Below are 71,827 nucleotides of genomic sequence, written 5' to 3' on the forward strand. Positions count from 1 at the left end.
GGTCTTGTGTTTACGGACGTGGTGTAGGGCTTAGGAGGGACTTTAAATCTTGTAACCTCCACTGGATAGGACTGTGCCAAACCTGTATACTGCGCATGCAGTGAAGGAAGCTGACCCCAATCAGGTTTATAAACACATGTGTTGTGTTTTGGCAGTGATGTTCTTTTAAAATCATTGTACAATGTTGGTTTAGACTATTCAGGCACCTTCCATCCCACATTTCAGTAGATTTCAATGGCAAAGAGTTTTGAGACCTTCCAGAAGCAAAGATTTTCAAGATGTGCTAAAGACACTAGGTCCAACTGCCCATCAGTATACACAAGAGCACATTATGGGCTCCCACGGGGCGCCACAAAGGGGCAGAAGCTGAGACCTCTGCTTACTCTCTTCTGCCACCTGCTGGCCCTTTCCTTCCTCTCTCTTTCTCCAGGGCATTTGTGGTATCCACTCAGGATAATGTATTTCCAGGAAGTCTCTGTGATTTAATTCCTCCAAGTGACTCCTACTGTAAAACCCAGAAAACATCATAAACTCACAGTGAGGAGGCCTAGAAAATACATTAGAACATTCAACCCAAGATCTTTCAAATACTGACAGCCATGGACAACACACTATCCACAGAAAGGCCTGATTGGACCCACATAGTTAGTTTTGAGTCAACGTAGAAAAATTTGGTTTTAACTAAAAAAAAAAAAAAAAAAAAAAAAAAAAAACCAAAAAACAAACAAACAAAAAAACCCAGGAAAAATGAAAAACTAGCTTTTTAATGAAATACGATGTTGGTTATTCATGGAATGTCAACGTAGGGAGCAACAAAGTGCCAAGCATATTCACATTCCAATTGCAGGGTACTCCAATACAGGTCTTGCTAAACAACAGCAAAACCAATCCCCCAACAGTTATACAAGGAAGAATTCAAAAAGTGCTACACTGAAGGTAATCTACAGGCTTAGAAAGTGCCACAACTCACCCACTCCCACTCCAAGCCAAGGGGAAAGGTTTCAATAACTCGGGCTGAGCCTGGGGTGGTAGTTGGGTAGAGGTCAGATGAGATGGGTATCTTAGCCTCTTATTAGGGTTTGCTGGGCTGAAAGACCCAGTTTTGGCTACCCTTACCATTGAGACTGATTCTGCTTCTTGCCTGGAGAATTCTAAAGGCAGGGGGTTAGAGCTGTCCATTGTCCATAATCGCAGGATGAGGTTGCAACGGTAGCAGTTGTCCAGACTGGATTTGCTCATTTGGAAGGCAGAGCTTGCTTCTGATAAAGCAAAAAACCAAGAGAGAAAGCTGAGTTCCGGGCTAGAGTTGAAGTGTTGAGAATTCACTGAAGAGGACTCCTGCCAAGGCACGTGGACTCGAGTCTGCCAAAGAGGCCTTGGTTGCGGAAGGCTGAAAGGACTCATCTACAAAGAGCATTCAGAGGTCACAGAAACACAGCACCAGCAAGCCTTTTGAAAATGGGGAAGAATCCACAAATGAGTCCCATGAATAACTAGCACGGGAGGCACCAGCTGCATTGGTGCCACTACCAGCCAGGTCACATTAGTGCCATCAAAGACTTCCCCCTTTCTAACCTCTGTTCTTGTCAAGGAGCTGTCTAGTAGCTGACACTTCTTAAGCCTACTTTGTCTACCCTCAGCCCCTGTTTTGGAGGAGCTGGCTGCTGGGAGGAGGCAAAGTGGACTATAACCAGGAAAAGGGAAAGTTTTGAAATATGAGCCTGAAACTTTTACTTAAAGAGCATGAGGTTTTCACAGCTCCAAGGGAGTCATAGTTTTAAAGTAGAATTGCTCTTGGATGGGAAAGTAACTGAGAAGTCAAGGAATCTGGTCCAAGATTCATCAAAGGATGAAGAGAAACCAGAGCATTGTCAAAGAAAGCTTTTGAAACAAAAATCATTTCCTTTTTCTGTCCTATCAAGTTCAACTTCCTTAATGTACTTTATATTTATTGGCTTTGCTTATATACTTGATTTCCCTATGGCAACATACAGCTGGGCTGGGCAACTACCCCATTTACAGAGTAATGTGTTCTACAATGCCTCATAGTCATTAATCATGCGAGCCACCTTATTTTGCCTTTCTCAAGCCTGTTACTATCCTGGCCCTGGAGTGCTAGAATTCACAACCCCTGCTCATCCTATTCCTCAGTTTCCAATGGATCAATGGAAGCCTAGAGAAGACAACTGAGTTGTTAAGTCACACAGAAAAGTAGATGTCTGTTCAAAGTCCACAATCAAGGAAGGGAAAGTCATGGACAGAAACAGTGGATGGCTCCTCTTCCTTCAGTCTACCACTCGTACATACTAGCAAAATGCTTTAGTTTTCGCTTGTCCCTTTGTTGGGGTCCAAAGAGGCAGCAGGGTTCCATCTGGCCCTGGGTAGAATCAAAGGGCAATTTGGGCAAAGACATATGGAGTTGCGTGGGGCCAGTCCTGTTCTTCCTCCCTCCTCAAGCCCACACTGAGACAAAACTATTTTCTCATGTTCTTTGGTCACTGAGTTCATACTTTAACCAAAACACAGTTTACTAGGAAGCCATGCTGTAACTGTGTCCGCTCTGATCCCTGGGCCAGACATCAAAGGATGCCTAATCTCTATGTTCATCTCTGTTTCTGCACCCACATTCTCCTGAAGTCCCAGCTGCCAGGTGTGATGTCTGGTGTTTCCTTGAATGACATTCCCCAGAGGCAAACCTCTTCATCCTTCCAGCTGAGCCCCCAATTCTTCCAGGCCAGGAAGCCTACAGAATTCCCCAGTTCAAAAACTGGTAGCATTGGCTGACCCTCAAGCAGGGGAACTGGGGTAGTTTCACCTCCTACATTTTTCTAAGATTTATTTACTTATTCTGCATTGGAGAAGCAGATCAGATTTATGGAAACAGAAAAATCTCCAGCCACTGGAAACCCAAATGCACTTACAAAATGTGTTCACACTTCTTTCTGACCCTGAAGCCCAGGAGATACTGGGGGTGGGGGGTGCTGAGCTGTTCCTCTAGTTAACCAATGGAAAACCTGCAGGGAGGAAGCAGCACTGAAGAGAGGTTTGTGTAGTTCCGTTACCCTCTAGAGAAGCTCCATCTGCAGTTCTTGTTTTGATTGATGTGCAAGAATATAAAAGCTCAGGTGACTGATGTAATGTTTTGTTAGCTAAAGTTCTAGTGTGTTATAGAACCTTGATCCATAGCTGGTGTTAAACTGGGCAGCATAAATCTCCTCCCTGGCAGAGAAACGACAACCTCCTTCTCTCTTCTCATTGAAATATTAATTCTGGGCACCAAGAAAGCTTTTTTTTTTTTGTAACATGATGTAAGCTTTATGATTTTCCACCCCTTAACAAAGACTCTCTGAAATGCAATTCTAGTTTTGAAATGAGTTATGTAAGCCTTGGTGATGCTGAGAACAAAAACCCTAAAATAAAAACTCCAATTGTGAGGGGGATGTCAGAATATGAATGTAAGGGCCTTGTTGCTGAAGATCAGTCCTGGCAAGCCTGGCATGGTTGAAGGATACTGCTGTACAGTGCCTCTAATGATATTTTCTTTGTATCTATAACCTGTTGATGTTTGAGTGTGTCTTTGCCAAGGGTCTAGAAGTTCCAAGACCAACAATTCAGCCTGTAATACCTGACTGACTGGCTCTCTTCTGAAGTCAGAAGCAAATGTGAACTTTCTCAACACAAAGCAAACTGCTGAGGCCGAAACCAAAACACCAGCAGGTTCCTGGGCAGCTAAGACCTCCTCTAGGCAGGATGTGAAATATCGACTGTAATTTTCCTATTTTTATAGCTGTGGTGGTTACACGAGTGGACTGATGTGGGAACAAAGCACAACACTGACTTTGGAGCATTCCTTCTGCTTTTTCAAACTTAAAATTGACACCCACTCACCAGGTTAGAGCACTGGCAGACATGACAGGGATTTCTGGAGCAGTAATTTCCCATGGCTGCCACTCCTTGGCTGTGTTCAAATGCAGAAAATGCTGAGTCAGTACCAATTAGCACATGCAATGCAGAGACCAGTTTTTTGTATTATCTGCTACAGTGCAGACCTTCAGTCATAAGCACTAAGATGGGAAGCTTGGTCCCTTCAATAACAGTTATCACCATAAAATCAGAAAGCCAAACTTAAGCAAACAATGTGAGACAAAAACAGATGATGTATAAACTAGTGACCAAACATTGTTAACAGATGGCAAGAGATAGGTACTTGTTCTCAGTGTACTGCTTGGTCTAACTAGTATTTACATGAATCTGCACATTGTTGTTAAGAATTGGTGAAGGGCTGTGGCATAGCACGTAAAGCTGCCACCAGAAGCTCCGGCATCACATATGGGTGCCAGTTTGAGTCCCAGCTGTTTCACTCCTGATCCAGCTCCCTGCGATGCACCTGGAAAAGCAGTGGCAGCCTGTCCAAGTCCTTGGGTCCCTGAACCCATATGGGAGATCTGAAAGAAAACGCCTGACTCCTGGCTTTGGACTTACTCAGACCTGGCCACCACTGAGGCCATTTGGGGAGAGAAGACCTCTCTGTCTCTCCTCTATTTGTGTTCCAAGTAAACAGATGAATCTTGAGAGAAAAAAAAAAAGTTCTGGTTTCAAACTGTATACATTTCCCATATAGATTGATTTGGTCAAACAGTAAACCCCAGAATTCCAGTAGCTAAGGCAGTCAAAATCTACAGATGCAGGTGTTAATCTAACCAAAGAGAAATATAACTCAAATGTCTGCTAGGAAATATTTAAGAATTCAAGTATGTTTTACTTCGAAGAAAAACTTACATGTTGGTCATTTTCTCAACCCTAGTACTTCCCTGCAAACATTCCAAGTAACATTAAGGGAAGCTCAATGACAGAGGGGCAAAGTTCTACAACTAGCCCAGGACCCTGCACTTATCTGTAAAATTGTTTCAGGAAGTCCTCAAATCCGTGGCCTCACACCTGCTGCCAGGGTTGCTGTTGTCTGTCGCTCCGAAGCTTCATGTTCTGGGAGCTTGGTTCCAGCGTGGCAGCAAAGTGGTGGAACCTGTAACGGGTAGAGCCCAGCGGAAAGTGACTAGACCACAGGACTCCAGCCTAATGAGTAGATTCATGGGACCCAAGGAATTCCCCAGAGACCAGACTGTTACAAAGCCTGGTCACACCATTAGCATGGCCATTTCTTGTCACAGCCAAGGAGGTCCTTACCAGGCTTCTGGTTCCAGCTGTTCGGACCTTCCAATTAGCAGGATTGTCAGATAAATAAATCTCCTTACTTGTAAAATATCTTGCCTTACTATTTTCCTTTAGCCACACAAAAGGTTAGCAGTATGGTGGGTTAGATCTCACCTGGGACATTTGCATCCCAAACTAGAAGGTCTAGTTCCAAGTCCCAGTTACTCTGCTTCAGACCCAACTTTCTATCAATATACCTCAGATACCAGGGCTGCTTCTACCCACATGGCAGGCTCCGAGGGAGTTCCTGGCTCCCAGCTGTCAGCTGGCCCAGCCTTCAACACAGCTACCTGGGGGATAAATTAGCAGATGAAAGATCCCGTTTCAAATACTAACTTTGACGGGGGGGGGGGGGGGGGGGGGGAGAATATGGGGAGAAGTGAAGAGAGGGACACTGGATTGATCTACAGGCTAACATTTTAGGCAGATTCCTAAGAATTGGGAAGGGTAAGGGGGCAAGTTGGGAACTCCAAACACTAAATGCTCACGCATCATGGACTTTTAGTTCTAGGTACTTCAGTTCCCTTCCTGGAATTCTTGGCCCATCCGCCTTTTATTCTGATCTGTTCCTCTCCTCCTAGGAACAAAAATGACTGAAGGGTATAATCACACATAGTTAAGAAATTTCTTTCATTTGCCTAAAATAAGTATGACTCTTGGAGAAGAAAAGTAAAAAATGAAATTGCGCGAACACATGGCTCAATCCAAACTACAAGCATTTGTTACATTTTACAGTTCATCTAGGACACACTGTGTTTGCAGCTGGTGGTGTGATACTCTGAAATGAGACACACAGTTCTCCTGCCCACACTACCCACATGTGCCTGGTGGAAGAGCTCTCACTAAGCTGTGCATAAATTGGAACTTGCTCAGGCAGCAGCAGTGTCATCCAAGTTACTGAGCTTACCTGCTCAACTGGAACTAGATGGAAGATTCACACTTAGCTTGAAATGTAAGTTTCTAACTGTACACTTTTGATTATAATTGGATCTCAGTCTAAGACAATTGGTCCATTTATTCATTTTTGCCACCTTATTTTCTCTATAAACAGCTCTGGCTCAGAAATGAACTTCCTCTCCCAGGAACATGTAACTCCATGAAGAATGGCTCTGGCCTTTAGCTGAAGCGAACCCTCCCTCTCTAACCTTGCTGTGGATATGACTCATGCTCTGTCTTACATGGAACAGTGAAACTGGTTCACTGAAATCTATGTTTCAAGAACAAGCTAAGGACAATGAAGAAAAGCACGAAAACATAACAAAGAAGTTCAGCTAAAGCCCACCACTTATTTTGAGATCACTGTTAAAACCTTCCATATTTTTCTAGTATCTGTTACAGCAACAGAACTGACGAAACTCCCTTGCCAAATGATTTCATCAATAAAAGGGGATAAGGCAAAACCTAAAGCTATCAAGATGTAAGAGACTGTGACAAACTTAAAAAGGCAACCCTTGGGCCCGGCGTGGCCTAGCGGCTAAAGTCCTCGCCTTGAAAGCCCTGGGATCCCATATGGGCGCCGGTTCTAATCCCGGCAGCTCCACTTCCCATCCAGCTCCCTGCTTGTGGCCTGGGAAAGCAGTTGAGGACAGCCCAATGCATTGGGACCCTGCACCCGCATGGGAGACCCAGAGGAGGTTCCGGGTTCCCGGCATCGAATCGGCGCGCATCGGTCCGTTGCGGCTCACATGGGGAGTGAATCATCGGACGGAAGATCTTCCTCTCTGTCTCTCCTCCTCTGTGTATATCTGGCTGTAATAAAATGAATAAATCTTAAAAAAAAAAAAAAAAGGCAACCCTTGAGCCTAACACAACAGATAGCATAGTGGCTAAATTCTCACCTTGCATGCGCCGGGATCCCATATGGGCACCAGTTCATATTCTGACTACTCCATTTCCTATCCAGCAGTTGAGGATGGCCCAAAGTCTTGGGCCCCTGCACCTGGCTTCTGATCAGCTAATAAGCTTCAGCCATTGCAGCCACTTGGGAAGTGAACCAGTGGATGGACGATCTTTCTCTGTGTTTCTCCTTCTCTCTGTTTATCTGCCATTCCAATAAAAATAAACACATTTTTAAAAAATATAACCCTTGCTTACATACTCAGAGTACTGAAATTAGAGATAGAACTGAGCAATTCAGATTCATAAAGTCTCAGGAGTCACAGATTTGAACAAGGGCACAATCTGACTACAAAAATAGCAACATTCACAAATTTTCCCTGCAACTACAGGAGCTGGGAAAAATCCACCCAGGCTGAAGCAGGGGGAGATTGGACAGAACAGCTGAAGTGAATGGAAAGCTAGAGACTCAATTCAAAGAATTCAGGACAGATCTTGACATTTTTAGCCAATAAAAGCTGGGAATTAGAAAATTTTCAACATTTGGGCCACAGGAGGTCTCATACATACTCTGTAACAGATCTGTTCTTCATTAGCTCATCTGCAGGTGCTGCAGCATGGAGTAGAGCAGCCTGCAGAAGCAGATGCGGAGGAGCCACAGGTGATGCTGCAGGCACATCTGCTGCGCCGAAGTGTTTGCTGGGGAGCATGAAAGGAGTGCGTGGAACAGCAGGCAGAAAGGTGATGGGGCTGCAGCAGAGCCACCGATGCACATTCGATCGAGAGTGTGTCTGAGAAAGGCTATTCATGTGGGCCCAGGAGAGAAGCATTTTTTCACGGAGAAGGAATATGATTATCCCTTGTAAAACTGCATATGACAAAGAAGTTTTTCCAACAATTTTACCCCTCAAACAAGCTCGGGAATGAGGCTGCTCCATTTATAACAAAATTGAGACAACTTCTAGATCCATGACTTCGATAAAAATATGATACTTTATTATAACTTTTAAATTTCAGAACTCCAGGCTGTGAATATCATCACAGACAGACAGACAGACAGACACACACAAACACACAAAATCAACAATCTCTGGAGTCATTTTCCTTCTCCTCTCAAATTTTGGCCAACAGGTTATGCCTTAGAGAGTTTTCCAGTTCTAACATGCCAGCTTAAACTTAATGGAAACACTAGTCTTTTGGTTTTATCCACAGTTCCAAAGCCATCACAGGTAGGACATAATTTTTGCTTGATTAAACTACACTAACAATAAAACATTGCATACAGAGTTCTGGGAATAGTTTTTACGTCTCCTACTTTGTAGGTCTTGCTCTTTTTTTCATTGTTTGGTTTTGTCTCTTTCTATAGTTAGTGTTACACATGCCAAAGAATAATAATCATCTTGTATCACACTGAACACAGGGTAGATCAGATAAACAGCAGTTGTATTGTATTAAGTTATTGAATGTACAACCAAAAATCAACTATGAGGTCACAACTCAAGATAAATATTATTTCAAGGCAAAGAAACAAATCTGGCTGGCTAGCAAAATGCTTAATCCTAACTAAAAATTACAATTACAATATAGATTTCTACTGCATCCTGCTTCCCAAGTCAAAAATCAAGTGAATGATAATCTCCCAAATGATTCCAGAGAATGCCTTCCTCTTTCTCCCTCAGGACTGAGGCAGGAGTGCTCTACTCTTCTCTCCTAAGTTGTTACACATGTGGCAAGGGTTAACTTTGTGCTGCCAAGCTCAGCCCTCACACCCACCATTTCTTTAAGCATGATGAAGTAAGACGGACGTGTCCACTCACAGGAAGCAAGGACAGATGCAGGAGCTGGGAAACACTGAGAGGTAAGGATTATTATGCCAACAGACTCAGGTCACAATAGAACATGAATATTGAAGCCAAAAATCTGAAAATGTCACTATCATCTTCAAAATCCATGTGCCTTTTTTTTAATCCAGAAATCTGGGATGAGGACATGCTCACGCATATTTCCAATCAACACATTCTTCTTAACGGAAGTGAAGATATTTTAAGAGTATGAAAAGCATTTCAAGACATCTGTTTTCAGGGATAGACCACAGCAACAGAAATATTTTTCTGGTTTGTTCGAAAGTCTATCTCAAGAGCAAAAGCTGCCAGCTTTCATAAAGGATCAAGACATAATTCTTGCAAAAACATTTTCATTTTGCTAAATGATATGCTGTCTGCATGTCTGATCCTTTTCTGTCAGAAAAAGAAAAGAAAAAGAAGTAATTTTTTTTTAACCCCAACATCAGTATCTGAGGAATAAAGGTAGAAATTTGGTTGCTTTTTTAATAATCCAGAGCATAGCTGAAGTCAAAAAGATCCGCAACTGTCTCTATATTCACATCATTCATGATCCTTTTCTCTTCTCACATGAATTCATCTGAATCATTGCCGTCCTGCAGTAAATAAAAAAGTGAAACAGAAAAGGCTTGAAAAGGAATAACTAAATATTCTAATTCAAATTATAATCTTAAGAAGGCTCCTTATTACTAACCTCAGAGTTAAGTAAAATTAAATCCACTCATCTCTTTCTCCATCTCATCAAATTGTTAGTTTCCTAGACTTGCAGATATATCTAGGGTGTCATTGCACAGTTTGATTACACAGCAACAAGTGCACAAAGACTTTCAAATTATAAAATCAAGACCAACTAGCCTAATAGTTGTGGTTAACAAATACAGCTGTAAGAAAACATGATTGGTTCTCCAACAAATATTTCAGATACTACCTCAATAGATTTGTGCCGACAATGTTGCCAGTGGGAAAAACGCCAGGTTTTCAGTATTTTCACCCTCAAGATTGTCACAGGTCTGTGATTTCTCAAGATGGTTTATGTATTTTTTTAATAGTAAAAAATCATTAGTAAGCCAAATATAGGTTAATTATTAAGTTGTGTGTTTTACTAAATTTTTGATTAGAAAGAAATCTTTATGTGGTGGTATAATGAGACCAGTCTTATTGTGTGGCTTATAAACAAGTCCTAAAGACCTCACATGGTGACCTTACTGGCTGGCATTCACTACCAAGGGCAGTCTGCCAATGTTTGTTTGACAGTGTCGACCTGAACAGAGTGCTGGTTTTGCTTTCTATCCCTGTCCTGCGGGCTAACACCAGCACATCAGTGTTGTCAGAGAAAAGGATACAGCTTAAGCTTATACTACATGTTATTCTTCCTAGCTGTCCTTATTAGATGGCAAGAAAGTGTGAGATATGGATAGAAAAGGATGGTTTCTGTGACGTTTGGTTTTATTTCCAGTTTCGTTCACGGATTTTCTGTGATTGTTTTCCTTTGGCCACCAGGAAACAAGGCCACAGCAAAAAGTCTTTGGTATCTTTACGAAGAGCAGAAAAATGCTTATAATAGGGCTGTGACTGCCCTAGAGTTCTAAATCAATATACCACCAGCATTATTTAAAAGAGTCATAATGTAACTTCAAGCATTAGTTTTTGATCCCAAACACGGAGAATGAATGCCCCAATAAGGAAGTCTGGGTTGGTGAAAACAAAATGCATTACTTGCTGTTAAGTCTATGGGTTAGATTTGCAGAGTTCCCATATGTATCTGAGTGCCTGTATTTGGAGATTACAGGAACTTTAAAGTAGTATATCTGAAGTCCTAGGCTGCATCTGGACAATTTTTCTATTATATGTTCTCTTTACTTTGAAAGTCAGTTATTTTGTCCCTTAGGCTAATGTGTTAAGTCTTAGAGCTAGTACTTTTAATTGAAGGAGATAATTTTGTTCTGGTTCAATTACAATATGAACTCTATTGTCACACTGATAATATAAAATATTAATAACCAGGTACTTTAGCATTTATGTAACTGGAAAATAGGGGGAAGAAAGGAAAAAATCTGTAAATACCATTAGATCTCCACTTTACAGCAGACAATCCTTTTCCATCAGGTAATCTACTGAAGAACAAATACGGTAAAAAATCCCCAAGGAAGGAGAGAGAAATGTCAGACAGAATCCAGTGTTCTAGCTGCCAAATCAGAATGAGTTATTTGCATTAAGACAATCAATAATGGTTAGTACCTCAATTAGTAAAAGCTTTTAGTGAACTATTTCAAGGCACATCATCAGACCAAGTTACTTGAACATACCTGATTTGAAGACATATTCTCAACTTTCATTAGTGATGAATAGCTCCTAGAAGATAAAAAAGTTCATTTACTTATTAGCACCATGGAGGGGTTTCAGAAGAAATTCAGCAGCTCTGCCCTCAAGGACATCACAACACTGGAAGGATAAACACCAACAAGCAATAAATAAGACATGAATAGCATTTTATGACAAAGTTTTCTCATACATTTTTCACAACAGCTTTGCGAGTTAGGTGGTATCTTTCCCATTTCTTAGAGAAGAAACTTAACCACAGGTAAGATCAGATATGATTCACAGTTGAACTATATAGCCCACATTGCAGATGCTACAGGAATTCAAAGCAGGAAACTTATCAGTATAGTCAAGAAACAGTCAGGGTACCCTTTACAAATGAGGTAGGACCCAAATTAGGCCTAACAAGTGGGCAGGATGAATGAGAGGGTATTTAGATCCAGAGAGTGGAATGAGCAAAGGGCAAAGGGATAGCATTTATAATAATATGTTGACATTCAACCTAACCCAGGTGACATCTGGAAGAAAAATAAGGGCCAATCAAGTTGCACGGACGTGGGGACACAACTATGTTGTCCTACTTCCATGAGCAAACACAATGAGGGCAGCAAGAAGCCCAAATACTTGACTGAGTACAGCAGAGCCAGAATACTAATCTATGAAATATCCACACTATATGACTCTGTGCTAACGACTGGGTGTAGGATGGGCTGGGAAGACAGTAGAAAATGAAAAATGTGACAAAATATAGCACCCAAAGAACTTACAAGGAGGGAAAACCAAACAGCTAAAAGTTCTAATAAAAAATACACAGCGACAAAACAAAGTGAGAACATGAAAAATTCTATTAGGGAATACACAGAGACAAAGTGAGACCATGTAGCACCTGTGACTTTATAGCAAACAGAGCAGTGAGTGAAGAGAGAAGTGAGTGGAGGTTAAGAGTGGAGGTTACCAACATAAGTTTTTACTATTTGCTGAATACTCTCGATTTCCCAGGAACTGAATAAAATGCTTCATGAATTATTTCTACTCTCCATGTCACATTACAGGGCAAGGAATATTTTTCTTATATTAACATTTACATGTTTACATATACATATAAGCAGAATTGGGAAGATTAAATGAGTTAGCCAAGTTCTTAGAACTATTAAAGGAGAATCTAGGTTTTGATTCTCAAGTATGATGCCTAAACCCACATGCTTACAATGAAGTTCAGCCTGCTACAACTGTCCAATCTGCATCCGCGGTGTTAACAGCTAAAACGTAAAGAAGGAACAAAGATCCGTAAGAGACAAATTGAGGCCTATATCAAGAGGTCTAGGTTGAGTGATTTGAAGAGAATGACGCTCAAATGAGAACAAATGAGAAAATATTGCAAAGAAGATGTGGTTGATTGAGACATTTTGCATTCAAGGTAATGACAAGGCATTCAAGTCAGTATGACCTGTAGAAACTGAAAAGTAGATTTGTCACAGTTAAAAACATCTGGGAGACATCTAAAGAGAGATACTAGTAAGTATTATCTGTAATAAATAAGACCCAAGATCAACAAGTACATGAGAAGTAAAACAAAGACAGGCTAATTTTAAAAAAGATAATTCTAAAGTGTAGTTTTTAAAATTACCAGTAAAAATGATCTGTACGCTTAGTTGTGGAAATCCATAAGCAAGGGTGAAGAACCACTGGGCCAGAATTCCCATGTATCTGAAAATAACAGAAAATTCTACCTTTCTACATATTTCCTCTGAGTCCAACTCCTTGCATAGCAACATTGTGGATATTGTAAAGGTACACTCAGATTCTTATTTTGATATCTTAATTCATGGTCTATCTATCCCTTACCAAACACAGTTTAGTTCTTTTCCTGAATTGCCAAGCTAAAGAAATGACATTTCTGTCCACTCCATTTCAAACCAGAAACCTAGGAGTCTTAGTCCCTTTCCTCAACCCAACCTACAGTCAAATACTTCATGTAAAAAATGCTGTATGTGCAAAATTCCTTCCATTGGTACAGTTCTAACTCCATATCAGTACCATACCATCATCTGTGATATGGAAAACTTCCAACATCTTCTTAACTGGCTTATCCATTCTCATTCTCAGTTCCCTTTACATTCATATTGGCAAAGTTACCTTCCCCAAATATAATCCTCACTCTACTACCTCTTAGTTTAAGCCATCTTATGACTTTAAGATGAAGATAAACGTGGTCAACAAGGCTCTGCATGGCCCTGCTTATCTGCCTTGTCTTGTATAAGGTCTTTGTCAGTACAGCATCCTCCCAGCACTTTGAAAGCAGCTAACCATTTTGATCTCAGCTTCAAGAATCACTATCAGGAAAACCAATCTCAGTTACTCATTCATTATATATTATGTATAACTCACTGCATACGCAAAGCACTGGATCACATTCAAGGAGAACCACTGACACTCAAATCCTTGGCAGGAAATCAGAATTCACACAAAGAGGGGGGACACACAGGGCGTTAGCAATAGAAGACGACAGTGGCGGTAGGTGTGTCAGCAACAAAAAGAGCCAATCAAAGCAGTTGATTCTTCACAAAATTACATCATCTGTTTCAACATCAATGGCCTCACCATTACTTCTTCATACCTATTCTATTAAAACCATCTCTAAATATTCCAGGAAATCCAGAAAAATCCCTTTTGACTAACAACATGAACTTCGAGACAAAAAAAAAAAAAAAAAAAAAAAAAAACTTACGTTACTCTGTAATGTACCTAATGTTTCTTTTTTTCCTTCTATGTATAACCTTGACTTTGGCCATGGCAATTTGTTCATTCCTTGTCTTCAAGGTAACATGATACAGAGTACGAACTCAGAATCACAGAGCAGTTTGAATTCCTGCTTTGCCACTTACCAGATGTAATCATTTACACATTAATCTTGCTGCAGTAATCATTCCGTGAATTTGGGCTTAATTTGGATGTTACTACATGTTTTGGGTTGATACCACAAAAAGTCAAATACAGAATAAGTCACAGGCACAGAATTGGACCTTTTGGGTGGAGAACTCATACAGAAAGTAATGCTAGCACTACAAAAGTATAAAAATGGATTTCACAACGGGCTTTAGAAACTCAGGAGTCTGCTGAAACTTCCCAAAGACTGTGACTAAAGAGTGCACCTGCCGCTCTGGATATGCCAAGCAAACGCTTCAGAACACAGCTCAGCTCATACCTTGCGCTACAGCCCTGCATCAACTCTCCCCTTGTCTGCAGCCTGTGGTCAACACATTAACCGGAAAGAAACCAATGTTTCTTTTTTCCTGAGGCCTGTAAGATGATCAGAAAGCACAAGTGACTGCTGAGTTTAGAAAGTGGGACTGATTAAGTAAACTCCAAAGAAAGTATTTGTTCAGTAAGATTAAGAGGTTCCCCCCTCAGTTTGTGACACCACAGAATAAAGCACAAGGGATATGAAGACTTTCAACTGCCAGGTTCTTTGGTTTAAATATTACAAGTTTTGAAACTAATAAAATCACATTAAATGTCTTCAAGCTTTATAGCATACCGCTTAATTTTCTAACATATAAATTATGACATAATTATTTGGTAGACTTTTGTTGAACAGAAGGAAAAGCGTGCTAATACACGGGCTTGAGAATCAGGGCCCAATTAACTATATGACTATTGAGCAAGTTACTTCTTCTCAGCTTCCCTTTCTATAAAACAGAGACAATCTATCTGCATAACTAATGTTGTGATTAAGTGAACTAATCTAGCAGTATTTGATAGGTGGTAAGTGGTAAAAGTTAAAAAATAGGGCCTGGCAAAATGGTTCAATTGGCTAATTCTCTTTCTTCAAGCACTGGGATCACATATGGATGTTGGTTCCTTCTCCGGCTGCTCCACTGCCCACCTAGTTCCCTGCCTCTGGCCTGAAAAAGCAGCAGAAGATGGCCCAAAGCATTGGAACCCTGCACTCACATGGGAAATCTGGAAGAAACTCCAGACTTCAGATCAGATTAGATCTGCTCTGGTTGCTGCAGTCACTTGGGGACTGACCCAGCGGATAGAACATCTTTCTCTCTGTCTCTCCTCTATAAATCTGCCATTCCAATATAAATAAATAAATCCTTTAAAATATTTTAAATAACTTAATAAAGCAAAATTATATCTCTAACCCATTATATCATGTTTCTAAACAAACTCAGGTTATATAGAGGCATATTATCAATTTTTCCTTAATCCAAACTTAAAAAAAAATTAGAACACAGTGTGATGGCTCAGTGGCTAAAGCCTCACCTTGTAAGTGCCGGGAACCCATATAGGTGCCAGTTCCTGTTCTGGCTGCTCCACTTCCCATCTAGCTCTCTGCTTGTGGCCTGGGAAGTCCATAGAGGATGGCCCAAATCCTTGGGACCCTGCACCTTTGAAGGAGATCTGGCTTTGCATAGGCTCAGCTCCAGCCATTGTGGCCACTTAAGGAGTCAATCAGTGGATGGAGTATCTTTCTCACTATTGCTTTTTCTCTCTGTGAATCTCTTTTTCCAAGAAAAATAAGTAAATCTTAAAAAAAATTAGCTTTCTAAATCCTGCATCACTCATAATTCCACAAATTTCACTGTACTTATTTTTGTTTCACCCATAACATAAAGCTAACTTCAAACACTTATCAAATAGTTAAATCTATGCCTTAATCTCTTTCACGATCTCAGAAGACTATAACTCACTACAACAATTAAGTAAGCTCTTAATATGAATATATTTTAAGTGAAGCTATCCATCTTGTTTTAGCATAAGCCCAAAAGGAACACATACATGTGGTCAGTCAGTGATCAGAATACCTATATTCTGGCCCAATATTCTTTCTAAGAATTCAAGGTATTTTAAGACAACTGAGGAAGAACATAGCAAGACAGTTGTTTTCTAATTATATACCATTCCCAATAGTTGATGTTATGAATACCTTTTCCTTCTGATATACGTTTTTCTTCTTGGTATTATTATCACAAAGGGTATCTACAGGATGTCATGGAAAGCTGTGGAAATTCTGTACTAGAAATCACAGGAATAATTTTCTTCACTTAAGAAAAAGTAAAACCCTCTTTCGGTATTATACTATATATTTATATAGCTTCAACATGGTAGATAAAAGAACGCTTCTGTGTTTCTCCACCCCAGATTGTCCACATCCTTATCTCTACAACCTGTATATGTGCTAGCTTGTATTGCAAGTGGCACTGGAGATGTGATCAAGATAAGGGCCTGTGAGATGGGGCGATTACAGTGTGTTACCTAAACACGCCCTAAGCACAGTTCCTGCAGAAGCAGAGAAGGCAGTGGTGAGAGGTAGGGTGAATGATTCTGCAGGCCTTGAAGACAGAAGGGCAGCAAGCCAAGGTCCAGGTGCAAAAGGAAGCAGATGCTTTAGGAGAGCCTCCAGAAAAGAACATAGGCCTGACAAATCTTGAAGTTAGCCTAGTGAGAATGTTATTGGCATCTTATCCTAGAGGAGTATATACCTGAATTGCCTTAAGCTACTAAACATGCAGCGATTTGTTAGAGTAGAAATAGAAAACTTTTAAAGTTTAGCATTCATTTGGCCTTATTCAATCAGAATTTCAGGAGCATTACTTTACTGTTTTGAACTACAGTGCTCTGCAGTAGGCTTCATCATGTTAATTACAGGAAACTTCAGAATACAGAAATAGAGCGTAGAACAGTTTTGGGAGTTGGCAGTGTTGGCCTTTAGAGTCAAGAACTCTATTCATATAGTACAGCTAGCTAATTCTCAATACTTATATTTTCCTTTCCCAAAGAACTGCAACTAAAACAAACAAAAAATGAAAGATAACTTATAATGGTTTTAACCAAGAATAAAATCAGTAATTTCACTTCACTTTCTCATAAACTGCCTCAATAGAGGCAATTCATTTGAAAAACACAGCAATATACATTTTTTTAAAAAATTATTTCAGAGGGCCCAGCAGCATGGCCTAGCGGCTAAAGTCCTCGCCTTGAAAGCCCCGGGATCCCATGTGGGCGCCGGTTCTGGTCCTGGCAGCTCCACTTCCCATCCAGCTCCCTGCTTGTGGCCTGGGAAAGCAGTCGAGGACGGCCCAAAGCTTTGGGGCCCTGCACCCGCGTGGGAGACCCGGAAGAGGTTCCTGGTCCCGGCATCAGATTGGCGCGTACTGGCCCGTTGCGGCTCACTTGGGGAGTGAAACATCGGACGGAAGATCTTCCTCTCTGTCTCTCCTCCTCTCTGTATATCCGGCTTTCCAATAATAATAATAAAATCTTTAAAAAAAAAAAATTTCAGAATCTGTCTTTTCTACAGGACAGTACTTCAAAAAGTTCATGGATAAAAGAATTGGAAGTTTATTCCAGTGTAAAAAAGTTTGAAATCTGTGCATGTGCTCACTCATCTGTCCTTCCTTCAAGCCATATACCATTCTGAAGGGCTATTCCATCATTAAAGTCAGCAGGGAAGAGACCTTTGAGGTCAATGTCAGTATCAGTTCCAGCATACCTAAGTTCATCCATTTCCCTCTTCTTCTTCATTTCTTCTTTTTCTTTCCTTTTCATTTCCTGAATCTGTGCTTTCTTCTCATTCCGTTCTTCACGGTCTCTGCTTTCTTTCTCTGCTGCCAGGTCTGGAAAACGTTCCATTTTGGTCTTTTCTAATCGATTCAGGATCTCATTCACTTTCTTCTCCACTGTCACAATTTTTACCTGTGATGGAAACAGGGGAAAAAATACTGGGTCTTTATTCCTGCCCCCGCCCCCCGCCCAGAAGACAGGTAAAGCTATCCAAAGGTTTAGCAACCCAATTTAACTCACTTCATAAAAGATCCATCACGCTCAGCCCTTAATAACAATGTCAGACAGAAAAGATGGATACCCCACTCAGTCTCAGGACTGTGCCTCCCACAGCGGTGCAAACACTTACATCCTTTTGCCTGTGAAAGCCTATTTGCCCCACATCCATGTCAGCTGTTTTCTTCAGGTTAGACCACGGTGTATATACCACATTAACGTTGTTCATCTTGCAGCCTGCCAAGAGAGACCGTCTTCAACACGCAGGCAGGATGAGACTGAGTAACGCATCCCCCTACCCACTGACACATTACCAACACAGGAAAAGGCTTAGAATAGAACAAGCCATCCAATTGCTTAAACAACACAGAGGTTTTCAAAAACAACCCACAAAAGGCAAGCGGCAAAGCTGACATCAAACACGGAGCGTGGCCTGGGATACCAGACTTGAATTCTATCCTGGCACTACTGGAAACCAGCTGTGCCTCTTCAGGAAAAACTCACCATCTTTCTCCTCCCAAATTAGATGGTGACAGATTTCAATGTCTAGTAAATCCCCACATATACTGGAGAAAGCTGGTGAACACCACCTAGTGGTGGTGGTCCAAGTCAGTATTGCCCAAAATGGGACAAAACGACATCATGTGCTACCTGAGTGGAATGTGAAAAATTTTACTTATGTAATGTTCCTGCCAAAAATGCAGAATGTAATTCTAATCAAAAGGAAGCATCAGATAAGCCCAAGCTTTGGGATACCGTACATGTGATTTCCACTTTGTAAAGTGTAGAAAGACAAAAATGTCTCCAGACTAATGAAGATTAAAGAGGTGACAAATAAATAGAAGGCATAATCCTGCATGAAGGAAAAGAAAGGTTACCAAGGAATAATAGTGGAACTAATCGCAAAAATTACATATGGACTGTGTGAGTATACCACATAATAGTACTGAATTCATGTCAAATTTCCTGAATTTGATAATAAAGACTTCAGATAATGTCCTTGTTATTAGGTGATACATAATGAAGAGTCATGATGCCTACAATTTCCTTTCAGATGATTGGGATCAAAGAGTTAGCAAAGACTACGCTATCTTTAAAGATACAGCAAATAAATATGAAAAATTACAAAATCAATGTATGACAATCATATTTTTCTTCCAACTTCTCTGTAGGTTTGGATATTTTTTTAGAAATAAGAATTTTGAGAGAAAGCTCTATGTGTAATTGCACTGCAGGGGATACGAACAAGGGTCAGGTAATAAACTGCTTTCTGAGACTCCCAAGGAGGGGAGCGAAGTACATGGCGAACTCCAGGTTAACGGAGAGCATGTCAAACGGTTAGACAGGCAGAAATAAAGAGCTGAGAAAGTCCAGGCAAGGCAGAGGCCACTCAGACTGGGAGAAAATAAATGCTCCACCGAGAAGAACAATATCTATAAAACATTGTGTGAAGTTTTCTTCACATGGGCTGGGCATGTGATGCAAATGTCCTAAGTGTTAGTGAGCTCCTGGTTCTGGCTTTCGCCTGGCTCAGCCGTGGCCATTGTGGCCACTTGGGAAGTGAACCAGTGGATGGAAGAGATCTCTCTCTCCAACTCTGACTTCCAAATAAATAAATAAATAAATAAATCTTAAAAATAACCTAAAACTGTACAGTAGAAATAAACAATCAGTAAGCATATAATCCATTTCATGCTCTATTAAAACATTTAGAAAAATTGTTCTTAACCCATGCTGCACATTACAATCACCGCAAAAACTTTTCAAAAATGATGATTCTCGGGGACACCCAGACCAATTAAATAAGATTTTCTGTGAGTTATTGGGGGTGGAAGGAATTAACTGACCTCTGTCTTGGTAGCACTGCAACTTAAAGTGAGAAAAAGTAACATAAACATAGGAGGAAAGAAAAATCGAAAATATGTGATTTAGGCTCCAGTTCTAGAATCTAATGACAAATAATAGAAATAAAGACATCAAATAATAAATAATAAAAAATAAATCTCTTGCTTACTGACATTATCAAATTTATAAGCCTTTTTATAATCTTAAGGATATGCAGATCTAAACAACATTTCTATGCAAAATAATGGAAAGAATTTTAAAAAGGCTGAAATTCAGGTAGGATAATGAAAATCTGAGAGGTGTGGAGATTAGCTTTTGGTCTGACTGGTAACAAAACCACATTCTACCTTAATACAGCAGGGGGCAGGCACATCTCATGTGATTAGAAAGCCAAAGTTTTTCTTAGTATCTAACAAGTAATCCATTTCAGATAAAGTCAATATTAACTCAGAAAACTTGGGCAAACTGGCCTTGAATGCTGTTGGCCTTCACAAGGTGGGCACAGTCCATCAGCACTTCCTTTGGAATGTCTTCTATCTTCTCTCCCTGCAACACAGAAGGTCCACCAGCTTGTTAGTAATTAACACTTGAAAACTCAGAGTCCATTATTGATTTGCTTATTACTAGGCCATATTTTACTACAAAGAGCTCTTTAACTGTACTATAGAAAACTGAAAAATGAAGTAAATTACTGATACTTAATAAGTTAAAAAAAATGATATGAAAGAAAAGTGCCAAATGTTAATTAGATATGAGTATTCTTGGTATTTGTCTCTTTTTAATTATTATTTACTTATTAAAGATTTATCTATTTTCATTGGAAAGGCAGATTTACAAAGGACAGAAAGAACGATCTTCCATCTGTTGGCTCAATTCCCAAATGGCCACAATGGTCAGAGCTGAGTCAATCCAAAGCCAGGAGCCAGGAGCTTCTTTTGGGTCTCTCACGTGGGTGCAGTGTCCCAAACCTGGGTCATTTTCCTCTGCCTTCCCAAGCCACAAGCATAGGAAGTAGAACAACCAGGACACAAACCAGTGCCCATATGGGATGCCAGTGCTTGGAGGAGGAAGATTAGCCAGTTGAGCCATTACACCAGCCCCTGTTCTTTTTTTTTCATTGTTTTAGACACCATGTGGGAAAATGGTGCCAACTTTCAACAACCGGACATCTTCTGGGGTGAGGTCCCTATTGATCTTCCTCTCAAAGAGATAATATGTCTTGTCGTTAGATCTCGATCAGTCACCACAAAGAAGAGATAAAATTAGTTTTTTCCTCTAGATTAATATGCCTTAAAATCAAGCATGAATAAGAACAATTCCCAAAGCACTAACATACTTCAGAGGCAAGAAAAATGGAAATCAATTTAATGCAGATTCCTACTAGGAATGAAATTATAGAAACACCTCTAATAATTAAATGTTACATGTAACTAAAAGTTTAAGATACATTCAATTATTTTATAAAACCCTTTTGATTTTAAGTGGAAATCTCTCAAACACATAACATTTGCCAAAAAATAAGCAATTGGAATGCTACTACTTTAGAAGGCATACGTCATCCAAGGGGATATTTCCCCAATGCTAAATAGAGAATTCTGAATGTAGTATCTTAATAACAATGTGAACACAACCATTCCTATTTAAGCTGTAACAAAGTGACAGTAACAGAATTTATAAAATTAACTGAACCTACACCCACTTTTTGAGTACACACCAGATAGTAGCTGCTAAGTAAACAGTCATGAGAAATGGCTGATATAATCCCCCTTTACCAATAAAGAAAAGGAAGCCTGGTAGAGTTAAGTAAGTCGACAGTGTCCCCAACATCTCCTAGTAAGTGACAGAGATGAGACATTAATCCAAGTTTAAAGCCATGCTTGAAAATGTGAGCCCCAGTTCTTACTGAACTGTAGTTTCCTGGTATTGGGCCATGTTCCATCATTTCTTCTTTTTCGTGCTATCTGTAGTTGTAAATACTCCTCAAGCAATCTCTTCCTGTTTTACTACTCGTAATGCAACAGAACATACTTGCTCCCTACCTAAAGAAATCATCCAACTTAGTGTTGCATAAAGTCAAAAGAAACCGAGGGATTCTCAATACACAAAGGCCACATGCCATCTATGCTCTCAGGACATTCACCAGTAGGTAAATAAGATGATTTTCTGTGCATTTCAAAAATCAGAGATGTGCAAGAAGGAACACTGTGATACATCGATGATTTCCAAGGTTTGGTTTGAATTCAACAATAAAAAAACAATGCTTGTACCTCTTAGCATGTGGCTCTTGCTCCACCTCCAATACTTAAATCTTGTACTAAGTACAAGAGGCTATGATTTACTGCAAATCAACCAGGTAAAAATCTCTCAAGGAGCACACAGTTTCAAAGTGAGCATATCATGTGCTCCTAAAAGAAACTGAAATAGAATTTTTATTTAATAACTGATAGCTGGTGTTACTACTACCACTATTGTTTCCATTTTCAGACACAATAGAACCCAAAGCGGGAAAAATTTTTTACCAAAAGGAAACTTGGTAACATCATACTTGTGCTAACACTTATTTTTTTTTTCCTTTTAATAGTTCCAAACAACAAAAAGTTGCAGGCCCGGCGGCGTGGCCTAGCGGCTTAAGTCCTCGCCTTGAAAGCCCCGGGATCCCATATGGGCGACAGATGACACTCCTCAACTGACAGAACAAGGCAGTAAAATGTACTACTAGATGTCACCCACCTAGAATTTTCCATGTGATTTTTGGGTCAGGGGGAAGGCATCTATTTTTGTACACAGTTATTCTTTAAAACAATTTAACTGCAGAACAGAATCTGATGCTTATCAAAGAATAAAAGCACAAATCTGTGCTTTTTCAGTACCTTATGTAATCGAAGATATACATGAGCCGAAGAGAGTTTGTCCACATGAAACCTATAAAGAATGAAAACCACTTTTAGCACAAGGTACATGAAAATCTTCTACTAAGGCTACGTATATTGAATGCATTCTAACGCATAAAGCATTCACCCAACCCAGTGCCTACACCTGCAAAGCTCTGACTGCAGTATGAAACAGTTGCCATACCAGAAGGTTCACTGTCAACCTACAGTGGTAAGAGCAATAGTGAAGGTTATGCAGCTGTGTGATTTAAGCACCAAATAAGAAGAGATACACAATAAACAGTAAGTGCTCTAAGGAAGGCGATTCCTCAAATGATGAAGGAGCTTCACTGAATAACTGGCATTTTTCTGATTTAGGGAAAACCCAGCAAGCAATCTCCAATGAGAGACACGTCAGTAAGGCATCTTTTGCGAGCCTAGAAAGACTTTGCAGAACCACAGTTTGAAGAAAACGACTGGGGTCTTGTTTGACACATTCTGAGTTTGAAGTGATGGCCAAACGAGCGCTGAACTGCAAGAGGTAAGTGAGGCCCAAAACATTAAGTTGCACACCTCGTAACATGGGTCACACAATTCCTCCAACCCCATGTCCTGGCACTGCTGGCTGAGCACTGTTCGTCACAGCACTGCTCTGAAAACACTCGGAATGTCCTTCTCATCCCAATATGGGAAATGTATTTTTAACTGAGCTCTACCTTCCATCAATTTAATGAAATCTCTCAAAACTCACTCTTTTTCATTTAATGCAACATTTTTGGATTACTGGATTTTTTTCATGTTAACAATTCACCAAATGAAGCTGGTTTTCTTTCTAACACACAGAAATGCTTCCAGAATCCCAGCGCCAAACAATGAATAAGGTAACACATGACTGTCACTTTGTCATGATTCTGTTCATTTTACTCCTGCTGCTTCCTGGATGCCTATTTTTATAGACAGAAGTTCAGTTAAACCCTAAAGTGGCACCATTACATCTTATTATAATTTTGTCACTCTTCACACTTTCACATCTAGCACAAGATGCAGACAGTAATGTTAAGCATCCTCTGTAAAGAACTGAAACACTTTACTAATTTCCTTGGATACAGAAAGATATTAGGCATTTTGATATACAATGATGATTCTAGGTTCTGTTTTTATTCCATTACATCCTTCCACCCAGACATGGACAGATAGAAAACAGTTCATTTGCTCATCTGTATTGCCATGTGAAAAATTCATACTAATTTGTCTCATTAACCTGAGGAGTTTCCACTTAGACAAATCTGTGCTTTGGGGACTGGTACCACAGTGCAATGCATAAAGCTGCTGCCTGTGGCATCAGTTCTCCAGGCTGCTCCACCTCCAATTCAGGCCCCTAACACTGGCTTGGGAAAGCAGTGGAGAATGGCCCAAGTGGGTGAGCTTGAGAAGAAGCTCGTGGCTGATGGCTTCAGACCAGCCCTTCTCCAGTCATTGTGGCCATTTGGGGTGCAAACCCACTCTCTCTGTAATTATGCCTTGCAAATAAATAAATAACTCTTACACAAACAAACAAACATGCTTTTGCAGATCTAGAAATTACATTTCATTGTCCTACTTCAGAATTTCAGGAAAATATCTCACCCACAAACTTCACTGAGGAGTAACTGTTCCCTTTCCAACTCTTACTTGCTCCAAGCCAGCTCTTTATTCATACCTATTTCCTGCATACTCATAGTAGCTACACCCCATGATTTTTCCTAGACGTCTCTGATGTGGAATTTGTCAAAAAAAAAAAAAAAAAAAAAAAACCTCCAATAATTTAACATATATCTAATGAATTCATAGTAAGTAGTCAAAGTACCAAACATACACACACATAGGAGTACCATCCATTTCCAATACATACCAGCCTCAGGTATATGTTGATATATACTTCTACAACTGGGGTTTCGATTAAAATGTTAAAAACAAAAACAAAAAGAAAAATCCAGCTTAGAAACAGACCGAAAGGGCCCGGCGGCGTGGCCTAGTGGCTAAAGTCCTCACCTTGAACACACCCCGGGATCCCATATGGGCACCGGTTCTAATCCTGGAAGCTCCACTTCCCATCCAGCTCCCTGCTTGTGGCCTGGGAAAGCAGTCGAGGACGGCCCAAAGCCTTGGGACCCTGCACCCGCATGGGAGACCTGGAAGAGGTTCCAGGTTCCCGGCATCGGATCGGTGCAGCACCGGCCGTTGCGGCTCACTTGGAGAGTGAATCATCGGACGGAAGATCTTCCTCTCTGTCTCTCCTCCTCTCTGTATATCTGACTTTGTAATAAAAATAAATAAATCTTTAAAAAAAAAAAGACTGAAAAATTTCTCATACCTCTCAAAATGTTTACTCAGCTCAAATTATACCCACTAGTACCCGCTTGTCTTTATCTTCCTTTCTCTGTTTATTGCTATATTCGACTAAAAGCAGACACGAGAAATTGTACTAAAAATACATTGATTACTTGAGCACGTGCAGATGCAGGGACCCACAAGTGATCCGCTCAGCTCATAAGAGTGGGATCCGAGGAAATACACCAGCTAGAGAGTCTGGAGGCAGTGAACACACGCTATTCTTATTTCTTACATTTAAAATTTATGTCATCCTTGTTCAATTCTAAGAAAATTATTTGCTTACAGGAGCTTCAAGAGATTTTGGGGGATATGAATTCCAATATTGACATCCAGATATTTACAGTACCAAAAACTACATCTACAATGAATCAGGTTAAAAATTTGCCCTACGAAATGAGCCAATCACAAAAGGTTAAATACCACATGTTTGCCTTAATTTAAGATGATATGATGTTATGTATAACATGTTATGTTTTGAATGTTATATGTTGTGTATAAACTAAATTGAAGTATAGGTGAGGTGATCACAGAAGGTGGCTGGGAACTCGTATTTACTTTCAACATGTTGGTTACTCATTACTATGTCAATTAATTCCATAATGATGTAAATTTTTGCTGATGGTATGTTGGAGCTTTCAATTGACTGGGATAATACTCTGCTAGCTCTGTCTTCAGACCAGAGAGGGTATACCTAAGAAGCCGTTGAACTTGACTGGACAATAAGATGCTGGACTCTGTTTGGTGTATGCTTGCAATGGGGGAATCTCAACTGAACTTGAGCTGTGGTTATGCAACAAGGTGGAGGAATCCACCATGGTGGGAGGGTTTGGGCAGGGGTGGGAGAACCCAAGTATCTATGTAACTGTGTCACATAATACAATGTAATTAATGAAGTTAAATAATAAAAAAAAAAAAAAAAAAATTGCCCTACGATGCACAGCCACACCAACTCTTCATAGCACGCCCTGTGAGGCTTGCAGGATTGACAGTGTAGGAACTGAAACACATTTTGAAGTTTGGGTCTATTTTAGTTCATATTCATTGAAAAGTCAGTCATTTTCAACTCTAGCCATTAATCTGGTCACTGGTATTAAGGAGTGTTAGAGTGAGTTTCTAAGGTACCTGGCAGACATCAATTTGGTAAGGACTAGTCTTAGTCAAATGAATAGCAGTCATGTGACAGCTGTAAATTTGAAATTCCTCTTTCACTTAATTAAAAAACAAAGTCAGATAAGACTGTGGCAGGCATGAGTAGTTAAGATAATGCTTGAGAAGCCCATAACCCAAAGTAGAATGCCTGGGTCTGAGTGTTGGCTCCATGACCAATTCTAGTTTCCTGTTAATGCACACCTTGAGAGGCTGGAATGCCTAGCAGGGAGCTAGGTCCCTGCCACCCACGTGACAGACCCAAATTAGTGTCAGCTCCTGGCTTCAGCCGGCCCAACCCTGACTGCTGCAGGTGTTTGAGGGACGAATTGGTTGTTGGTGGATGGATAATTTATTTAGTTTTTTTTTTAAGAAAAGGCTGTAGTAAATTAATTTTCAATGATGCATCTGAATATGCAACCTTTTCTATGCAGGCCCAAAGCTGATAGGTTTATGCTTGCAGCCTGGGAAAGCCGTCGACGACAGCTCAAAGCTTTGGGACTCTGCACCCGCGTTGGAGACCTGAAGGAAGCTCCTGGCTTCTGGCTTAGGATAGGCTCAGCTCCTACTGTTGTGGCCACTTGGGGAGTGAACCAGTAGACAGAGGATCTTTCTCTGTCTCTCCTCTCTGTAAATCTGACTTCTCAGTAAGAAAAAAAAAAAAAAAGCTGATAGGTTTACCTTTACAACAGCACACTATTACATAACAAGTGCATAGCTATTCTCAACTCCTTGAGAGAGTCTGGACATCTCTGAGCCTTAAGGACATCTGAATATAATTCAGCTGAGGTGACAGGTGTTCTGAATACAGAAAATCAGAAAGTATTTATTATGAGGAAGCATCCAGTGAGAATCCTTTCTGGGTGGCTAGAGAGCTAGATTACGGGGAAGGCAACAGATATTTACTGAATGCCTACTATGTGCCAAGACTTATGCTAGGTACTGGAGACAAAGCAGTTACAAAATAGCAGCAGCATTACTCTCTCAAAGCTCATAGTCTAATACCCCAGGAAGGTAGCCAGCAGGCCTTGTAGAAGTTACTATTTTATTCATCGTCCAATGAATGTAAAGTGCACTAATATAACTTGCTAACACAATTTTGTTCAGAAGACAGTCTTAAACATTTCTGATTTTGGCACCTCTTGGTTCTTGGGTTTGGCTTTTAGAGGGCAGACCAACAGGAGAGTATTTTCTCTGGGGCCATGAACTATACAGGTAGACACAGGAAGCAAGAGGCCCTCCACTGAGCTCCTAAAGATAGGGTTCTAAGTATACCCACATCTAGCAGTGGCTTGAATTACTCTCTGTGCAATACTACCTCCATTTTATATTCAATACATACCTCCCCCAAAATGAAATCAACAACAACAACAACAACACAAAAAAGGGCAATCTTAATTCCATCACTACAAAAAAAGTAAGTGAAGGTTCTGGGGCTACAAATGGAGGACCAACAGAGCCAGATCTGCAACAACAGTTCAGGAGAAAAAAGAAGTGACCTTGAGCCCACAAAGTGGAAGCCCGTAAAAAAACAGAAGCTGTAATTTAGAACCAATTTAGAACCAATGTTGGGGTCAGTAACCAGAGCCTATCTGTGCACCTTCCCTTAATCTGAGTTTCATCATCTGGAAAATAGTCATATCAATACTCACTTCACAGGGCAGTTATGGAATTAAATATGATATACTCGTGCACAGTATTTAGTAGGCGTTATTAGTACTTGTGGAGACTAGCCTCTGAGAGACAGACATCTCAAAGGTTAGAGTGAGTGATGGAAGATAAAGATGCAAAATGAAAGCAAACTGTGTGTGAGAATGCACCAGGAGCCTATGCCCTCATCACAGGCCACACATTTATCTGACAGAAAAAGTCCCTATTGCATTCTGAGAAAAAGAAGCTAAAAATGAAGGAGTCTTTTCGTTTGCTTGCTTGTTTTGGACTGGGTATAGTGAACAGGAAAACAAAGGACCTCAGAGGAACCCTAAGAAATTGTATGATTATTTAAGGAGTATTTATAGATTATTTTATAAAGAAGAGATAAGAACTGGGCCAAGACAGGTCTAAACTCAACAAGGTTACAAGACACAGACGGGAAATAGTTCATGCTTCTTTTAAAGATGGATCTGGCAGCTGCAGCATCTACCACCCACATGGTTGCTTGTGCTTGCTTTCTTCATGATTTCTCATCCATCCCCTCAGAGGAAGCAGTCAGAACCTGTGAACATGGTAAGCTCAGTAACTGCTGGAGGAGACAAAAAAACCATGCGGTCTGTGGGCATGCATCTCAGGCCTGCGACCAAAGCCCGACACAGAGGGAACTGGCAGTTGGTTATTTACCAGTTAATAGCCATCCACAAAAATGCAAAGTACACATTGTGGTTTTAATCATAGGAGTCAGGTAGTTAGCCAAGTCACGGAAGGCAGAACCAAAATCGTGACTTACCAAATATCTTCAGGCCAGCCATACTTGATCAGATCTTCATCTACAATGCGATACAAAAGATAAAGGAAACATAGGAAACATTATCAATAGAAGATGTGCCATGGTTTATAATAAGCTGGGGAGGGGAGAAGCACCAATTCTTTCAACAGTGTTTTTCTCCTCCTTAATGGAGAAGAAATAATCCAGAGAGGATTTGATGCTTGAAAACACGGGAAAAAAAATGCACTGTAATCTTATTTAAATATTAAATGATTTTGCCAAACTTAAAAAAAAAAAGCATTGCATTTTACATCTTAAAAAAATGGCTTACTATTTATTTTTAGGTAGTTTAAAAGCAGACAAGAGATACGAATCTCCTACCCACTGGCTCACATTGGGCTGACTGAAGCCAGGAGCTGGGGCCCTTTTGGATTTCTCACTTGAGTGGCAGCGACCGAAGCACTTGGGCCACTGTCTGCACCCTCCCAGGGTGTACATTAGCAGGAAACTGGATAGGAAGCAGAAGGACTCAAACTCAGGACAAGGGATTTTAATGGCCCAAGCAGCAGCTTAAACTGCCATGTCACAATACCCACCACTGTTTGTGCTTTTTTTTTCCCTAAAGGCTTATTTTGTTTTTATTGGAAAGGAAGATTTTCAGAGAGGCGAGAGACAGAAAGATCTTCTGTCCACTGGTTCATTCCCTGAGTGGTCACAATGGCTAGAGCTATGCTCGAGCTGAAGCCAGGAGCCAGTAGCCTCCTGCAGGGTCCCAAGGCTTCAAGCCATCATCTACTGCTTTTCCAGGCCACAGGCTAGGAGCTGGATGAAAAGTGGACCAGCCAGGGCATGAACCAGCATCGATATGGGACCCTAGGCAAGAATTTACCCACTAAGCCATTGTGCCAGGTCCATTCATTCTCCATAAGATTAATAAAACACATCACTATGGGAAGATTATATCAACCTAATCTAATCTTTGGATAGCAATATTAGTGACTATTAATGATTCTAATACAGAAAAAATTTAAGTGTTAAATGTCTGTTTAAAATTACAAAGCGATGAGGATGGCATTGTGGTAGAGCATGTTAAGCCTCTGTCTGTGACTCCAACATCCCATATGGGTACCAATTCAAGTCCTGGCTACTCCAATTCTGATACAGCTCCCTGCTAACAACCTGGAAAATTAGCAGAAGATTGTCCAAATGCATGGGTTCCTGTCACCCAAAATGGGAGCCTAGAAATTCCTGGCTTGGGCCTAGCCCAGTCCTGGCCATGGCAGCCATCTAGGGAGTAAACCAGCAAATGGAAGATCTCTCTTTCTCTTTGCATCTCCTTCTCTCACTATACAACCCTGCCTTTCAAATAAAACAAAATCTTTAAGAATATACCCAAGAAAGACAGATGTCTAGCCCAGAAGTGAAGATGTTCACCCTGCACCTGGAAGTACCAGTGTTTGGTGCCTGGGACCCTAACTCTGGATTCCTGCTAACAGACTCTCAGAAGCAATAATGGCTGCTCAAGGACCGGGGTTCCTGTCACCTATGTAGGAGACCTGGATTTATTCTCTAGCACCCAGCTTTGATGTGGTCCAGCCTGGCCAGTGTTGGCATTAGGGAAATGAACAAATGTGAGTTCTCCGTTTTGCCAGCAAAAACAAAACAAATCCAATGGAAGTGTATATAATGTATATAAACCTTCCACAGTCAGGCAGTGTTGGCTCCTTGCTGACACCTGCTGGTTAATAAAAAGAACAGACTGGTAAGCTTTTTAGTTCAATGTTCCACTTAAAAATTAATTTGTTGGGCCTGGCATGATAGTCTAGCAGCTAAAGTGCTTGCCTTGCACACGCCAGCATCCGATATGAGCGCTGATTCTAATCCTGGCAGCCCTACTTCCCATTCCGCTCCCTGCTTGTGGCCTGGGAAGGCAGTCGAGGACGGCCCAAAGCCTTGAACTCTGCACCCACATGGCAGACCCAGAAGTTGTTCCTGGCTTCGGTTTGGTGCAGCACCGGCTGTTGCAGTCACTTGGGGAGTGAATCATGAGATGGAAGATCTTCCGCTCTGTCTCTCCTCCTCTCTGTATATCTCACTTTCCAATAAAAATAAATAAATCTTTTTTAAAAATCATTTGTTTTATCCAGTCCTTAATCAGAAGTCCCCAAAGCTATACAAAGTGTGATGGAGCGCCCTTTTCTTACAGAAACATGGAGGGAAAGTTGCCAAGTTATCTCATGAGTTCCTGAGGAAAAATGCTCAGCACATTTATCTTAATGATTGCAAAACGACACCTGAGTGCTCTAGGTATCCTGGATTTGCACCTGTAGGTGTAAATTCCTACAACTGATGTGAAGAGGATTCCAGAATCTGTCCCTTCCTAACACCTTCCTCAAGGAAGCCTTCTTAGCTCAGCTCTCCCCAGTCACATTTGTTTCTGACTCCTCTAATGGCAGACAGTCTCATATGGATAAGCCCAAACAGAAAGCAAAAGCAACATCAGAGGCAAAGGGTCACACTGGGACTGACCCTGGCGCAGCTGCCTGAGGTCAGCATCACTATCAGCCCGTGTGTGTGAACCAGGGTCAGAGCAGCTCTTCATATGCTCAGAAACAGGTAAGGGCTGGCTTTGCACTCCTGCAGGTTAAGCTGCTGCTTGCATCCCAGCGACAGTTCAAGTCCTGGCTGCTCTGCTTCTAGTACAGCTTCCTGATAGTGTACCTGGGAAAGTAGCAGAGCATGGCTCCAATTGCTCAGGACCCTACACCCTTGTGGGAGACCAGAATATATGTATGCACATAGATATAGATATATAGATACAGATATAGATATAGATAAAGAGCTGCAATTGCAACCCAGGTTGACCAGACCTCAAAGTTGCCTTTTCCACTACCCCCAGAGCACAGCAGTTGTAGTTTTCCAAGCTGGGAAAGTAACACTCATTTCCTCTGAGAGCCCTTGTCGCAAATCTTTCCTTCCTCACCCCCAGGATCAATGCTGTGCACCTGTTGCTCCCTTGTTCATCAGGGAAGTTCAGCTTCAAGGTCTCCCTCCCCAATCACAGGGCCAAAAAGTACATTTCTAAATCAGTGTATCTCTTTTAAAGTGTAGTCCAAATTCAGGAGCTAAATGAATTTACCAGGTTGTGATTAGATTTTTTAAAAAATGAAATAAAACAGAAATAAAAAATAGAAGGTATATAAAATAGCACTTGTGCTTTGTATAAATTTTTCTTCTATATAAATATGCACATCAAGACATAATGTATTTCATACCAAGGCACTTGGAAAACAGTGCTTGAAAAAACTAACATTTCACAACAATGTTTCCACTCATTTTTAAAAATATACAGAAAAAATTCTCTTTAAAAATCCAAATGATGTTTATTTGATTTACATTAGCACAAGCTAAGCTTGATTACTAAAACTTTAAACTTAATGACACCACAAAACTCTGTAAAGCAAAAGCAAGAGTTGGTCTAATGAATTCAAATTACTTGATTTGCTATAAATAACTATTAGGAAAGTTAATCATTTAGAGTTCCTGAGAATGAATACTAGCTTTCTCAAAAGTTGACTTATCAAAGTAGTGAGCTGAAAACTCATATCCTGTGAAATCTACAAATGCTGATCTCATGGAAGCAGCAGCTACCAAAGACTGGGGAGGGTAAAGAGGTACAGATGGATGGCAAGAGGCTGGTCAGCAGGCCTAACTCAACGCTAGACAGGAACCTTCTAGAAGTTCTGGTGTTCCATGGCACAGTAAGTAACTATAGATAACAATGTTTTATAGTTTTCAAAACAGCTAGAAAATATGATTTAAAATTTTGTCACCACCAAAAATGATGTTTGAGGTGATGAATATACTAATTATAAATGCCCTAATTGGATCATTAGACAATGTATCCATGCAATAAAATATCACCCAGCACCACATATTATGTGTTATTAAGACTCTCATTCAACAGACTGTGGATGGGGGTGTGGGGGAAGAGGCAACACTTACCTGGTGCAAGTTTCAAACACAAATGCTTTTGAAAACTTACTTTCATATTTATCCTTTCCCATGTAAACAGTGTAAGCAGATGAATTAACTAAGATAAAACAAAAACAAACAAAAAACAATTAGATAACCTCATCACCAACAAAACTGTCTTATGGGAAAAAACAAGTAAAAAATGCTTGGATTAGAGGTTGGCAAATCATGGATAGATGGGCAAATCTACCTGCTACCTGGCCGAGGCAGTTAAGAATGGTTTTTACATGTTTAAATGGCTGATAAGAGGCAAAATGAAGAGCACTAAGCTACAGACTATATGTGGCTCACAGAAACTAAAATCTTTACGATCTGGTCTAAACACAAGCTTAGCAATTCTTACACATGGCTACTTGACTTTCCCAGGGATACAGTTCAGTCCTATTAACTTGTTGCCTTTCAAAGTTAAAACAAAACAAAACAAAACAAAACAAAACCCTACCTGTTCCAATACTTAAGTCTTACTTTGGGCAATTTTATATAGTTAATATTAGTTACATTCCAGTAGTGATGCAAATTCTAAGGGCTCTCTTTATCCTATGTTCTCAAACTTCTGTATCCGTGACTCTGAACCCTAACCTGCACATTCAAATCACCAGCTATGCCTTAGCTCCAATGTGTCTAATCCCAAATCTTGGGTGGGGGTGAAGTGCCAAATATTTCTGCTTTTTGAAGATCTTCCAAACGATTCTAAATTCATGTCACAATTAGGAACCACTATCTTAACCTAAAGGGAATATTCACAGTAGGGCTTATCTTAAAAATTATATTTCCTTAGTGAGGGCTGATGGCTTCAATATGAGAATCCTTGATGTGGATTCAAGCAAGCTTCCTACTGAAATTACAATGGTGCACTCGGTTTCCAAGCTAGTCTACTAAGACCTGTCTGACCACAAACATTTCAGTTCCTGAAGTAATAGTCAATGGGGTCTTGGTCTACAAAGCCTGACAGCTGGGCAGGGTAGGGCTAGCCAGGCCTGCGAGCTGTCACTGCAGCACACAAAATACACAGGCATTAAGGTCAAGGAACCTAAATCCTGGCAATCACACAAATCCTTCAACTAGGGATTGCCTCACCTTCAGTAATGATATGACTCCTAGATGATCTATTCTGGTACCTTTCTTGAAAAGGAAACACACAATTCCTTCAGTTAGCAGTTATAATGACTGTAGTTCAGAATTTCTTGGAGGTTAAAATAACTCAAAAAGAGAGAATGTTTGCGTTGACTGGCTGACAGAACGACCTGTCCACGGTGAACATTTTATTGGTTTAATAAGGCTTTTAACAAATGCTAGAGGGTAGGAATAAAACTAAATAAATCCTACAGACTCTCTACATGGGCTGGCAGTATTTCATGCACACAACTTTTGATCCTATAGTTTCACCATTAGGAATATATTCTAGTTAAATACTATAACACACAATTATGGTCTTTTAACAGTCTAAACATCCACTGAGACTGGTTGAGCATATTATAGGACAACCATAAACAAAGTATCATGTAAGGTATCCATTAAAGAAATGACAATAAGAAATTAAATAGTAGAATGTTCTCTGTGTATTTTTGCAAATATATAGTGGGATTCAACTTCTAAAAAATGACTGATAACTATTTAAAGGCATATCCTTATAGATATGCTTACATATGATCTTAGCCCATTTTAAAAATCCACTTATTTCAAAGAGTTACAGAGGGAATAAAAGAGACAGGTCTTCCATCTGCTGGTTCACCCTGCAGATGGCCACAAGTGTCAGGGCTGGGCCATAACAAAGCCAAGCGCCTCTCCCGGGTCTCACATATACATGGCAGCAGCCCTAGCACTTTAAGCAAGCCTGCTCTGCTTTCCCAGCCAATCAGAAGGGAGCTGGATCAGAACTGGAACAGCTGGTACAGGAACTGGGATCTACAGGTCAGCTTTTCCACTATGCCACAACACCAGCATGTACATAGCTTACAAAACACAGATGGATTTTGTAATTGAACAAAAATAATTTTTAAAATAATTAAAACAAAATTCTTTTTCTGCAGGCCAAGAGGATGACAGAAGAAATGTGCATTAAATGAGGTGATTAAGAACATGACTGGAATAAACCCACACTGAGGAGCATTCTACAAAAGAATTCTTCAACAAACAGAATCATTAAGACAAAGCCTGGGCAATTGAGCAAGAGGAACCAAAGGATAATGACACCTAAAGGATTTGCAATGTTCTTTTGTTGTACATTAGGTTGTTGACAAAGCCTGTTGACTAGTTAACAGTAATGCTGTAAATGTCCTAGTTTTAATAATGAAGAATGTCTTTCAGTAAGAGAATGTCCTTAATTCTAGGAAATAAAAACTGAAGCAGTTAGGAATAAATTGCAACTTAATTGGCCTAGGTGGGGGAACTGTGCACCAAAATAGCAAGGCAAAAGAAAGCAAGCAGTAAGATTACAGCAGGAAAATGTTGGGCTCAAATGTACCAGCAGGAGACAAAAGAAATTTTTATGATTGTTGAAACTTTCCTGAAAAACTTGGAATTATGTCAAAATAGTAAATTTAGAATAAAAAGCAACATGATCGCTAGGCAAAAGGTCTGAACCAAACTCCTTTCTATGTTAAATAATGAAGGAAAATAGTAATTACAGCACTTTTTAAAATTTTTCAATCAAATAATATGATTGTTCTAGTGTAGGAATTCATCATTTTGAAAACCCCCACCAAAGTGCAGCACCCATCTTGAAGCTGTTGGTGCTGGGAGGATTCCACAACCTACTTGTGATTTCCTTGTAACTCTGCAGCCCACCATGAGCTGCCCCAGAGGAATTTTAGCAATTTTTCACTTGATTAAAAAAAATGCAGTAAATTATCAAAAAACGTGGTTACCCAAACTCATTCCTCAAGATTCTGTATGTTCAAAAATTTTTTTGTACTAACAGCAGGTAACGTCTTAATTTTACTGAAAAAGCTATTTTTTTTTGCTATCTTGGCAATCTTGAAAAATTTGTTGCACACATGTAATTTTATTAGACTGTATTTTCCTAATGCAGCATTCCTGACATTACAATGGAGGCCAAAGAGAGCAAAGGACCACTAAATCTGAAGTAATCTGTTCTTACAAGTGTACCTGTCTATGCATGACCAGCACTTGAAAAATCCAGAACAGCTTTAAGGGGACTCAGGCATCTGGCCTAAAGTGCATTTAGTATCCTATACCCTGCCTGTAGTGTGCATTGCATTGCTGGGTTTGTAGAGATATCTACGTCATTAGGGACCCTCATGAGAGGAGAACCACAGATGGTTGACTCATCGCAAGATAAGCGAACAGAAGGATGAAACTCGACACATTTTCCGGATTATTATTTTTGCTTCCAGAAACTTTAATATGGATCCCAAAAATCTGCGTAAGAAGAGAAGTAATTTATGGCACACGTGGAAGTCTAAACTCCAGGGAAAGTAGAGATGTGGAAACTGATGCATGCATGGAATCTGCCAGGGACAACTTCCCAGGGCCCTCTTCTCTCTTAAAAGCAAAGAGCACCCCATTCCAAGCCACACAAGCATGGAGAACGGCTTTCTCATAAATCTCACCTTTAACAAGCAAGCAGAGATTACCAATACAACACAGCGTTACAAGTCAAGTCCAAAAACATGACCCATCTTCCCAACAAGCAGTTACTGGGAAATCACAAGAAGTGAGGCATTATGAAAAAGAGATCCTACTTAAAGCTAAGTGACAAACAGGATGCTAAAAGCAGAATTACGACTCTGGGAGGGCTTAGGAAGGACCCCCACGAGCTGGGAAAGGCATGCTTCGCATGGAGAACATCATAAGCACAGAAACAAATTCGAGCCCATAGCATTTCTTGGGAACTAAAAGTACGTTTCCCTGCCTGCCAAAAAACTCCTATTAACGCCACTCCCCGAGACGAGGGGTATTCCTTTTGCCGGGTGCGAGGTTGCACCGTGGTTGCACGCTCCTTCGGATTGCTCTGCCTGGCTTCCCAGGCCCTGTCACCCCGTCCCCGAAGACAGAGCTGGCTGGCACTGCCTCCTTCCTCAGAGTGGCCGAACGAAGGCTGCAGGCCGGGGTGGGTGGGCGACCCGGGACAGGGCTGCACGAAGGAGCCCACCGGCTCCGCAGCGGACACCCCCGCCGCCAAGGCGCGCTGGGACGAGGTCCTGGCGCAGGCTTCCGGGGCCCCGCCAGGGCGCGGCGGCCACTCACCGCTAGTGCTGGTGAAGTAGAACACCATGATCCCGGCGGTGGCGAGGAGTACGCGGAGCCAAGTACCAGCCCTCAGACTGCGACCCTCTCCAGACGCGCGGCGCCCGCCCGCTCCCCGGAACGTCTCGCGCACTTCCGGCGGACGACGGCGCGTCCTAACGCTGTTCCGAGGGCGCCATCTTTAATCCTGGCGCGAAGGAGGACGGAGTTCCAGGACTTGCTGAAGAGGCTGGAGCGTGGACGAGCGGTGATTGGCAAACTTCTACACGCCTTCTTGTTTGAAGCCGGGAAACAAACGCGGGCTGGTCAGACCCTGCTTTCAGAGCCTCCACCCAGAGGGCGTCCACATCCTGAGGGAGATTTTGCTTGGTTTTACCTGCTTCCTGCCCTACGAGGGTCTCCTTTAGAGGATAAGCTGTCGCAGTTGGAAGCTCACTGCTGGCTTACGCGGCACTTCACGGGAGGCTGTTGAATTTTATATGATTCCAAATTCTTCCATTATTTGACAGTGTCTCATTGACCAAACCTGATCAACCATCTGAATCTTCCAGGAAACCCACTTGTGAGCACCCCACTGAGACCATCCAGGTCTTCTGAGGTCTTGGCCACACCTTCAGATGGGCGGCACCAGCATTGCCCACCCATTTTCTAATTAATTGAGACCACCAATGGGGAACATCTTACCTGTAGGTTCCCCGCCCAACAAGGAGGGGTCAGGGAAGGCATAAAAATCCCAAGACCCTTCCTCAAACCTTTGGTGTCTCTCTCTCCCTCCCCTTTCGAGAGGCATCCCACCTCCGGCTCTTGGGAGGTGCTTTCCCCTTCCTCTTCCTTCCCCCTGCTCACCTGGTCCCTTCACAAATAAACTTATCTGGGCCCGGCAGCATGGCCTAGCCTTGAACACCCCGGGATCCCATATGGGCGCCGGTTCTAATCCCGGCAGCTCCACTTCCCATCCAGCTCCTGCTTGTGGCCTGGGAAAGCAGTTGAGGACGGCCCAATGCATTGGGACCCTGCACCCATGTGGGAGACCTGGAAGAGGTTCCTGGTTCCCGGCTTCGGATCAGCGCGCACCGGCCCGTTGCGGCTCACTTGGGGAGTGAATCATCGGACGGAGGATCTTCCTCTCTGTCTCTCCTCCTCTTTGTATATCTGACTTTGTAATAAAAAATAAAATCTTAAAAAAAAAAAAACAAATAAACTTATCTGTTTGCAACAGATTCCCGGCTTTTTATTTCTATACTAAGCTGAGGAAAGAACCCACCGGGCATTTCTGGTAACACCCCTTTTTAAGATTTATTTCCCAGGCCACAAGCAGTCCTGGGACTTTAACTGCTAGGCTATCGCGCCGGGTCCAGGTCTTTTTATTTTTACGCTTTGTAAAATTAGAATAATAGTGCATACTTCACAGGTTCTGGAGAGGAGTAAATGAAATGCACATGTAAAACATCTAAGAATGCCTGGCACTTGGCAGATATTCCTTCCCTCATTTAACTTTTAAAATTTTACTTAAGAAATGGGAATCTAGAATATTACTAATTTTCTAAAAGGTCAGACGAATAGCTCAAGTATCGAATGTCAAAGCGCCTCTGGAATCTTGGAAAAGCAACTTTATAAACGCTTCTCACACCAGGGGACCCTCAGAATCTGAACTCGGGGTTCAATTGGACCAAGAACTACAATTCCCAGCAAGCATTTCCACAGTGCCCGGGGAACTGAGTCCGGAAACGTTGCAAGAACCTGAGAGGCGCGGTTTCCCGGAGCCGGGAACCTTCTGCCTCCCAAGGGCGGGAGAATCTGGGAGACGGCCTCCTGTGGGGGCGGGGCCAGGGCTAGGAACAACCAATCACAGCGAGGCGGCCTCCCTTAGGCGCTGAGCAGCGACCAATCGGAACGCGGGGGCCTCCTTCGCGGCGAGCGCGCCTAGTTTGAACGCGCTCTTGGGGCGGCCGGCTGTCCTGAAGAGAGTCCTGAGGCGAGGTGGGGCTGAGCCCCCAGCTGTGGTCGGCTGGCTCTGTGGAGGGGCGTTCTGGCCTCTGAGGCGCAGGTAACCGCTGCCCGGGGCCGAGGCGGGGGGACGGGTGGAGGGCCGCGGAGAGGCGGCGGCTGCGGAGCGCGGGGCCGAATGTCAGGGACGAGAGCTCGTATGCTGTGCGCTGGGCGGCTTGGCGGGCTCGAGCCCGAGCCTCCTGCCGGCCCTGCGCCTCGCCCGCCCCGCGGTTCCATCTTTTGGAGGCCGACGTTTTCGTGTCTTCTGGCCCTGACAGGGTTCGGGAGAGGGGCGCGTTTTTCTTCCTCCCACCTCTTCTGCCTATGCCCTCTGAAACTACAAGTCACTTGCATTGCCAGAGAAGCTTTGAGGTGATGCTTGTTTGAGAGGAACCTAGCTGAGCCCGAGGAAGGCGGAGTGCACGCACTTGCCTGAGCAGCACCCCACTTTCTGTTAGGTGCTCGCTTGCTGTGTCGAGCACCTGGGGAGCTCAGATTCTTTCACAAATTAAGGGCGCTTGCCGGCTTGCTCGAGGCTCCTCCGCTGGCTGCCGGGGCTGGGGAGGGTTGTGCCGGCCCATTTAACAAGCAAACTTACCGTGAAATAATCGTGTTGTTTAACCAAGGTGCCCTTAAATAGAGTGGGATCATTTTCCAGGTTGAAATGTGTATAGTTGAAAACTCTTTTTGTTTCCTGTTTTTACAAGCTCCTGTGGTATCTTTTCTCTCTTTAAATGGATGGTATACATTTTTATTAGAATAATTTTCACAAAACTTCCCTAGGCTCTGTGTAAGCTATAACCCATCTGAAAATCTTAAGTTTTTTTAAGGTTTATTTATTTATATTTATTTATTTATTTTGACAATCTTTACATAATTAGGGTAAAAAGCTTCAAACCCTACAGGAAGATGGGTAAGACAATTAGTTCCGTATTGTTTCCTTCATAAGGCTTATTTTTATTTGAAAGGTAGGTTTATAGAGAAATCTTCCATCCATTGGTTCCCTCACCGAATGGCTGCAAAGGCCAGAATTGATCCGATCCTAACCCAGGAGCTTCTTCCTAGTTGCCACTGCAGGTGTAGGATCCCAAGGACCAGAGCCGTCCTCTGCTGCTTACTGAATCCATAAACAGAGAATGGCAGGTACAGGGACCAGTGCCCCTGTGGGATGCTGGCGCTTGCAGATGGAGGATTAGCCTGTTGAGCCACCATGCAGGCTTCAAATTTTTATACTTTTACAGTATCCTTTTGATATAGTGGTTTTTTATATTAATTTGATAGTTAAAATTGTTCTGTTTTAGAAATTTGACTGACAAGATGGCACCTTTTACTCCAAAGAAGAGGAAGCAACATTCCAAGAATTGTGATAGGTGAGTCTCCTCCTAGGGGTAGAAAATATGCATATATAGTCTGGAAATATAGACGTTTTTATGGTACATTAGGCAGTTCTTTCAGAAACCAAAAAGGTGTTTTCTTCGGTTAAGAAGTGTGCGAAATCTTTTGTCACCTTAGTCCTAGAAAGTGCATACTTACAGTCCCTTCTTGTGCAATTTCGTTTTCCACAGTTTTAGTTATTAATGACCAGTCTCAGTACATAGATATTAGTGGAAAAAGTGAAGATAGTACAAGATATTGTTTCTTTTTTTAAGTTAATTTCTTTTTTTTATTTTGAATTTTATGGTACAATTCTATAGCCTCTGGGATTACCCACCCCCCAACTGGTTTTCCCCTTATTATTACAATAGTATAGTCCTTCATAAGCAGTCATAAGTCCATCAGTCTGTTATCTAAGTGTGCCCTGACATTGTAGGTATAGACAGTGTCAGGCAGTCCAGCATCCCATTGCCCAGTTTCATTGGGAGTCCATCTTTGATTTGGAAGTAAGGATACATTTTGCTTTGTATCTTCACATCTGAATATGATAGTTTCTATTACACCATCACTGTGCATTCCCTTATGAGAAGCCATGAAATAAAAGTCAACAATAGGTATAAAAATACAAGATATTTTGAGAGGCTAAGTTGAATTATTGCGGCATATTGCTATAATTGTGTTATTATCTCTTACTATGTTATTTACAATTAAACTTGATCATAGAAAAGAAAAAACCATAGTGTGTATATATATGTATATAGGACAGGACATATAGTATATAAGCTAGAATGTGTGTGTATATATATATATATGCTGTCTGAGATTTAAATAGCCACTGGGATCTTGGGACCTATGCCCAATACAAGGCAGAACTACTGTACTCGGTATTTATTATGTGTCCAACCAGATGCATAAATTATTCCCAATGGAAAAGATTGTGGAGTGTCAGTTTATTGTAGATAATTAGTCCTGATGGGAGATTTGTAGCTAGTTGAACAAATATAATTTGTATCTCTAGAAAATGCTTTATTTTTTAAAAGGCTTATTTATTTGAAAGGCAGAATTACATAGAGAGGGAGAGACAAAGATCTTCCATTTGCTGGTTTTCTCCTCCAGTGGCCTCAGTGGTCACTTGCCAGGAGCTGCTTGTGTTTCCTGCATGGGTGCCAGTGCCCAAGTGTTTGCAGGGAACTGGACTGAAAGTGTAGCAGCCGGGATTCAAAACCAGCACCCAGCAGGATACAGGTGCCGCTTTATTGACTACGCCATGGTGCCAGCCTCAGAAGTAGATTATAAAATACATACTTTCATGTCAAAATCTTTTTACCAACTCTTCATGAGCCAGACTGTGATTTTTGTTTTGTTTTGAAAAAAATGTTGGAATGCTTTGTTGATAAAGAGTTTGGGAATCTGCTGTTAAATGTGTCCAAAAAGTGTAGATATGTTTTGTGAGCACGGCTGTGTTATTTTTAATATGACCTGTAAGTAGTTTGTTACTGAGTGGTATATTACACTCATTTTTCAACAATATAATGAACTTAGTGAACTTGATGTTTCTTTTTATAGCCTTTTATCAGACATTCCATCAAAGAAATTAATTTTGGACTGTACTCCGAATATATTTCCATCACCTGATTTTTGTCAAAATAATGATAAAAATGAAGAAAAGGCACTTTGCTCTCTACAAGACCACTTCATTCCAAGTCTACTCAAAACTTCTGCGAGTGATAGATTGCCATCTGCAAGTCAAGGCTCACCATTTAAATCAGCTGTCTCCACAGTATCCTTTTACAACAAAAATAAATGGTACCTCAGTCCACTGGAGAGAAAGCTGATAAGAGAGAGTAGATCCACTTGTCTAAAACCTATTAATGGAGAAAAATCTTTTCCCAGTGTGATGGAAAAAATGCAGGGAAAACCAATCTGCTCCAAAAAGAAGAGCAAAAAACCACAGAAGAGTTTAACTGCTAAGTATCAACCAAGTTATAAACATACCAAGCATACAGCGAAGAATTCTAAAAGTTCCAAACAAAATCAAGTGACCTATAAGCCAGTTGTGGAGAAAGAGAATAATTGTTGTGCAACTGAAAGTAATGTGACTGCTCGCCGGGTTTTGAGCCAAAAAATAAAACCACAAGTTACACTTCAGGGTGGGGCAGCATTTTTTCTTAATAGAAAAAGATCCACTCTTAGAAAACCGCCTCTGGAAAATAAGCCATCCCTGGAACATACCCAAAGGAATAAGTCCAAATTGATTGATGATTCTGATGTAGAGACTGTGACTGTAAGAAAAACTTTTGAGACAAAGCAAGTGCCAAGGTGCTTGTCACTAGAAGAGAAATTAATAAAGGTAAAGAATGCTAAATATTTGATATCTTAAAAGTTGGATAAAAAAGTTTTTGTATATTTAAATAGTTGGACAAAATTTTCTTGACAGTCTAGAGAATATTGCCAATATCATAGCATTTAGTCACTATAAAGAATTTAGAATCAGAATACAAAGATAACCTTTCATCCTTTCTTGGCTTAAAGAAATGTACTGACATTTTTGTTGGCATTAAGGCAAACATTTAATTCCCCCATTAGTAAACTGAGGGCCTCTCCAGAGAAGATTACTAACACTTAGTTGAAATTCTGTGTTTTTAAAAAGTAGAAATAGCAAAATTTTAAGAGGTGGTTCCAGAGTATAAGTACATTACTTTTTGTTATGTTTCAGCTCATTTGTAGTAGATTATGACAGAAGTATTAGGGAATACATAAAGTGTATGTTACTGAAGAAGTAATTTCACTATGTAGATTGTTGGGGTCTTTTACGTTTTCAGTTTTATTCTCTGCTTTTTCATTTGATTGCGCTCACGTTAACATAGCCAGCCTAGATTAGTACTATCTGAAAAAATGTTTTGGTGGGATGGCTCAGTCCAAGTTATTGTCTGCAGCACAAGAAGGAATTTCTGGATATGGTGTCTGAGATGGGGTGGTGTATGAAACAGTTTGAACAGGACTCGGGTGTTGCTGGTTCCCTTGCTTATTTTGGAAATCCTGGCACGGATCTGATAGAAGTCAGGACAGTCAGCCTGGTAATTTGATTATAATAACCTTGGAATTAGCTAAAGGTCGTTGCCAGGGACCACACCTGGCTGCCCACGGTGTGTTTTTTGTTCGTTTGTTTTTAGCTGATGCCAGTTTTCCCCTTGGAGGTTTGGGCGGTGCAGGTAAGGCTGCAGCAGAAGCAAGGGCTGGCAACCTCAGTTCCTCCTTGCTGGTCACCTCTCAGCCTGCACCAGTGTCAGCAGCATGCAATTTAAAATCTGTGTTAAAACAATAGCATTTATGGGGCCAGAGCAGTGGTATGCCATGCCTATCCTCTACTTGTAGTGCCAGCATTCCATATGGGCAACTGTTTGTGTCCCAGCTGTTCCACTTTCAGTGCTGTTCACTGTGGCCTGAGAAAATAGCAGAGAATGGCTCAGGTCCTCAAGCCCAATTGCTCACTTGAGAGACCCAGAAAGAAGTTACTGGCTCCTGGCTTCTGATCAGTCCAGCTCAGGCCATTGTGGCCATCTGGGGAGTGAACCAGTGGTTGGAAGATCTCTCTACCAATCTCCTCACTCCCTTTCATATAAAAATAAATCTTTTAAAAGATTAAAAAATTTAATCCACTAGACTTAGAATATTACTATTTTCAGTGTAATAAATTATCGATGATTTACATACTTGTTATATGAGATTCTTGAAATCCATGTTTATATTTAACAGCATATTCCAGTTTAGATAACCTTATGTCATTATTTTCCTACTTTCACTTCTCAAAATCACAGAAAATTCAAAATTCATAAATCCAGCCCGTGAATGTTACTCTTGACCTATATGAGTTTAAAAATCTAAGCCTCTGGGCCTGGTGCAGTGGCCTAGCAGTTAAAGTCCTTGCCTTGAACACATCAGGATCCCATAGGGGCACTGGTTCTAATCCTGGCAGCTCCACTTCCCATCCAGCTCCCTGCTTGTGGCCTGGGAAAGCCGTTGAGGACAGCCCAAAACCTTGGGACCCTGCGCCCGCGTGGGAGAGCTGGTGGAAGTTCCTGGCTCCTGGATTGGCATAGCACCAACCCTTGTGGTCACTTGGGGAGTGAATCATCAGATGGAAGATCTTCCTCTGTCTCTTCTCCTCTCTGTATATCTGACTTTCCAATTAAAATAATTTTTTTTAAAGTCTAAGCCTCTTATTTAAAAGGTTTATTTTATTTTTATTTGAAAGGCAGAATTAGAAAGGAGAGAGATATCCTCTGTTGGTTCACTCCCCAAAAGGCCACAGTGACTGAGGTTGGCCTGGATCCACTTCTGGTTCTCCAACCTGGTTGCAAGGGGCCTAAAAATGTGGGCCATCCTCTGTGGTTTCCCCAGGCCATAAGCAAGGAGCTGGGTCAGAAGTGGATTAGCCCAGACAGGAACTGGCACCCGTAAGAATTCTAGCATCCTAGGCAAAGGCTTATTAAGATAAATAAATCATTAAAAAATAATTACAATTTACCTTTTTAAACCTGTTTTCAGGATTCATCAGCTGGTGTAGTTTCTTCAAGGGAGTGTAAACTTGATCAAAGTAAGCATTTTCCTTCAGAGGATTCTCTTGGTGAGAGCAAGACATGTGGTAAGAGGAAACTTTTTACATGAGTTTAGTTCTTTGAACTATTGCTTCTTTACATGTGATAGTATAAAATTCACACTGTTTTCTGGGTCTCTGAATGAAGTGTCTTTCCCTGTCTCTGTATATCTGGCTTTCCAATAAAAATAAATATTTTTAAAGTTGGAGACTTGTGTTAATATCTTCGTGTTCATTTCTGTGACATTGTTTTCAGTGATAAAGCAGTGCAGTATATTTTGTCAAGCAGGAGACAAAGAGTGTTTGTTCTCTGTTTTCCTCATCTGTGTGGTAGAAAGTAAGACGGTGAGAGGACTCCTATCTGCTTTTACTCTCTTCTGCAATAGTTAGAACTGGTTCAAGCCAGAGCTGAGAGTATAGATCGCAGCTAAGATGTTCCATTACTTGAGCCATCACGGCTGCCTTAACGGGCTGGATTAGCAGGAAGCTCACATCAGGAACCAAAGCTAGTTATGAACCCAGACACTGCAATATGAAGCATAGGTGTCCAATTCAGCATCTTAAAAACTCGGCTGAATGCTCCCATGAAATAAGGAGAGTGCTTAATTGGTTATGACTACTGCTAAAGCTGTCTAGATGTGTAATTTTTTAAAGATTTATTTATTTTTATTAGAAAGATATATACAGAGCGGAGAAGAGACAGAGGAAGATCTTCCGTCTGATGATTCACTCCCCAAGTTGCCGCAATTGCGATAGCTGAGCCGATCTGAAGCCAGGAGCTTCTTTTGGGTCTCCCACGTGGGTACAGGGTCCCAAGGCTTTGGCCATCCTTGAATGCTTTCCCAGGTCACAAGCAGGGAGCTGGATGGGAAGCAGTGCTGCTGAGATCAGAACTGGTACCTGTATGGGATCCTGGTGTGTTCAAGGCAAGGACTTTAGATGCTAGGCTACCACGCTGGGCCCTAGAATGTGTTAATTTTTTTTTTTTTTAAAGATTTATTCATTTTATTACAGCCAGATATACAGAGAGGAGGAGAGACAGAGAGGAAGATCTTCCGTCCGATGATTCACTCCCCAAGTGAGCCGTAACGGGCCGGTGCGCGCCGATCCGATGCAGGGAACCAGGAACCTCTTCCGGGTCTCCCACGCGGGTGCAGTGTCCCAATGCATTGGGCCGTCCTCAACTGCTTTCCCAGGCCACAAGCAGGGAGCTGGATGGGAAGTGGAGCTGCCGGGATTAGAACCGGCGCCCATATGGGATCCCGGGGCTTTCAAGGCGAGGACTTTAGCCGCTAGGCCACGCCGCCGGGCCCAGAATGTGTTAATTTTTATAGGATCCTATCATCCTGTATTTACCTAAAATAATAAGAAAGAAATAATTTGTTATATGAGGAATTTTCCAAAAACTTCATAGAAAACTCATTTAATTCCATAAACTTTTTGAAATGCCTTTCTAATCACTTATAATTGATTAGACACATCATAAACTAAGAACTTGCTAGGCAATAGAAAAATGACACTGCAGGGCAGGAGTTGTGTTTAGCAGTAAAGATGCCAGCAAGGACACACGTGTTCTGTCCCAGAGTACCTTTGTTCAAGCCCTGCCAGGCTCCCATTTCCGGCTTCCTGCTTGTGTGCACCTTGGGAGACTGCAGATGAGAACTCAAATAGTTGAATCCGTGCCACTCAAGTAGGAGACTAGAACGGAGTTCCTGTCTTCTGCCCTGGGGCTTGGTCTAGCCTGGTTGTTAGGGACATCTAGGGAGTAAACCTCTCTCTCCCTTTTTCCTCCTTTCGCCCTCCTAATCTCTCAAATAATTTCTCCCAAAAAAATATGTATTCCAGGATATTGTCTAAGTCAATTGAAGGATTATTTAGTAGATAAAGTAATAAAGTTGATGCAAGGATGTGGAAAAAGTCATGAAAGCACACACAGTAACAGTTATTGCTCAGTAACTGCAGTTTGTCATTTACTTCTTCCAGTCCTATTCAGTAGGTTCTGTTAGGACCATTTCATGGAAGAAGAAATTAATTTAGATTGGCCTGCCCATTTCACATGCCTTGGTTTTATTGCTGGAGGATGAGCTGTAATTATTTTTCAGCTCAAAGTTTAAATTTTTTTTTTTAAGATTTATTTATTTTTATTGGAAAGTGAGTTATACAGAGTGGAGGAAAGACGGAGAGGAAAGCCAGAGCTAAATCCAAAGCCAGCAGCCAGGAGCTTGCTTTAGGTCTCCCACGCAGGTGCAGGGTCCCAAAGCTTTGGACTGTCCTTAACTGCTTTCACAGACCACAAGCAGGGAGCTGGATGGGAAGTGGGGTTGCTGGGATTAGAACTGGTGCCCATCTAGGATCCTGGCATGTGCTTTTTATATGTGTCTAAGTAGATGGGCACACTTTGAAGTTCATTAAGTATGGTAAATAGTTTATGGGTTTTTATCAAATGAATAGAATCAGGTGAAATTTTAGAACTACAGAACAGTTGCTTCACACTAAACACTCCTTGTACCTGTCTTGTAGTCTACTCTCCTTCGTATGCTTGGCAACCACTAATCTGTTTTCTGTTTCTGTTGTTTCATCTTCTCTGGTAAAAGTGTTAGGCAAATGAAATTATGCTATGCAGACTTTGGGTCTGTCTTCATTCAATAAACTATATTTAAGATTTGTCTGTGTTATTGCATATAATTCCCCATTTACCACTAAACTATGGTTGTCACATAAGAATTCTTTGTATATAAATAATTGCCAGTAATCTGTCCCAGTCTGACTTGTCTTCATTCTCTTTAACAATTTTAATTTTTTTTTGGTTTTGGTTTGTCATTTGGGGGGATGATGGAGCATGGGCTTCCTTTAAAACTCCTTAAATTTGTCCAACCACTTTATATATTGTGCTCTAAGTGTAGTATGTAAAAGAAACTAATCATCCACGTTCAGATTTTTTTTCTAATTTTATGTTTCACATTTAGATATGTGATCCATTTTAAATTAGTTTTTATAAAAGGCATTTGTGTGTAATAATTTTGCACACAAATATCTAATTGTTCAGAAACATTTGCTGAAAACTATTCTTTTTGCATTGAGTTACCTTTGTTCCTTGGTCAAATTGGTTGAAAATACAAATAGTTGTCATTTTTTTCTCTTCCTAGGTTCTTCCAAATCGACTATCTATCCCATCTTCAGTGTGTCTTCAGTCAGTGCAAAAAGGTAGGAATTGTTTTTTTAATGTACAAGCTTTTCTAACTTAAATGGATTCTCTGGGTCTTTTTCTTCTTTGTAAACAATTTATTTATTTTTATTTGAAAGGCAGAGTTACAGTTAGAAGGAGAGACAGAGAGAAAAAAAAAAGCTTTCTACCTTGTTTCATTCCCCAGATGGCTGCAACAGTCAGAGCTGGGTAGGTCTGAAGCCAGGAGCCTAGAGCATCTTCTAGGGTTCCCATGTGGGTACAGGGAACCAAGCACTTGGGCCATCCTCTGCTGATTTCCCAGACACATTAGCAGGGAGCTGGATCAGAAATGGAGCAACTCAGGCTTGAACCAGCACCCACCCATATGGTAGAGGCTTACTCTGCTATGCTATGAGGCCAGCTTCATCCTTCTTTTCGTGCTACTTAGTTTGGGGACCATCCGACACTTTCCTACTAAGGGGATGGGATTATAGTATTAAATATAGGAGATGAAATCAGTCCCTCCCATAGAAACTTCGTGAGAGCTCTGGATTCAAAGATAGAAAATGATTCGATGGGTTTAAAAATAATAACTGCTGAGGCTGGCATGATGGCTCAACTGGCTAATTCACTGCCTGCCAGTGCCTACATCCTTTTTAGGCACCAGTTCATGTCCTGGCTGCTCCACCTCCCATCCAGCTCCCTGTTTGTGGCCTGGGAAGCCGTGGAGGATGGCTCAAAGCCTTGGGACCTTGCACCCACATGGGAGACTTTGAAGAAGCTCCTGGCTTCTGGCTTTGGATCAGCTCAGCTCCAGCCATTGCAACCGTTTGAGGAAAAAAACAACAGGTGAAATATCTTTCTCCGTCTCTCCTCTCTATACATTTAAATTAAAACATAAAAACTGTTAATATTAACCAGGACCTTACCCATAAAAAATAGTTTACACCTATTATTTGATTCACTGTTCACTGCATTCTGGAATATTATATCCATTTTCAGCTGAATGACTCTTGGTACTGTAGCCACAGTTCCATAGCTGCCAGGTGCCAGAGACAGGACCAGAACCCACATCTCAGTCAAAACCCGTTAAGCTGTATTCCCTTCCATGGGTGATAATGTGTAAATAATAAGCTAAAACTTAATGAGCATTTACAACCTTATGATGTAGACATCACTATCCCATTTCATAGTTAGAGGAAACTGGCCAAAAGAACTTGCAGTAGCTTAATGTTAGTGTAAATCCCAGTTGAAGCTATCACTATCCTGTATTCAAAACTAAAGACTATATTGGAAGGAGGGAAGGCTGGGTGGATAGAAAGCATTAAGGGTGGAAGAGTTCTGAAAAGGTTTCTTACAGTGTTAGTATCTTCCTTCTAGGCAGTTTTGAGTCTTCTCCCCATATTTGGTGATAAAGAACTCTGTATTAAGCTAGCCACTCCCTGGGTAAGTTTTTCTGTTCTTAGGACATCCCACTTTAAATTTCATCAGATTGAGATGAGTGGTAATTTGTCCCTTCAAAGGCCATGTTCCTGGTTTTTCTCTCCTTTCCCTTTTCTCACCTTTATTTTTTTTTTCTCATTACTGTGAATTCCAGACTGCTACAGTTTGCTGGTAAAAATATATAGACTAATTCAATATAGCATAAAGAGGTACTGGAATACAATTGGCTGAATTCTAGGAAAAAAAAAATTGTGTAGACTGCAAAGCAGTGGATATCAGCAGTTTTTCATGGTGTAATCTATCAGGGTGCGTGGCCTTACATTTGCTGTTTTGTTTTCATGGTTCTTTTGGACTGATTTTTTTTTTTTTTTTAACATTTATTTTTACTTGAGAGACAGATTTTGCAGAACAAGGTCTTGCGCCCACTGATTCACTCCCCATAGGGCCACAAACAGCCAGAGCTGAGCCAATTTGAGGCCAGGAACCAGGAACTTCTCCCTGCTCTCCCATGTGTGTGCAAGGGTCCAAGAACTTTGGTCATCCTCCATTTTCTCAGGTCATAAGCAGTGAGCTGGATGGGAAGTGGAGCAGCTGGGACACGAACTGGCACCCCTATGGCATGCCCACACAAGTGGAGGATTAGCCTGCTTTCCCATGTGGTGACCTCTGGACTGATTTTTATTTTTTAAGGCTTCATGTTTATTTGAAAGGCAAAACAACAGAGGGCAGAGCTGGGGGAAGGGATTGATCTTCTATTCACTGATTCAGTGGCCAAGTGCCTACAACAGGCAAGTTTGGGCCAAGCCGAACACAGAACACTGGAACTCAAGTTTTTTTCATTTTAAAGCAAAAATTACAATTTCTTTTTTTTTTTTTTTTTTTTTTTGAGATTTATTTATTTCAAAGGCAGAGATAGAGAGTGGGGGGATATCTTCCATCTACTGGTTCACTCCCCAGATAGCTGCAATGGCAGAGTTGGGTTGGTCCAAAGCCCAGAGTCAGAAGCCAAGAACCCCTTAGGGTCTCCCACGTGGGAATAGGGCCCAAAGCTCTAGTGCCATCTTCAGCTGTTGTCTTGGGTCATTTGCAGGGAGCAGCTTGGACTTATGCATGTGAGATGCTGGCACTGCAGGTGGCTCTACATGCTGTGTTATGGCACCAGCTGCAAGATCACAACTTCTATGACTACAGAGCCAGCCGGGCTGGGTGAAGACTGGGACCAACTGGAGAATGCATGACCCATTTCCAAAGGATGTGTTGTTGGCTCTAATAGAGTGTTGAAGAAACAGAAAACTATTTAAGATTTAGAGTTAGAAGATCGGGATTTAAATGTTAACATTGCCATTCACTAAGTTACTTCATCTTGAGTAAATTTCTGAGCCTCTCTTTTGAGGCCTCAGGTTTCTCATTGTTTTCTCTATTCAACAAGTTATTGTTGGATAAAAACACAAAAAGGCATGACAGGATGGGTCCAAAAGGAAGACTCAGTCAGGATGCCATATTAGAGTGCTCAGTATACAGCTCCAGCTCCTGAGTAACTTCCTGCAATGTCCCTAAGAAACAGCGTTGACTCAAGTTAGTTGGCTTCTTGCTATCCACACTGGAGACCTGGATTAATTTCTGGCTCCCAGTTTCAGCCCTGCTTAGCTCTGGCTGTTGTAGACATTTAGGGAGTAAACCAGCAACTGGAAGTACTTTATTTCTAATAATAACTATTTCTTAATAATTGCAAGGTACACTGTAAATATTATACATGCATTCTTCCAACATTTTAAAATTAGTAACATTCTAAGTTTACTAACTTTTATTTCAAGATCTGTGGCTGAGGAAGAATCTTCTGTGGAATCCATCACATGTACTAACTTCTTGAAACTGACACAGAAAAACATTAATACCAGAGATGCAAATAAAGAAACAAAAGACCAGCTCGTCATTGTGAGTAAATTTAAAACAAAGCTCTTTCCTGTACATGGCTCTAACATGTTAGATAGGTAGTTAAACATACTGTCTTAGAGTTGACCTAGGTAATAAGTATTCTGAATTCTGTAACACTGTTTTGTTGCAAGGACAGCATCTCTCCGGTCCTTTAAAAGAAAACATTAGTTAGCCTCTGCATTAGCAACAGTTCAGAACCTCATATGTACTTGCAATGGTACTGAGCAGTGCTTTATGAGGTGTAGGTTTTAAGTTGTGACATTGAATCTTCCTGACTTTTCCATATTAGTTTACTTGTACTTTTCTGGAACTGTTTTTATATTTTTTAGCCAACTCTTGGGATGAATATTTTTTTTTTAAAGATTTATTTATTTATTGGAAAGGCAGATATACAGAGGAGGAGAGACAGAGAGGAAGATCTTCCGTCCAATGATTCCCTCCCCAAGTGAGCGCAATGGCTGGAGCTAAGCCAGTCCGAAGCCAGGAACCAGGAGCTTCTGGTCTCCTGTGTGGGTGCAGGGTCCCAAGGCTTTGGGCCGTCTTCAAATGCTTTCCCAGGCCACAAGCAGGGAGCTGGATGGGAAGCAGGGCCGCCGGAATTAGAACCCGCGATCATATGGGATCTTGACGCATGCAAGGTGAGGACTTCAACCACTACGCTATTGCGCCGGGCCTTGGGACGAAGAATTTAATACTCCTGGGCACTTAAGGAAAAAAACCCTGTTTAAATCAGAAGTCCTGGCATTTTGTACCAGTTTGACATAAAGCTCTTTTAGGTCTTTAAAGAGATTTGTGAAAAGATGCTATTCTTCATTTTCATATAATCTTGTGATTTAAATTATTTATTCCTAAAACTATGGGTCTAGTAAGAAATTTGTCTTTAGCTCTGTCCAAACACAGTTGTAATACTGTTGGCAACTCATTGCATCTCTAGGTATCTTTCTCTTTCCATCTCTTGTTGGGGAGGGAAGGGAATCCTCATCTAGTATTTCACTTGTGTCATATAAAAGAAGAATAGGAAGAATTGAATGAATGAATGAATACAGGAACTTAATTTAGATCTTCATGTGACATGTAAATATTTGATGGGTGTTTTATAATTGCAGGATGCAGGTCAGAAACATTTTGGGGCCACCATGTGTAAGTCATGTGGCATGATCTACTCTGCTTCCAGCCCTGAAGACGAGATGCAGCACACTCAGTATCACCACAGATTTCTGGAAGGAATCAGATATACAGTGAGTCAAAAGATAGTCTTTCAATTTTCTCTAAAAGCTGCCGTAAAAGAGACCTTTTGATTAAATATTAGTAGCATCTAAATACATATAAATATTGTATCATCTGTACTTTTCCTTAAAATTTGAGGCTGACATTAGTAAAAAGTTATAATGCTGTTTCAAAGTTACCAGTCTAATGTAAGTATTATGTGTTGTCCTATTTTGAATAAATGCCTTACAACTGACTAGCCATAGTTTGCTCTTTATTTTTAAAGATTTATTTTTATTGGAAAGGCAGGGCAGATTTATAGACAGAAGAGACAAAGATCTTCCACCCACTGGTTCGCTCCCAAAATAGCCACAATGGCCGGAGCTGAGCCAGTCTGAAGCCAGGAGCCAGGAGCTTCTTCCTGGTATCCTATGTGGGTTGCAAGGCCCCAAGGATTTGGACTATCCTCCACTGCCTTTCCAAGTGCATTAGTAGGGAGTTGGGTCCAAAGTGGAGCAGCTGTGACACAGACTGGGTTGCTGGTGCTGCAGGTGGAGCCTTAGTATGCTACACCATGGGCAGCCCCTGTTACTTGAGTGTAAAACCATTATATATATCCTCAGAGTATTTAAATTAAAATTTTTACATAATTTGTGTTTTTTTTTTTAAGTCAGAATGCCAGTGTCAATCACAAGATTTATTTCTCTAAAGTAGAAAAAGCACTGTTCCTCAGTGGTGTAGAAAAGGGTTATAAACAATAAGGGAGATTTCATTGCATAGTTGTGATTGACTAAATCATTAACTGTTGGTAATGAACTTGTTTTGGGGGAGAGAGGGTCTCTCTTAGCCCCCAAAGTTGGAGGAGGAGCTGAAAGTTCCAAGCCTCTGATTCTCACTTGGTCTTTCCTATAATCAGCCCCCATGCTGAAGCTACGTAGGCCAGCCTAGTCATTGATATTTTATTGGGATAAAAGGACAGTTATTGTTCCAATTATAGTGTATGTGCTGCCGAAGTAAGCAGGGAAAGACAGTTATCACTTAGGAGGTTCCAAGGTTATTAGGTTTGTCAGGAAACAGAGACAAGGACCAAATGTTTTACAATATCACATTGGGGGATAGACTACTTTAAAATAGTATAGAATTGATGAGGAGGAATGTATAGGCAATAAATGAGTACAGAAGAAAGACCATGTATACCTCTGTTATTTTCCATACACTGAGAGGCATTGGGGTAGAAAACACTTGGATGGAAATCTAAAAATTGAAGTTTCTTCATCTAAAATCAGCTTCTGTAGCTCAGTGCTGCTGCTGGCTCTGCAGCTGTTACTCCCCTATTGACTTAGATTGCATTTGATTCTGTAATTTTTTATCACTGTTTAATCTTTAGAATTTTCCAGACTACATTATATATTCTTGTTTTATCAAAAATAAACTTTTTAAAATCCCTTTGGCAGGGCTGGAAAAAAGAACGCATAGTAGCAGAGTTTTGGGATGGCAAGATTGTATTGGTTCTGCCGCATGATCCAAGTTATGCTGTAAAAAAGGTATATAAGATTATCTCTTTAATCATTAATGTCCTTATACTCAGAAGAAATCTTAAGTGCTGAAGTATAAACTGCCTTGTTGATATATAATCCACTTTGTTAGGTGCTAGGAATGACTTTCAAGCTGCTCATACAAAGTTAGACTTAGAGTTACAAGACAAAACTGTATTTGTTGGTAAAGTCCATTCCCTTCATCTTTCTCTAAGCTTTTCAGTGGTATGAAATTAAGCTCAGGATCTGTTTCTTGTGTTAACTGTGTTTCTGTGTCTTTGTCTTTCTCCTTTCACTTACTTACCAGAAAGGCAGAGTTAGAGACATCTTCCACCTATTGGTTCATTGCTCAAATGGCTGAAACAACTAGGGCTGGGCCAGGCCAAAGCCAGAACCTAGAATTCCAGCCTGTCTCCCACATGTCATTCTTAGGCATCCCAGGCAGTGGTTTCACCTGCTTCACAGCAGCTCCAGCCCCTTTTCTGTGTATCTTGAATTAGAACTTTTAGTCATGAGGCTGGCATTGTAATACAGTGGATTAAGCTGCTTCCTGAATTCCGGCATCCCATACAGGCACCAGTTCAAGCCTTGCTGGACCACTTTGGTTCAGCTACCTGCTAATGCACCTGACAAAACAGCAGGGGATGATCCAAGTCCTTGGGCCCCTACACTTGTGGGGAAGACCCTAAAGAAGCTCCTGGCCTCAGTATGGCCCAACCCTGGCCACTGCTGCCAGTGATGAGTGAACCAATGGATGAAGATTTCTCTTTCTGTCTCTCCTCTGAAACTTTACCTTTCAAAAATACAAAATGTTTTAAATAAGTTCAGCCACTATGAACAATGAGTAAAACTTAAGTCTGTGTGAACTGCTTGCTGCTTCTCTCCTCCAGAAGTCTGAATGTCTTCCTGCTCTACGCGATCTTTAAAACAGATTCTTGACTATTTGCAAACTATCTGATGTGTCACAAGTAAAATGAGTTGGGAGTAGGTAAATTTAAGAATAGAGATAAAATAGGCTAAAATTATAAGCATATGGTTTGTACAGATAAATATATGTAGTTTCTGTTGTGCTTTTTAAAATAATTAGCCTCTTTTTTTTTTTTTTTAACATCATTAGGTAGAAGATGTCAAAGAACTTGTTGATTGTGAATTGGGCTTCCAACATGTTGTTCCCAAGTGTTCAAACAAAGTGAAAACTTTTCTCTTTATATCTGATGAAAAAAAAGTAGTTGGGTGTTTAATTGCAGAGCCCATCAAGCAGGTATAGTATATGCTTTTTTAAGTTATTTGCATTATTGATGAGCAACATAATTGGGAAAAGTCACAATAAACATTAGTAACTTTTTTCATGTTAGTACATCCTTAACCATAGGATAATTTAAGCCATTTAATCCTGTTATATTTGTCATTTTGCCTCCTGACCTTCCCCGTGGACTCCCCTTCCCACCTGGTTGCTGGTTCAGTTCTAGCTGCCAGTGGAGTTCAGATCACTGCTTCCGCTGAATGCTGCTGGAATATCTGGTGCAACAGCACTCCATTGTCTCTGCTGTTTTCTCGTGTCTGTCAGTCTGCAGGTCCTCATTTGCCATTGGTCTGTCCTGTTTCCTGGAATGTGCCCTCTCTGCTTCACCCTGGCTAATGTTTCTCCATCTATTTAAACGTGTCCTATTCTGCCATCTTGACTCCCCTGTAGTGTTATCAGTTTTTTTTGTTTTTGTTTTTTTTTTAAGATTTATTCATTTTATTACAGCCAGATATACACAGAGGAGGAGACAGAGAGGAAGATCTTCCATCCGATGATTCTCTCCCCAAGTGAGCCACAACGGGCCGGTGCGCACCGATCCGATGCCGGGAACCTGGAATCTCTTCCAGGTCTCCCACGCGGGTGCAGGGTCCCAATGCATTGGGCCGTCCTCAACTGCTTTCCCAGGCCACAAGCAGGGAGCTGGATGGGAAGTGGAGCTGCCGGGATTAGAACCGGCGCCCATATGGGATCCCGGGGCTTTCAAGGCGAGGACTTTAGCCGCTAGGCCACGCCGCCGGGCCCAGTGTTATCAGTTTTTAAGGCTGTCATGTAAATATAGGATGGGGACTGAAGGAACTTCTGTAGTTTTTAGAAAAACGTATTTTCACCAAGTTTTAAATTTTTTTTTTTTAAGATTTATTTATTTTATTACAAAGTCAGATATACAGAGAGGAGGAGAGACAGAGAGGAAGATTTTCCATCCGATGATTCACTCCCCAAGTCAGCCACAACGGCCGATGCGCGCCGATCCGATGCTGGGAACCAGGAACCTCCTCCAGGTCTCCCACGCGGGTACAGGAAGCCAAGGCTTTGAGCCGTCCTCGACTGCTTTCCCAGGCCACAAGCAGGGAGCTGGATGGGAGGTGGAGCTGCAGGGATTAGAACCGACGCCCATATGGGATCCCGGGGCGCTAAAGGCGAGGACTTTAGCCACTAGGCTATGCCGCCGGGCCCCAGGTTTTAAAATTTTTAAGATTTTTTATTTACTTGAAAGGCAGAGACAAAGATCTTTCATCCTGGTTCACTCCCAAAAGGTCACAATGGCTTGTGTTGTGCCAGGCCAAAGCCAGAAGCCTGGAGCTTCTTCCAGGTCTTCCATGTAGGTACAGGACCCAAGCAATTAGGCCATCTTTCTCTGCTTTTCCAAGCACATCAGTAAGTAGCTGGATCAAAAGTGGAGCAGCCAGTTCTCCAGACGCCATGTATATGGCATTCCAGCATCACAGGCAGCAGCTTGACCCACTATACCACAGTGCTGTTCCTCTCCAACTTTAATAAAATGGAAATTTCATAACAGTATGTGATATTGGCATAAAAGATTTTTTTAAAGTATTCTATAATTACATAAATTGAAACAAATTTGAGAAATATCAAAGAATTTTAATGTCTGTGTTAGGGGTATAGTGGTGACTTATGTTTAGGGATAGTTTGTGTAAAGAACTGTGCACTCATCCGTGTTTAGCTGAAGATGCTTTTGTCACTGCAGGCCTTCCGGGTGCTCTCTGAGCCAGCTGACCCAGACTCCTCCAGCTCTCAGGAGTGTCACAGGGCATGGCAATGTTCAGATGTGCCACAACCTGCTGTCTGTGGGATCAGTAGAATCTGGGTTTTTAGACTGAAAAGAAGAAAGCGCATTGCAAGACGACTGGTAGATACTGTCAGGTAAGAAAATAAAATGGATTCAGACCTAAAAGCTTAGGTTGCTCAGTTTCCCAGAATCTGTCTTGCCTCCTGACCCAAAGGGAGGACACAGTAACTGCCAGCCATCCTGGCCTGGGCTGAATTCTGCCTTGTCTGCGTGGGTGACATGAGCAGGAGTCTTCAGCACACTAGGACAGTATTGCCAGTCTACACAGGAAGCAGTGAGATTACATATATACTGAAATTTGAAAGGGCAAGTTAGATCTCAAAACACAGGTCTCATATTCTATTGCTGATGCTACTTTTTAAAAACCACTTAATCCTGCTTTATGTAATTAATATTTTTGTTTCAGCAATTATCTTAAAATGTCCTTCAGCAGTTTTTTTCCTTGTTGAGGACCACATACAGCATTTAATGCTCATATCTTGACTGGTCTTTTATGAGATTAAAGAATTTGAAGAGTACAGACAGGTTCTTTTGTAGAGTATTCCTAAATTTGTAAATTCTAACCATTTTATAGTTTTAATCCGTATTTAGCAGAATCAAGAAAGAGTGTAGTAGTCAAAATATACCTAGAAGCTTTTAAATATATCCTTGAGTTGAGAAAATGTAATTGGTTAAAATGGTGGGGGTTTTTTGGTTATTGGTTTAAATCACTGTGGTTTTTATTTAGCAGAATCATCTCAATGGTTTCTAGTTGCCATGGAATCGGCCGGAGGCTTAGGATGGTTCCCTTTGTCTTTCAGAATATTTTCAGGGCCTCCATTTATTTGTTTTAGTGCTTGAAATAACATGAGGCTTTCAGTCTGTAAAATCTAAGCCAATTTTATCAATTAGAAATAATGTTGATTTTAACCAAGAGTATCTATGTAAAATATACTTATGTTTAAACAATATTGAGTCATTTTTTCCTTTTTGTTTTTTTTTAAAGGAATTGCTTTATGTTTGGCTGTTTTCTGAGCACTGATGAAATAGCATTTTCTGACCCAACACCAGATGGCAAACTATTTGCAACCAAGTACTGCAACACCCCAAATTTCCTTGTATACAACTTTAATAGTTAATGTCAATTTCAAATATAAAAGTTTACATGTAAGTTCAGATAGTCCCTTATATAAGATGAACTATTTAACCTATTTAATAAAAACTATCAAAAATACCAAGACTTATTCATGCAGAGTTCAGTTTTACTGCTTACGAGTTGAAAGTCAGGTAAATTTGCTGAATAATATCTGGTGATGCAAAGGAAGGAAATTTACTTGGATAATGTCTCCACATTCTGAGTCACTTTTGAAATCTTACAGCTAAGGATGGAAAATTATTTGTTCTCTAAATAACAGCAATGACAAAAAGCTGTGTATGGTTTTCCATGGAAGCAAAATTGCTGCCTCAAGGAGGCGGACTTAAACTTAAGGCAAATAATTGCTTAGTCTTTAAAGGTAATTTCTTGAATTCTTCACATAGTTTTCACGTTTTAAGCACCCATATGTATCATCAACCCAGGTTAAATTTATTTAGAAAGTGTTTGACGGCCCAGAGCGATGGCTCAATTGGCCTATCCTCCCTCTTCAAGTGCTCGGATCATCCCCTATGGGTGCTACTCCACTTCCCATCCTGCTTGTGGCCTTGGAAAGCTGTAGAGGACCCTGTATTCATTTGGGAGACCTGGAAGAAGCTCCTGGCTCCTGGCTTCAGATGGCTCAGCTCTGGCCATGTGGCCTCCTTAAGCAAACCAGTGGATGGAAGATCTTGTGTCTGTGTATGAAAAATAAGATTTTGATTTTATAGCTTGACATTTTAATATTTTTGAACATTAAATGCACAGTTGTCTTCAGGTTTAATTACATTTAGTAATTGCACTATTGTCATTTTTATTGTGCAAAAGATACTGTTTAAGAAACATTGGTTATTGAGTTCATTAAAAAAATGGTTAGACCATTTTTTTTTTCTGGTTAAAATGCACTTGTTCTGAGACATCTGACAAAGTAATATTTTTATAAAATGTATAACAGAACCAAGGCTAGTATATATTTCCACAAGAACATCAATTGTATAAATATTGCACACCTAAATGTGCACATTTGTGTAGTATGATTCTTACACTTTGAAAGCAAAAAAAATCAAATTGTTTCTATAAAATTGATTTTAAAAATTGCTATCTGGCAGGACTTTAGTTTTCAAGGTTATAACTAGAAGTTGTTTACTTGTTTATTTGCAAGTTAACTTGATTGCAAGGCTTAGTTTGAAAAACGAAATGTGGAAGTATCAACAATGTTTAGTTTTGTGAACCTTTTAATGCTATTTTCTTTACTGCTGCTGCTCCAAATTTTTAACTTAAAATTGTTTGCTCAGTGTTTGAGATGAATTAAAATTCTTAGCATTCTACTTTATACAAATGAATGCCCTGGTTTTATTGTCATAAAAATTATATATGCTCTTTGGAAAATTCAAATATGATTAAAAACCACCCTACAATCCTGCTTGGTGTGTGGTGCATATTTACACTAAATACAGTTTTTTCGGTTGCTTCACTTCAGTGTTGTATTTCAAGACACCCATTTCTACTTTACTCACATGATAATTTGCTGTACGTGGTAAAACAAATACACTGAGGAGTTCAAGACTTTTCTTTAAAAAAAAAATTGGTTTTATTCTTGGAAAAATACTCATCATTGTACTGATAGGCCGATAACAATTTGTGTATTACTACCAAATTTTAAAACAGGCTTTAACCATGAAATCCAGTAAATGGGGGCATGGAAAAGGAACACAAAAGCCAGTCAAAGAGGTCCCAGGGCTAACACAGGAAGAACTGACAAACTGACTTTTCTAATTTATCATCTACAGAATCTTTGATGAATGCCTATGCAATTAACTATACTTTTAAAATGTGATGGCTTTCATTTAATTTTAGAATTGCATTGTCTTGGATTTCTAACATATTACTGAAAAAAAGTAATGGTAGTAGGCATCTTTCTTTCTAGATCTCACAGGAATAACCTTAATCATTTCACTATTGAATAGGTTCATTATAGCTCCTTTGTAAAGAAATAACCTTTCTTGTAACAAGGAAGTTCCTTCTTTAGTCTCTAGTTCCCAATGGACGTTCACAAATGGGAGGAATGCCCATCATGTGGAGCCTTCAGGGAGCTCACTGACCTTTTTGTACCATGTGAGGACAGCTAAAGGCGCTGTCCTATGAAGAAGCAGGTCCTTAATCACCACCTTGATGTTCAACTTCAGTCTCTTGAATTTTGATGAGCATCTGTTTATGAACCCCCACTTATGGTATTTTATTATTAGTAACTTAAGATGGGAGACTTACTTTTTGTTTTTCCCCAAATTAGAAGCTCACTAGTTTTCTAGCTTTTTCTAATACATCAACAAATTGTAGATTAAGTATCAGGAGAAAGATATCCTTACCGATGCTTATGCAAGCTGCCAAATATTCTACACTATTAGTAAATGCAAAAGTTGTTTTTGGGAAAATGGAAAGCTACCCAAGGAATGCCTATTTTGATTTACAAAAATACAGACTGCTGTATCCAACCTGTTCCGTTGCTCTTCTTTTGAGAATAAGGTAGAATGGCCAAAAAGGTAACATTTGAGTCTTAAAAGCAAATTGAAGAATAAAATGTTTTCTTGTGCCTGGAATTGTGACATGATGGGTTAAGCTGCTACCTGGGCCAGGGAAGGACATGAAGAGGGATGGCCCACTTGTCTTAGGAAAAGGAGTAGTTAGTCTTGCTAGGCAAAGAATGGCCTGGGAGGAGAAGTTTCGTTAGCCTGGCAAACCTAGTGACACAATATGTAAGTCAGCAAGGATAATGGACCTTATTTTCTATGCAAATGTAAAATACATAAGAGTTATCTAATTTAAGCCAACTTTTAGTTTACTTTGTCACTTTATTATTTTGAAGGAAGATATGCTAGTCAGTGTTTATGTAATCACTGCCTGGAACAGTCTTACTGAAAGGAACATTTCAGTGAATACCAGAATTTTCTACAGTTCCCAGAATGCAGTGGCTGCTATTCCATATCACAATAACTTTACAAATTTTGTCTACAAAAATTAAAGATAAAAATTTGTCTACAGCCAAATCTGGGTATGCCACTTCCATTCAAAATTGTAATCCTATTTTTTAAATTCCCAGGGGACTGTGTCTCCAGAAACAAACAAACAGCTGATCTAAATCAACCTCATTTTACAGATAAACAAGGCCAGAAGAAGGAAAGAGAAGTACACACATTCACGGAAGTTTAATGACACACTCAACTAGTGTATAAAGTAATGTCAAGATGCCTCTTGGTACCAAAGAGGTCCTTTGTTGTAGATCATCCCCTTTAAGTTTTACTTTTTATACCACAGCTGTAAAATGCTTAGGATACACATTAGTAAAAAAATCTAAAGGAATTTCAGTGCAGAAAATACTTAATAAATTAAAACTAAAGATCTGGGAAGATACAGGATTGTATAAACTGTACTGGATATCCAATGAGTTAAGGTTCCAGTGACAGTTAAATAAGTATATTAGCTTAAATAAAGTATGTACATTAAGATGGCCTTGGACCAGCATACAGTTTCAAGTTTTAAAATATAAGCATTTTGTATTGTATAAAAGGGCTCATTTTCATAGTCCATTAAAAGAATATTTTTTAAAAGCTCTAACAAAAGTAATGGTCACTCAGTTGAAATTCACATGCAATTTACAATATTTACTGCTAGGATTTTAAGTCGTGAACAGTGTTAAAGTACAGAGCTGAACTCTAAAAACATTTATAGTTGTCCAATTTTTTAAAGTGTTATGGTCCTTAAAACGGCCTACTTTCATGGTTTAATAACATCAAAGAAACTATAAAAAAAATCAAAGAATTATGTACACAAGCAAAGCTACGTGCCAAGGTCACGAAAATGAGGTCATCACTACATATCTAATTCCAATGCTTCAACAATGTGTGCAGCAGAAGGACGATCCTTAGGGTCTTCATTAGTGCATACAGAGAAAAGCTCAATGACTTTCTGGTACGATCCATCCAATTCTTCCATATTAATAGGTGGCCTGGTTCCCAGAGCTGCATAGTATGCCTCATCATCAAAGTCGCTCTCATCGAAAGTTTTATCTGTTTGAAAAACAATTATTGTCATGGAAAAGCTTAATTATTCACCCACTTGAGACAAGAATTTATCATCCAGAATGCTTTCCATTATACCACAGCCACTGTCCTGTTATTGAATGGACTACTATTTTAAATTTATGGATTATCAATTAACTTACCCTGCATCTGACTCTTCAATGCTTTTTTCTCAGGTGAGGGGATTTTTTTGATTATGGTAACTTGCTGAAAACTGGAATTTTTCAATTTATTCAAAGTAATTTTACATCTCATTTATGGGAGATTAAACTAGATGGTACCAAATTTGTCATCAGCATTTGTAGGAGGACATTGTGACCCTAGAAGGTCAGGGAGCACAGGATTACAGTTGATTGGATAATATTTGTATGAAAACTACCAAATGGCTACCTTTTGTATACCTGATTGGATATCATTTGTATAACAACAGTTGAGTGGACAGCATGTGTGTGAGAACACTTGGTGGAATATACAAGACCAAAGGAGTTCCAAACAAAAGCATAGAAATGGTTAATGGGTCTTGTTGATAAGCTCAATACCTCCTCCCTCATCCCATATGACCCTCAGTGTATAAAGTCTGATGCCACTAATAAACTTTGGCTTTGACCATCAGTCAGGGTCCGTGAATGTTATTATCGGCTCTGCACGAAGTCCATCACTGTGGGACAGCAACAAGTATTGGTATAATCTAGAATCTGGCACTGGGCCTGGTGTGATAGCTTACTGGCTAAATCTTTGCCTTGCAAATGCCAGTATCCCATATAGGTGCCAGTTCATGTCCTGGCTCCTCCACTTCCCATTCAGCTCCTTGCCTGTGGCCTGAGAAAGCAGCAGAGAATGACTCAAAGCCTTGTAAACCCTGCCCTGGTGTGGGAGACATGGAAGAAGCTCCTGGCTTCTGTCTTTCAATAGGCTCAGCTCAGGCCATTTTGACCATCTGGAGAGTGAACCAGTGGATGTCTCCTCTGTAAATCTGCCTGTCCACTCAAAATAAATAAATCTTTAGAAAAAAAAAAACAAAACTATGGCACTTAATTAACTTGCCCTTTAAAATTTTAACTTTATGGAAGGATTCGATTGTATAAGCTAATCTTTAGTATGAAGAGATTGTGATTTATTTTGAATTGTACTCATACCTTCATCATCATCATCTGCAAGATTAATGTGTGGAATAGATAAAGTCATCATTTCCCATAGAGTAAGACCAAAGGCAAATATGTCTGCCTTGTCAGTAATAATACCATTTTCTTCCAAAGCCTCCTTGGGTTTCCATGGCTCAGTGCCAATGTAACAGGCCTCAGGGTCAGCCACTGAAAAAAAGGTACAAGTAAAAATCGTCATGAGAGAAGGCACTAAAAACACAGAAGAACTGGCAGGTAACTAAAGAAAACTGAGGACCCGGCCTGATGGCTCAGTGGCTAAATCCTTGCCTTGCACACACTGAGATTCCTTATGAGCACCAGTTCATGTCCTGGCTGTTCCACTTCCCATCCAGCTCTCTGCTTGTGGCCTGGGAAGCCAACGGAAGATGGCCCAAGGCCTTGGGATCCTGCACCCGTGTGGGAAACCCGGAAGAAGCTCCTGGCAACTGGCTCTGGATTGGCCCAGCTTTGGCAGCCATTTGGGGAGTGAACCAGCAAATGGATCTCTGTCTCTCCTCTCTGTAAATCTGCCTTTCCAACAAAAATAAAATCTTTAGAAAAAATAAAAAGAAAAATGAGCAAACACGGCTTCGGATCGGTGCAGCACCGGCCATTGTGGCTCACTTGGGGAGTGAATCATCGGATGGAAGATCTTCCTCTCTGTCTCTCCTCCTCTCTGTATATCTGACTTTGTAATAAAATAAATAAATCTTTAAAAAAAAATTGGTAAGTAATGAAAAAGCAAGTCAGTTGGGGAGGATCTGGAGATAGAATTCTTTTATATAAAGTGGCAAAAATATAAAGTATGTAGATGTCAAGAATACATACTTAGGGCCCGGCGGCGTGGCCTAGCGGCTAAAGTCCTCACCTTGAAAGCCCCGGGATCCCACATGAGCGCCGGTTCTAATCCCGGCAGCTCCACTTCCCATCCAGCTCCCTGCTTGTGGTCTGGGAAAGCAGTCGAGGACGGCCCAAAGCCTTGGGACCCTACACCCATGTGGGAGACCTGGAAGAGGTTCCTGGATCGGCATGCACCGGCCCGTTGCGGCTCACTTGGGGAGTGAATCATCAGACGGAAGATTTTCCTCTCTGTCTCCTCCTCTTTGTATATCTGACTTTGTAACAATAAAATAAAAATAAATCAAAAAAAAAAAGCATACTTAGAAACCAGACTGCCCTGTGTGAATGCAAAGAATTGCCAGCTATTTGACCTTTAAGAAGATTCCTTCACACCCTGACCTCAAATTTCTTAATTTAGTGAACTAAGCCGTCGTTTTGCTACAAGAAGTGTCATTTGTCTTCTTCCGTGATTGCTAAACTGGAAAAGGAAGGGTCAATCACAGCTCTTGGAGCCACTGCCCAGCAATGGGCAGGTCTGCCCACCTCCACTTGCCTCATAGGCCGCTGTGTCAGTTTCAATGAAAAAATCTAGCTAGTGCCCTGTTAGGGATTAGACTGACTCTCCAGATCAATTTCAGAATTGTAACCATAGTAATAGTATTCTTCCAATCCACACATCATAATATATTTTCCCATTTATTACATCCTATTCTCTCAGTGATACCGTATTCTTAGATATTTGGGAGTTTTACCACTTATAAATGGGATTTTTAACATTTTCATTTTCCAGTTATTACTGCTAATATATTGAAATGCAGTAACTAATTTCACTTATTTTGTAACATATATTTCTTGGGATTTTATAAACAAGACTTGTCCAAGGATATTCACTAGACTGAAAAGTAATTTTCTAGAACTCTGAGGCTCTAACTAAGCACTAATCTGAGACTAACCACCCACAATCTGTTAACCAGCTTATATTGCTCCAGTTTATGATGAGTAATTCAGCAGAATGGAAGTGAGTTTACCAAATGTTACTGATTTATTGTCTGTGAACATGGGTGGTTTCTGGTAAGATTTATGAAATCAATGTTTATTTTTGTTGATACAAATCAACTTGTATTTTACTGTCCTTTAGTATTCAGAGAATTCAAACACTATCCCAATTTGGAAAATGATGAAAATTAGAGCTCCTACTTTTCCTTCCGTTCTCAGCTTGAACATTATGTCCCATTCTTCGATGCTATCTGTCACAAGGTTGGGGTTGTATCCATCCCATCTCCTCTATATTCACTAAGCCCAGTGCCTGACATGGATTTAGTGCTATTATCTATAAGCAAGCAAGCTAACAAATGTTAAGATAACGTGTGGAAGTTAAGATCTGGCTCTTCACAGGACACCTATACATATTTTGGGTGTTGCATGTGAAAAATCAGAAATTAGATTAAAAACTTACAAATAAAGTTTTAAAGATTTCATTATAGTTTTTCCATTTTTTTATGGGTATACAAATCCACATTAAGTGCTATTTTATCTTCACCTCAATATGCTTGGATGCTTTCATGGAGTTCTATGTGGTAGTGATAAATGACACTACCTCTTATTGATGAGTAATTCTAGTTCTATCACATTTTTGCAACACACATTACTTCAGTCACAATTAGTAAAAAAAAAAACAAACATCTTCTCTATTATATGATTACTTTTGAAGCAATCTTTCTCACAAACAGAAAGCCTTGGTCTTCAGTGCCTGGCTTTAATAGCTGAAGGACTGTCACACTGACAACAGTAAACTATCTGAATGCAGGCACAGGCACTGCTGAGACATTTTCCTCACACAAATGTTTTACTGAAAAATCCACATCAAAATTTTCATCTTGATGAAATGTTACTGCCTGGAAATTAACCTTATACATACCTATAAGAAAACAAACCTGGGGCTTATTGGTTTTATGCTGGGTAGCAGAGAAGACTTACTGTGTTAGTATTTTTCAGATTATTACTGCTTTGGCTTCAGTCATATGGGTTTCAAGTCTTCTATTCCTAGTCTATAATAGTCTATTACAGACTACTATAGAAAATATTATAGAAAAAATATTTCCTAGTTATGCACTGTGACTTAAGGGCATGTGAGATTTTATTGAGATGAAATAGTAACATTTTTTTCATGCCTATACCACCCTGTTATTTCACAGAGACAAATTCTTGGGAAGGCCAGAGGGCAGAGCCTTTCCAATAATATACTTGCCCTTTTGGAGTGGCAGTTACAGATGCCGCTGTGACCTCTCCGTCCCAGATCTGAGTTCCTGTGCTGTTCTAGTACCGGCTTTGCTCCTAATTCCAGCTTCCTCCTATAAACACACACACCGCAAGGCAGCAGCAGGCGGGTCGCTCAGCCATGTGGCTGGAGCACCTGTCTGTGGCCTGGACCTACACTGGCATTGCAAGCATTTGAGAGATTCTAGCTTTCAAATAAATAAAGGTAAACAAAAACACGGATTTCAAAGCTGTCCTCCAGAAAGGTTCTACCATTAGGGGAGTTACTAGTTCGCCACCTTCTAGACACAGACCACAATTACACTTTTGACCTGGTTAGGTGGTACCATGTATTATTTCTGGCCCAGTGAGTTATGAATGGAAGTGACTTGTGTCATTTCTGAGCTGCAGTATTTACTCATTCCTGCAAGTCTCTCCAGAGCAGTAATGTCCAAGAGACTTTAATGCATTGATAAAAATGTTCTTAAGCTGCCTTATCCAATATGGTAATCACTAACCAGATGCAGCTACAAGCATGAGGAATGTAACTGGGGTAGCTGAAGAAATGAAGTTTTTAAAGAGATTTATTTGAATGGCAGAACAAGAGGCAAAAATCTTCCATCCACTGGTTCCCTCCCCAGATGGCTGGAACAGCCAGGAGCTTCATCTCAAGTAAATGGTAGGGGCCATCTTCTGTTGCCTTCCAGGGCACATTAGCAGGGAGCTGGATTGGAAAAACAGCTGCAGACAAAAGCTTAACCTAGTTAGCCACAGTGCCAGCCATTGTTATTATTAATTTAAGGGATCAGCATTGTGCTATAATGGATTAAGCCTCTGCCTGCAGTGCCAGCATCCCTCATGGGCACCAGTTTGAGTCCCAACTGCTACACTTCCAATCCAGCTCCCTGCTAATGTGGCTGGAAAGTAACAGAAGATGGGCCAAGTACTTGGACTCTTACCCACCCACCTGGGAAGCCCAGATGGAGTTCCTGGCTCCTAGTACAGACAATCATTGATGTCAATTTAAACCTAGAAGTCTGCAATGCTGGAAACAAAAAACTTCATGATCTTAAAACACTTCTAGTATTGGGCTATTTCTTCTATTTTTTGCAGTAGGGCTTCTTGTATGGCCTAAATGTGGTTAACTTTGAAATTTTCTTTTCCTTAGGTTTTTTGTTTGCTTGTTTTTAAGATTTATTTATTTTAATTGGAAAAGCAAATCTTTACAAAGAGTAGGAGAGACAAAAAGATCCTCCATCTGCTGGTTCACTTCCCAGGCGGCTGCAACAGCTGGAGATCAGCCAATCCAAAGCCAGGAGCCAGGAGCCAGGAGCTTCTTCCAGGTCTGCCACGTGGCTGCAGGGTCCCAAGGCTTTGGGCCATCCTCAACTGCTTTCCCAGGCCACAAACAGGGATGAAGGTAGGACCGCTGGGATTAGAACCAGCGCCTATATAGGATCCCGAGGTGTGCAAGACGAGGACTTTAGCCACTAGGCTACTGCGCCAAGCCCTTCTACCAGCTTTTAAATCTTATAATTTTACTTATACTATATAACTCTCTTCATAAAACTTCATTTTTTTTCTACTCCTTAATGTTTTTTTTTTCTGTAACTAGTAAAAAAAAAAAATAAAAGTCATTTATTCAAACTGAAAAGGGAGGGGTATTTGTTATTTTTGTGTATGGTACAGTGCCCTTGTTTTTTCCCATGTTCAGAAAAAATTATTAAGTATTCTTGCTTTGTCTCATTTTATCAGGGTCTCAGAATGACCTTTTCAGAGATTAATGTTCTTTAGATTGTTTGTGTCCAACAAAATAATAGAACCTGGAAGTGATTTTCAGGAGAACTCTCAGGTGTTAGGGGCCATTCTTTTAGCTTTCTCAAAAATTAATTCCACAATTGGCTACTCTCTTTAAGACTCAGCTACCTCATATAGACAACATCAATAGCAATTTTACCACTGAGAAGTTAAAACATATACTAATAAGCAAAGTAATTCATGGTAGTAATGGTGGAAACCAGAGGCTGAGAGAAAAACAAGACAGAAAAGGGAGACCTTATATACTCTAAACACAGTTGATTTTTGAATCACGTATTTAAAAACTAAAAATCTTAAGCACTACTTACCAGTCATATTTTCATCCAATGGTAGAGAGACTCCTACGTCACAAATTTTAATTGTTTCAAAATCACCTTTAATTACAACATTGCAAGACTTTATGTCTCCATGAAGAAGTTTCTTTTCTTGGTGAAGATACTGAAAACAGTACAGCATTAACACTATGAGCAGAAATACAAACTAGTGAAATATGTATTTCACACATACAAAACTGCAAGCTTATATTTACCCCATACTTTTAAATTATGTTAATCTAGAGAAAGAAAACATCTGCCATATGGATCAAAAAATCTAGAAGATACAATTTTTTTTCATCTGAAAGAAGACATCTCCCATTTACCAGTTCACTCCCCACATGTCTGCTGTCATAGTCAGGCTCTGGCTGGGTTGCAGCTAAAGTCCACGCCTAGCATGCGCTGGGATCCCATGTGGGTGCCGGTTCTAATCCTGGCAGCCCCACTTCCCACCCAGCTCCCTGCTTATGGCGTGGGAAGGCAGTCGAGGACTGCCCAAAGCCTTGAGACCCTGTACCCGTGTGGGAGACCCAGAAGAGGCTCCTGACTCCGGATTGGCCGAGCTCTTGCTGTTGTGGCCACTTGGGGAGCGAATCAGTCAGTGAACAGGAGATCTTTGTCTCTCCTCTCTCTATATCTGTCTTTCCAATACAAATAAGTAAATAAATATTTATGAAACAGAAAAACTGTCCAACCTTGTGATTAAGTATATAAAATGCTTAATTTCTTCATATTCCACAAAAATGACAAAATATGTCATCATTACCTTTAATCCTCTTGCCATATTCAAAGCAACTTTTAGAATTACAGCTGCTGGAAACGGCTTTTGGCAGTCGCTGTTTCGTTCTTCTATTAGGTCATTGAGAGACTTCTCCCCTCCATACTCCATAGCAAGACACAGACTGCCATCACTGGCTTCGGTGAAAGCACGATAACCTTACAGAAAACAGAACAGTTCTCTACTAGAATCGGGAAAAATCAATCATCTATGCTTGTTACAGTAATGTGATTAACAACATGGTTCTGGACCTACATGTGCGAGTGTAATATAATAAAATACCTGTTTACAAAATCCTGCACATCTAAAATATTTAATGTGAATGCCTTCCATGTGTCCCAAATTAAAATATTTTTACTCCCATGATCCCAAGAAAATTATTTAATGAATTTAAATTACCTACATGAAGATCATTTTATGTTTCTGAAATCTCCATAGTACCAGCATAGTAAGTATATCTTATTCCCCTAAATGTAAAAATATATGCAAATTTTGGGCCCGGCATGGTGGCCTAGCGGCTGGGGTCCTCATCTTGAGCGCACCAGGATCCCATATGGGCGCCGGTTCTAATCCCAGCTGCCCAACTTCCTGTCCACTTCCCTGCTTATGGCCTGGGAAAGCAATTGAGGACGGCCCAAAGCCTTGGGACCCTGCACCCACGTGGGAGACCTGGAAGAAGCTCCTGTCTCCCAGCACGGAACGACTCAGCACTGGCCTTGTGGTCACTTGGGGAGTGAATCATCGGATGGAGGATCTTTCTCTCTCTCCTCCTCTCTGTCTGACTCTGCAATAAAAATAAATTTTAAAAATATACATATGCAAATTATTTTGGACTGCACATATAAATTTTATTCTTGCTAACCTCCTAGCCCTTCTTCATTTTTATCAGTGAAACCAATTAACCAAGAACATAAACTCAAGACAAACAGAATAATATACCAGACACTGCTGCCAAGTACAAGTACATTTAAACTTACCGATAATGTTTGGATGATGAAGGCTTTTCAAAATCTTAGCTTCATCAGTTAGTCTCTTTTGATATACACTTCGATAATGATCATCACAGATAGGATTAATCTTTTTCACAGCCCAGGGGGAATGAGACAAACCTCTTGGAGATCTAAAAATGTGTGTATATACATGTATAAACTTTAAAAACAAAAAAAAATTAAAAATACATTTTCAAAAAATTTACAAGAGCTTCCAAATCCTGAACAACCCTGATAGCGATTTTGTTTTCTCCAGCAGAAACCAGAGTCTTGGCTTAACGTTTCTTAAATTGACGTGAGCATTTTTAATCAGTTCTACTTTCACATATTTTCTGTAAGTAACTTACTGTTTAGGTTTTTTAAATAATTTGCATTCATCACCTCTGCTCCACGTCCCTTTCACTTGGGAGCTGCATCTCTGACCCAGCAGGAAAATTGGATATCCATGGACTGGGGGGAGAGAACAAGTTTAGCCTTGGAACACACTACTCTCTAATTTTTGTTCTCCAAAGATTTATTATTTATTGGAAATGCATATTTACACGTGAAAGAGAAACAAGATAGAATCTTCCATCTACTGGCTCACTCCTCAAATGGCTACAACTGCTGGAGCTACACCAATCTGAAGGTAAGCGCTTCTTTTGGGTCTCCCACATGGGTACAGGGTCCCAAGGACTTAAGTCATTCTCCGCTGCTTTACCAATCCGTAAGCAGGGAGCTGGATGGGAAGTGGAGCAGCTGGGACATGAACTGGTGCCCATACGGGATACTGATGCTGTAGGCAGAGGATTAGCCTGTTAAGTCACTACACTGGCCCCTCTAAATTTTTCTATTCAAACATGTCATACTACCAATTACTTGCCAAACATTTAACTTTAGGGACTGGAGATTAGTTACATGAAATTAAAGTGGTAACACTACTAATCACTAAGAAACTTAACTTGAAAAGATACACTAAAAACACTCACCCCATAAATGGGGGGTACTTCAAAAGACTACAACACAAAATTAGAAGGTAAGTTTATTCTGGTGCAAAACAGTTTCTTCCTTATACACACTTTCCACAACTTTCTGTAGAACCCTTGTGGTTGTAGAATCATCCAAAGAATAGCAAGCTGTTCTTCAACAAACACGAAGGTACTTCCAAGGATTCCCATGTAACAAATGGATTTCAAATTTTTTTTTGCACAAAAATAAATTTACCTTTTAATTCAACTTTCCATGAAGTTTTTGAAGTACCCTCATAAAC

The 71,827-nt window shown here is 40.6% G+C and overlaps 3 protein-coding genes across 6 annotated transcripts in view; 1 reads left to right on the plus strand and 2 right to left on the minus strand.

Annotated features, from left to right (window-relative positions):
• Positions 1-8,021: 8,021 nt before the first annotated feature.
• On the minus strand, positions 8,022-37,061 carry CCDC25 (coiled-coil domain containing 25). Its single transcript, XM_058670054.1, has 9 exons — positions 36,897-37,061; positions 32,698-32,745; positions 28,674-28,713; positions 22,712-22,763; positions 20,312-20,387; positions 18,130-18,233; positions 17,710-17,912; positions 11,195-11,240; positions 8,022-9,484 (listed from the first exon to the last, which is right to left on the minus strand). Exons 1-9 carry the CDS (start codon positions 36,922-36,924, stop codon positions 9,455-9,457), a joined length of 627 nt encoding a protein of 208 aa, XP_058526037.1. The 5' UTR covers positions 36,925-37,061; the 3' UTR covers positions 8,022-9,454.
• Positions 37,062-38,790: 1,729 nt separating this feature from the next.
• ESCO2 (establishment of sister chromatid cohesion N-acetyltransferase 2) lies at positions 38,791-58,623 on the plus strand. The gene is made up of 11 exons (XM_058670055.1): positions 38,791-38,943; positions 40,187-40,255; positions 41,826-42,609; positions 44,808-44,904; positions 48,003-48,060; positions 51,280-51,400; positions 52,507-52,638; positions 54,061-54,150; positions 55,259-55,402; positions 57,153-57,328; positions 58,240-58,623. The coding sequence occupies exons 2-11, from the start codon at positions 40,203-40,205 to the stop codon at positions 58,370-58,372; spliced, it is 1,788 nt and encodes a 595-aa protein (XP_058526038.1). The 5' UTR covers positions 38,791-38,943; positions 40,187-40,202; the 3' UTR covers positions 58,373-58,623.
• Positions 58,624-62,087: 3,464 nt separating this feature from the next.
• PBK (PDZ binding kinase) overlaps positions 62,088-71,827 on the minus strand; it is an 18,968-nt gene continuing 9,228 nt past the window's right edge. The window contains exons 4-9 of one of the 4 annotated variants that reach the window (XM_058670057.1): positions 70,960-71,028; positions 70,567-70,709; positions 69,578-69,747; positions 68,806-68,935; positions 63,578-63,751; positions 62,165-62,429 (exon numbers count right to left, since the gene is read on the minus strand). In XM_058670057.1, coding sequence (XP_058526040.1) covers positions 62,233-62,429; positions 63,578-63,751; positions 68,806-68,935; positions 69,578-69,747; positions 70,567-70,709; positions 70,960-71,028 — 883 coding nt within the window. In that variant the 3' untranslated portion in view covers positions 62,165-62,232. Of the gene's footprint in view, positions 62,430-63,571; positions 63,752-68,805; positions 68,936-69,577; positions 69,748-70,566; positions 70,710-70,959; positions 71,029-71,827 lie in introns of all 4 variants that reach the window. The other 3 variants (XM_058670056.1, XM_058670060.1, XM_058670059.1) reach the window with 3 other exon arrangements.

This window comes from Ochotona princeps, chromosome 11, assembly GCF_030435755.1.
Source record: "Ochotona princeps isolate mOchPri1 chromosome 11, mOchPri1.hap1, whole genome shotgun sequence".
Taxonomy (NCBI): domain Eukaryota; kingdom Metazoa; phylum Chordata; class Mammalia; order Lagomorpha; family Ochotonidae; genus Ochotona; species Ochotona princeps.

Bases quoted from the DNA above. Each gene is read 5' to 3' on its own strand.
- CCDC25 (XM_058670054.1), bottom strand. From the start codon at position 36,924: ATGGTGTTCTACTTCACCAGCACTAGCG. The intron at 18,234-20,311 runs GCCAGTTTGCCC...CTCTCTTGGCAG, and splicing joins GAAGGCCAACAGCATTCAAG to GCTGCAAGATGAACAACGTT. The intron at 17,913-18,129 runs GTAAGTGTTTGC...TTTCCATCACAG, and splicing joins GCTTTCACAGGCAAAAGGAT to GTAAAAATTGTGACAGTGGA.
- ESCO2 (XM_058670055.1), top strand. From the start codon at position 40,203: ATGGCACCTTTTACTCCAAAGAAGAGGAAGCAACATTCCAAGAATTGT. The intron at 40,256-41,825 runs GTGAGTCTCCTC...TTCTTTTTATAG, and splicing joins CATTCCAAGAATTGTGATAG to CCTTTTATCAGACATTCCAT. The intron at 42,610-44,807 runs GTAAAGAATGCT...ACCTGTTTTCAG, and splicing joins TAGAAGAGAAATTAATAAAG to GATTCATCAGCTGGTGTAGT.